We start from the raw sequence: 72,089 nt of genomic DNA on the forward strand, positions 1-72,089 counted from the left end.
AACAACAAATCCTGCCAATCCTTCTCTACCATAGTTCTTTTAGAACACCAGCATCTGGAACAGAATCTGGTAACTCTTAGTGTCTTTGTATGTTTTGGGTGAATTAAAGATCTATTTGGCTGTATTGGTGGGCCAGGTCACCACTCTGGCTGCTTTCAGCTGGAGAAGAATACACACTTCTGGACCGTTTCCTGGTAGGTGGAGCCCGGGTGAAAAGCTTGAGAAAGGAACACTTCTCCTCCCATGCAAGATGAGAGGAAATAATCTCTTACCTAAACAACTCTGCCTTGCAGTGTCAGGTCTTTCCACTTTGCTTTCCAACTCTGCTTTTTTTGGGTGTATTTTTGTTTTGTTTTTGGCATGTCTCCTCACGCCAGCATCACCACCCTCAAATCTACCCTACGGCCCCCAAAGGCCTTCACACCCAGGAACTTGCAGTCAAGGCAGACCAGGTATATTTAAGAAGAAAATCCCAAGTGCTGGCCACGGAGACCAAACCTTTAGGAGATCCCATGATAGAACATTCTAGAGAACATCCTGAGAGATCCCCTTAGATTAAGCCACACATAGAGACGAGAGGCTACAGAGATGACCTGAAAATATAAGCCACGAGTGCCTTCTCCTGGGCCAGAGACAGACAGACTATATTAAATCTGAGGAAAGAAAGAAATAGAAGTTGGTGGGAAGCTGCAACAGAGAGGTAGAAAGATGCAAAGGGCAGCTCCCTGGGCAAAGTTCAATGGGAAAATAAAAGGCAGACGTAAATAAAGACAAGTGATCTTTCCTGGGCAAATAAAGGAAATATAACGTTATAGCTCTACTGAGGGTTTGGGAAGCCATTTCTCTCTCTGCTTCTTTTTTGTTATGTTCATTTTCCATTGTTTCTTTTCTCTTCTGTTTTTATTTCTCTGTTTTAAATCCCTCTGTCTCCCTGTCTCTGTCTCTCCCTCACCCGCACAAAACACACACACACACCACACACACAGCCACTTACTATGCCTGCTTAAAGAACTTCACTAAACGTCAGCCAAAGTAAACAACTGGCTGAGTCAAAGGAGGATAGGAAGACAGGTGAGAATTATAGCTGGGTCTTTCTCTGAGTCTGAAAGTTCTTGCTTCATGTAACTACATTCCTCCCCTCCTTCCCTGTAGTGTTGGGAGGTAATTTAATGCTGAACAGAAGCAACGGAATGGTGACAGCAGATACCCTTACTTATAAAATGAACGGCCCCAAAATATCCCCATAGTAGGAGAAAGATGGCCCCAATTTCCTAGCACTGAAAATAAGACATTAAGTCAGGCAGAAGGATAGGGATTCCCATAGAAAGTCAGGGAGAAGGCTTGGAGCCTTCGAGTGTCACCAAATATAGACGAGAACATGCATGTGGAGGGCCTTGGTGCAAGTGGGCTGGTGGGAAAGGAACAAGATAGACTCTCATGCCCCATCTCGACCCTCACAGGGCACCTGGAGGCTCCAAGCATAAACTGTCAGCTGCACAGCTCAGAGCTAGAAAGAATACACAAGTGCACAGAGTTTGCTTTCTCATGGACTCCTGTAACTTCTCTCTGGGGATACTGGGAAATATATGAAGACTGTAACTTGAATGTGCAATTCATAGTGAGACCCAAGGGCAGGGACAACTAAAAAGTTTAACCACAGTTTAGGTTGGGGCTGAAGGAGGGGGATGTTTGGTGACATAACAGAAAAAGAGATCATAAAACAGGGCAGAGTTTTGATAACTCTGCTCCCAGGGTCCGGCCCAGGGTGAGCCTTCACTTCGCACCAGTTCTGTCTTTTTTCCATTGTGATGAGACGGACTTAGACAGCATCCAACCTACCAAGTTAAACACCTGTCCACTCAGGCAAAAAAGTCACAGCCTTTCCCGCTTTTGCAGATAGGGAGGAAAGAGGCCACATGGGCGGCATTTTGAAAAGGCTCAGACTTGGATATTTTTAGTGTGGATTAAAGGAGATGCACATCTTTTGATATTTCAGTGTTGCCAAGACCTACAGAGAAGCTAAAAGTAAAAGAAGAGAGTGGAAATCTATACGTTATGGCCTGAACTTTAAATATTGGCCAGAGGCTCAACTGGGACTTCACTGGTGGTCCAATGGTTAAGAATCCACCCTGCAGTGCAGAGACACAGGTTTGATCCTTGGTCAGGGAACTAAGATCCCACATGCTGTGAAGCAACTAAGCCTACACACCACGAGAGTCTGTGCCCCGCAACAAAATATCCCACATGACACAGCAAAGATCCCGTAGTGCCCCAAATAAGACTTGACTCCACCAAATAAATGATTTTTTAAAAGAGGCTCAATTATCTGTATGAATCAGGTTGTAGATGGCAGCCCACCAGGCTCCCCCATCCCTGGGATTCTCCAGGCAAGAACGCTGGAGTGGGTTGCCATTTCCTTCTCCAATGCATGAAAATGAAAAGTGAAAGTGAAGTCGCTCAGTCCTGTCTGACTCTTCGTGACCCCATGGACTGCAGCCTTCCAGGCTCCTCCGTCCATGGGATTTTCCAGGCAGGAGTACTGGAGTGGGGTGCCATTGCCTTCTCCAATATAAACCAGTAAGGGACACCAAAGTGGATTAAAAAACAAGTAGCAGAAAGTGATCTGAACAGAAGCAGAATAGAGACATACCCATCTTGCAGCTCCTCCTGACTTGACTTCATCAGTGTCTTAGGAGAGAGTTCAAACCAATACTGTCCCCATTTTTGGTCTGTTTTGTGTCATTTGTATATACATAATACATATGTATATGTGGGCAACCTACTCCAATATTCATACCTGGAGAATCCCATGGACAGAGGAGCCTCGCAAGCTACCCTCCATAAGGTCACAAGGAGTCAGACACGACTGAAGTGACTTAGCACAGCACAGCACATGGGTTGTTCAGTGGTAAAGAATCTGCCTACTAATGCAGGAGACACAAGAGATGTAAGTTCAATCCCTGGATCAGGAAGATCTCCTGGAGGAGGAAATGGCAATCCACTCCAGTATTCTTGCTTTGGAAATCCCATAGACAAAGGAGCCTGGCAGGTCCGTGCGATCACAAGAGTGGGACACGACTGAGCGACTGAGCAGGCAACCAACCAAATGCAAATATACATATATGTATAGGGAGAGAGGGGTTTCCTTGGTTTTCCTATGTTTTCCTAGCACAGTAAAGTCTTTCAGGAATTTTACATCCATTGCCTCATTCATCTTTCTAGGTAGGGAAGGTCATTTGTGCATGAATGCTCAATCACTCAGTTTTGGCTGATTCTTTACAACTCCTTGGACTGCCTGCTAGGCTCTGTTTATGGAATTTTCCAGGCAAGAATACTGGAGTGGGTTGCCATTTCCTTTTTCAGAGGATCTTCCCAACCCAGGAATCAAACCCATGTCTCCTGCATTGGTAGGTGGATTCTTTACCACTGCACCAACCTGGGAGGTGACACAGTGGTAAAGCATCTACCTGAAATGTAGAAGACAGGTTCTATCCCTGGATTAGGAAGATCCCCTGGAGAAGGAAATTGCAACCCACTCCAGTATTCTTGCCTGGGAAATCCCATAGACAGAGGAGCCTGGAGGGCTACAGTCCACGGGGTCACAAGTGTGTGACCACACTTAGTGACTAAACCATCACCACCATATGCATATAGTATAATATATACTATCATATATAGTATATATTCTATTTGACCTAGCAAACATTCACCTCAACCAAACATCCTGAAGTATTTATAAGGAGCGGTACTTCAGACCTGCCTGAGGACTGAAGTCAGAATATGGGTATTGAGAGCAGATAAGACTAGTAAGCAACACTGCTGCTGCTACTGCTGCTAAGTCGCTTCAGTCGTGTCTGACTCTGTGTGACCCCATAGACGGCAGTCCACCAGGCTCCCCCGTCCCTGGGATTCTCCAGGCAAGAACACTGGAGTGGGTTGCCATTTCCTTCTCCAATGCAAGAAAGTGAAAAGTGAAAGTGAAGTCAGTCAGTTGTGTCTGACTCTTAGCGACCCCCTGGACTGCAGCCTACCAGGCTCCTCCATCTGTGGGATTTTCCAGGCAAGAATACTGGAGAGGGATGTCATTGTCTTCTCCAAGTAAGCAACACAGATTCCCCTTAACCAGGACTCTTCCTGTCTGACTGTGACATGCATCATAGGTGTGACAAAGCATTAGGAAACCCAAGGCTGCAGGAGAGAACACCTGTGCAGAATCACCTGGCAGCAAGAAATAATGATACCTTTTATTTACGGACCACCTTTCCTCCAAGGAACTTAAAGCCTTGGAACAATATTACTTCTTTAATGCTCTGAACTGCCAGAGGTATGGGAGGAGGCTGAAAGGCATGTTTTTTCAGACTTTGAGCTGAACAGCAGTGAATGCACAGGTGCCATTCTGTTTCTGAAGTCTGGTGGTTACTGGTGTTTAAGCACACTGTCAGATGAAGGGTTAAGTGACTTCTGAGACAAAACGTGTGCAGTAAACCAGGAAGACGATTCATGGTCCCTTTCTCATGCATTAGTTTAGAGGTTCTTAAAGTGATGGCTGTTTTTTTTTTTGTTTGTTTGTTTTTCCAGAATGGGCCAGGAGTGAGGTAAACACCTTTGCTTTCGGGCCATTTCTCCTCCCTCAAGAATTTCAGTGTGGTTGAAGGCCCTGCCATCAGTCCGGTCCCCCTGCTACTGTTTCCTCTAGTAATAATCTAGCCCCTCCTGCTTATTATCCCCTATTCTCTGATTGATTTCAACATCTTTCTCTCTGTCACAAACTTCCTGAGATCAATTTTATTGACTTCAACCTCCATAGAGAGGTCTCCAATAATGAACATATGTCAGCCCCTAGATGACAGACTCAGGCGTGTATCTCCTGGCCTCCAGAAGCCCCACTCTAAGAGCAGGACTAGGGTTTCCCAGGTGGCACAGTGGTAAAGAACCCATCTGCCAAGTCAGGAGACACAAGAGACATGGGTTCGATCCCTGAGTTGGGAAGATCTCCTGGAGGAGGAAATGGTAACCTGCTCGGGTATCCCTGCCTGCAAAATCTCATGGGCAGAGGAGTCTGGTGGCTACAGTCCCTGGGGTCACAAAGAGTGGGACATGACTGAGCAACTAACACACCAACAGCAGGACCGTGGTGTTTAGGTTCCGGTATCACCGAGAGCTCAGACACCTTTGATCCAGCAGTCCTCAGAAAGTCTGAGCACTCCGTTTCCGCCAGTACCCTGCTGCCTGGGAGATGGCCACAGGCCTCTTTGGGGAAGTTCAGGAGAATGTGTATCATACAAGCTGAAAGGTTCTTGTCTTAGTTTGTTCATGCTGCTGTAAGAAAACATCACAGGCTGGGTATCTTATAAACGACAGAAATGTATTTCTCATAGTTCTAGAGGTGGGAAGTCGGAGACTGGAGGCCAGCATAGTCAGGGTCCAGAGAAGGCAATGGCACCCCACTCCAGTACTCTTGCCTGGAAAATCCCATGGACAGAGGAGCCTGGTAGGCTGCAGTCCATGGGGTCTCGAAGAGTCGGACATGACTGAGTGACTTCACTTTCACTTTTCACTTTCATGCGTTGGAGAAGGAAATGGCAACCCACTCCAGTGTTCTTGCCTGGAGAATCCCAGGGACAGGAGCCTGGTGGGCTGCTGTCTGTGGGGTCGCACAGAGTCGGACACGACTGAAGTGACTTAGCAGCAACAGCAGCAGCAGCATAGTCAGAGTCTGGTGAAGAGCCTTCCTGAGCGTTGCAGACTGTCAACTTCTCACTCTGTCCTCACTTGGCAAGAAGCTCCATGGAAGTCTCTTTTATAAGAGTGCTAATCCCATTCATATGGTTCCACTCTCCTGATCTAAACACCTTCCCAAAGCCCCAACTCCTAATACCATCTCACTGGGCATTAGGAATTTAGCATAAATTTGGGGGAATGATAGGATAGAAATGATAGACTCAGAATTGTTGTTGTTTTTCAGTTGCTAAGTCATGTCCGACTCTTTGTCACTCCATGGACTGTAGCCCACCAGGCTCCCCAGTCCTCCAAACTCCCAGAGTTTGCTCAAACTCATGTCCACTGAGTCAGTGATGCTATCCAACCATCTTATCCTCCGCCACCCCTCTCCTTTTTCCTTCAATCTTTCCCAGTATCAAGGTCTTTTCAATGAGTCAGCTCTTCGCATCAGGTGGCCAAAGTATTGTAGCTTCAGCTTCATCATCAGTCCTTCCAATGAATATTCAGGATTGATTTCTTTTAGGATTGTCTGGTTTGATCTACTAGCAGTCCAAGGGACTCTCAAGAGACTTGAAACAATATGAAAGATAAATAGTATTAAGGCCAATAAAAACCTGAAAGAAAACTATAGGAATTTAAAAATTGAAAGAGTAGAGGAAGAGAAATGCAAAGAAAAGAATAGTTAATCTTCAAGTGAAGCTATTTCAGAAATGAAAGGTTCTTAAGTTTAGAATGGTGTCATGCACATTCTACTTTTCAAGTCAGTATCCTGGATCAGTTTAAGGGTGTTTAGTCACTTCTTTTGGAGAAGGCAATGGCACCCCACTCCAGTACTCTTGCCTGGAAAATTCCATGGATGGCAGAGCCTGGTAGGCTGCAGTACGTGGGCTCACTAAAAGTCAGACACGACTGAGCGACTTCACTTTCATGCATTGGAGAAGGCAATGGCAACCCACTCCAGTGTTCTTGCCTGGAGAATCCCAGGGACGGGGGAGCCTGGTTGGCTTTCGTCTATGGGGTCACACAGAGTCGGACACGACTGAAGTGACTTAGCAGCAGCAGCAGTCACTTCTTTTGCTCTTTGAATAATAGATTACATTTGTGGAACTCCACAGTTTGAAAATGCTTCCACATGAATTATTTCAGTTGACCCTCCCTCCAAACGATCTTGTTTAGATTGTCAAACAAGTATTCCAAACCCATTTCATGTTTGTTGAAAGAGAGGTTTGAGAAGCTTGCCCAGGAAATTTGAAACACTGCTGAAAGGCAAATGGGGATTTTTCCAAGTTTTTTACTCTAAAGCCTAGACATTTACACTCTGATTTATGATTGCAAACACTTATGATGATTTTTTAAGTAAACACACTCTGAAATTTAGTGTAGAGAAAGATAATTCTGACTCGTGAAAAACACTTTTTCGATTATTATTTCTGTCATTATCTATATTTGCCACAAGAGGGCTGACTAAGCGGCTTTGTGCTTGATTTTGTCCTTGTCAAAAAGAAGCTGTTTTTATAGTTTGAAAGAAACTTTAGAAAATCACCAGTCTTGGTATTCTATATCCGTGGCTAAGTCAATAACTATTTCATACAGACTTATTCTTCAGTCATTTCATTAAACTGTTTTGGTATGATTTGGTTCTTTTTCACATAAACTGTTTTTCTCTTCCTCCATATTTCAAGCTGAACAGCTGCAAATATTTATTTGCATGATATTCAAAAACTACAATATCTTTTTCTTAATTAGATTTAAATAGAAATGATTTGTTTTCTGTTTTGTTTTTTTCACACACACAAAAAAAATCTCTTTGTACAAAGAGGCAAATGTCTTATATTATTTTCTCAGGAAAAGATTGTGGAGCTCTATAGGAAATGGAAGGTTTAGCAAGTCATTTTAATTATAACCTACACCATTTCTTTACTATTTTATTATATTTAATATTTTATATTTTATTATAAAAATATTTTTGTTCACTTGAAGAAAGCAAAGTTGAACATATGAAAATTGAACCACAGAAATGAGTTTTGCATATTTTCATTCAAACAGAAGCTATTAAAAAAATCATATTCCCCCTCCCCACCTCATGCGTGCATGCGTGAGTGCTCAGTCACTTCAGTCATGTCTGACTCTTCTATCCCATGGACTGTAGCCTGCCAGGATCCTCTGTCCAAATACTGGAACAGGTGGCCCTGACTTCCTCCAGGGGATCTTCCCAATCCAGGGAGGCAACAGCTGTCTCCTGCATCTCCAGCATTGCAGGCAGATTCTATACCCACTGAGCCACCTGGGAAGCCCTCATTCAACCCCAAATTAGTCTCCAGAGAGGCAATGAGGGAAGGCCATTCAAGGAGGGGTGATCTGGGCACTCCCCACCTCCAAGCTCCTCTGACCAAGAGGTAGAACCTCCAGTACTGGGTGGAATCATGAACAAGAAATCACCCTTACCCTGCAACTAAGCCATCCCCAACTCCCACCCACCCGCACCCTGCCTCTAACCCCTGCAACTAAGCCAGCCCCAACCCCCACCCCTCCCCGCACCCTGCCTCTAACCCCTGCAACTAAGCCAGCCCCAACCCCCACCCCTCCCCGCACCCTGCCTCTAACCCCCATACAATAGAATAGCAAACACTGTGCAGCAATACCATGCGCCCAGCACCAATCCAAGGGCTTCACATGTATTAACTCATTTAAATTCCACAGCAACCCCGTGAGGTAAGGATTCTTGTTATCCTCATTTTATAAATGAGGAAACTAAGACACAGAGAGATTACATTACTTGTCCGAAGTCAATAGGTCTTAAGCGGCAGAGCACAGTTTGTACCTGGAAATCTTGAGCCCTGAGTCTTTGCTAACCACTGAATTGTCCTGCAACAGGTAGCTCCGCCCTGCATTCAAACTACGACCCAACCCAGCCTTAACTTCCATCCTCAACTCTCACCATTCACACTTTATACCCTGACCCCGCCAGTAACAGAATCCTCTAGAGATAAATTCCATTGCCACAAAATAGATGATGAATGATACCAGAAAGAAGGAAACAGACAAAGAATGTGGGACATTTCATAGGGCAACTGACCTGGTTTCTTCAACAAGTCAGTGGTAGAGAAAAACAAGTTACAAAAGGGGGGAGGAATGCTCTAGATTCAAAAACTTAAAAATATTAACAACCAAATATGAAGTGTGGTTCCTGTTTGGATCCTGCCCAGCTTGAATAAATCAACCCCAAAAAGACCAAAAAAAAGAACAATTTGTATTTCCCTAGTTAGTCTGAAAGACTGTCCAAAGAAACTAAACTATAACTATGTGTGAACAGCCAATGATGTTGGACCAATGGGTCCAGATTCTGGTAAGACTCTGAAATGACCTGTTAAGGAATTTTGCTATTATATAAACATCATCGTTTTCAGATTTCCAGATTTAACCTTAGGCTGAGTCCCAACAGCACAAGCTTTTCTTTCTATGGCTCACTAGGGCTCCCCTTCTATGGACTTCATTTTCAATCATCACCTATTATATACCCTGACATTTCTGCCTCTCTGTGCTTCTCCAATAACTGCAAAATGTGAAAGTAAGTGTTAGTCAATCAGTCATGTCCTACTCTTTGTGATTCCATGGACTGTAGCCCACCAGACTCCTCTGTCCCTGGAAGTCTCCAGGCAAGAATACTGGAGTGGGTAGCCATTCACGTTTCCAGGGGATCTTGGGTCTCCCATATTGCAGGCAGATTCTTTACCATCTGAGCCACCAGGGAAGCCCACAAATAGAAGAGATGAGCCCAAAGGATTCAAATTCTAGCTCTGCTTCTCATTGCAGCCAAAATTAGTCAGGTTTCTGATTTTGGCCTACCAAGAAAAGGCTAAGGAATTTTGGGGAATAGATCAATATTAGTATGGAAGATTGAGGGACTGTAATCAAATAAATGAATAGAATTCTGAAAGTCAAAATGAGTGAGGAAGGAGTCATACTCTAATAGCTAGTAGAAGAATATATGCTAATAGATATAAAAATTATGTAACACTATACACACAGTACAGTATAATATAATTTTCCCAGGAATTTTGAAATACTTTCACCATTATATTTCTCAAGATATAAGAATTGCCGAGTATGTACCCTTCACCCGGAATGGCAATCTATTATTGTTGAACAAAATTTTTGCTCACTTTTACAATAGTCACGTTTTCGAGTATTGCAGTTTGGAAATAATGAAGTTACTCAAAAGTAAAATTTAAATGTTCAAAAAATATATTCTAAAAGCAAAGTAAGTTTAATGTAATTCAATAATATGGACAATAGTGACCATTCTTCCTCAACTTTAAGGAAGTATGCACATTTTTTCCACATTTTAGCATATCTGAAATTGGCATATATCTTAACATCAATAGAATCCTACAGTTGAAAATGGCAGTATTTTCGCTCTTTCTCAGTGGAATATACACCAAGGGAAAGAAAGAATGCTGCATCTTAGAATCAATGGCTTATTAAATTTAGTGAAATACAGCATTAGATAAGAAACCAGAAATAGTAAGAATGAGATGAGCTCCTGAAACAACAACTAATACTCAGTAGGAAGCAGACCTCTGTAAGATAGTGTTTCTGGGCAGTTGAAGAGATTCTAATTGACTGTTTCAATTTGCAGTTTACTAAGACTGAATAGTGATGATTCACTTGGTTGCATGATGTTGAACACAAACAGGGCGGCTCTGTTTGCAGACTGTAAAGCATGGTTTTCTGGGGTCTCCTGGTCTACTGTGTACAATAAAAACAGGCTTAAAGCAATTGCTATAGACATGAAGGAGTAAAAAGAAACATTGCCAAGTTACATCATCTCAGGCTTAGTAACCTATTTCAAGTAGCTTTGGCCACATCATAGAATCTAACTCATGAAAGCAAGGATGAAGGAATTATCTAGATCAGGGTTTCTCAACCCCTACACAATTGACATTTTGGACAAGATAATTTCTTTTGGGTGTGGAGGTATTGTGCTGTGCATTATAGGATGTTTAGCAGCATTCCTGACCCCTACCTACTAAGTGCCAATAGCACCATTCCCCGCCCCCTGCAAGTTCTGACACTAATACTGTTCCCAGACATTGTGAAATGTTGCAGGGTACGGTGGAATCACAAAGGTATAGAAGTCCCCATCTATCTTCAATTGGATTTCTGTTTGAACTTTCTTGATAGTAAACTCCCAAAATATGCTATTCTCTAGATAAGAATACTGGATAGAAAGCCATTCCCTTCTACAGGAGATCTTCCCAACCCAAGAATCGAACCTGGGTCTCTTGCATCGCAGGCAGGTTCTTTATCATCTGAGCCAGCAGGGAAGCCCAAAATGTGTTGGTTGGTGTTCAAAACTACTTCACGATTCCTTGTCAGATATTTGTATATGTATTTTTCCTCATTTAATTCTGAAAAAAAAAAACTATGAAAAATTACTATTTCATCCTCATTTTCAGAAGAAGAAAATGAGTTTAGAGAGATTAAGTAACAAGTAGAAGTTTGAAGCAGAGTTCAATCCAGCAAACTAACTCCTGACTTAATAACCCTCCACCACAAAAATCAGACAAACATTTGTAAGACTTGTGTTTATGTTGTACATATACATATTTATAACTACTATAAAATACATGTTTATTCAAGTTTTCAAAACTGATCTAATTTCAAGAAGATCAGATTTTCTGATGTCATGCTGTCAATAGGATGGCAGAAGTTTCCAAGCAGAGAAGGTTGTCAGAGGGACAAATGTCAGATCATTCATTCTTCTTGGTTGAAGGCTCAGGAGTTGTCTCAGAGCAGCACACCATCAGAGACAATGATCATTTTGATGTTTCCCCAGCTGGAGTGGAGGTGGTTGCAGGGGACAGGGGCTTCCTTCTGCAGTAAGAAGTGAAGTTCTCATCCCTGAACTAGTTTGCCTGCCCTGGCAGCACGCAAAAAATACACACGAAAAATGACATGAAAAATACAGGTGCCTCCATCAGGCAAGTATTGTTGGGGATTTCCCAGTGGTCTGAGAGTTCTTTGGCATACTTTCAATAACTGACATCCAAACAATAAGAAATCTGGTTTTCAGTGAGGTAATTACCCCATAAACCTGCACCATCTGGACACCTAAGCAGTGTGTTACAACACATGGAACAAACGGCACACCTGAGTAAGCTTACAGTCACTGAAACACTATTCTCTTCAATGACAAGAATATGTCAAAATTATTGCTCTATTTGTATGCAGGCTTACAAAGTCTTACAGACTTATAAAGTCTCTAAAGTCTTATTGCAGATGCTTGCTCGCTCTTTCTTTTGCAGAATGCTGGGGATCTTGAAAGTGTGTGTTTTGTTTTGTTTTTTTTTTTCACTTATTAGTTTAGATCAGGAATATATCCACTAGAGTTTGGTCCAGATTCACAACCTCCAAATCAGGGACCACCTCTGCCCACGAAGATCCAAGACTGAGAATCTTTGGCCTCATCACCAAGTGTTCCTGTTTGCACGAATTAAATGGAAATTTCATGCCAATCCTTTCACTGCTGAGCAACCCTTCAGCTTTTTTACACAGAAATAATGCAGAAACATCTAAAAATAGAGTATTTCAAAGACTGGTAGAGAATGGCTGTTCCATTTTCATTAGTGATCACAAGCCCCTTGACAGTGGAGAATTCATTAACTAGTCAGTGATCATACTCAAGAAGTTTTCAGAACGCTTTGCCAAAGTCAGTCAACTTAGAAATGGTAACTAACTTCTAGGGCCATCTTGCCACTGTGAAGAAATTTATTATACATACATGTGAGTTTGCGTGTGTGCATGCTAAGTCACTTCAGTTGTGTCTGACTCTTTGCAACCCCATGGACTGTAGCCTGGAAGGCTCTTCTGTCCATGGAATTTTCCAGGTAAGAACACTGGACTGGGTTGCCATTTTCTCCTTCAGGGGATTTTCCAACCCAGGGATCAAACCCATGTCTCTTATGTCTCCTGCATTGGCAGGCAGGTTCTTTACCACTAAAACCACCTGGGAAACCCACATGTGAGTTTACAAGAAGTGAATTTGATGTAAGGACCAGGTCCAAATCCAGGGTATTTATTTTTCTTGAAAGCAATTCTATCTCTCTTTTAGACAATGCTTATCAATTTACTTAGTCTCTCTGTGCCTCAAGTTTCCTTCTATTTGTTAATTAACATGTATCTGTTGATTCTCCCATGTGCCAAACTATAGGCTCAGCAGGTAAAATGCCAAAGAAATGAACAACAAAAAAAATCTTTCCTTGCAGAGTTTACAGTCAAGTGGACAAAAATGTGCAATCAACAAATATGTAAGTATAATATATAGCGTGTCAGATAGTGGTAAATTCTATGAAAAAAAAACCAGGAAAGAAAATAGATAATCCTAATATTGAAGGGCATGAAAGGCATTGCAGTTTCAAATGGGGCTGTTCGAGGTTTTTCTTTAAGGTTGCATTTGCACAAGGTTCTGAAAGAGTGAAAGTGTGACCTGTGTGGCTATTGTCTGGGGGAAAGCATTTTAGAGGAAAAAGCAAGTGCAAAAGCCCTGGGGTACAAGGACGTGTGGTGTGTTCCAGGAACAGCAAGGTGGTTGGTGTAGCTGGAGCTGAGTAAGCAAAGGGGAGGCAACAGGAGGCCATAACTTGGCCTTTTAGGTCATGATAAGGACATGGGCTTAAAGCTCTAGACTTAGATCATCAGAGTCTAGAGTATTTGTTTTCAGCAGAGTGGCATGACTTGTACTTTAAAAGGATTATACTATCTGTTAAGTGAGGATTAGACTATAGGGAAGCACAAAGGCAACTGCTTACTCATCAAAAATCATCAAGTAGCAGCCATTGAATAATCAAAGCACAAGACAACTATGTTGGTGTAGTTTTGTTCCAAAGTTATGTCCGATTCTTTGTATCCCTATGGACTGAAGCATGCCAGGCTTCTCTGTCCTTCACTATCTCCCAAAGTTTGCTCAGATTCATGTCCATTGAGTTGGTGATTCCATCCAACCATCACATGATCTGTTGCCTTCTTCTCCTCCTGCCCTCAATCTTTCCCAACATCATGGTCTTTTCCAATGAGTTGGCTCTTCGCATCAGGTAGCCAAAGTGTTGGAGCTTCAGCTTCAGCATGAGTCCTTCTAATGAATATTCAGGATCGATTTCCTTTAAGATTGACTGGTTTGATGTCTTTGCTGTCCAAGGGACTCTCAAGCATCTTCTCCAGCACCACAATTCGAAGGCATCAATTCTTCAGCACTCAGCCTTCTTTATGGTCCAGCTCTCACATCTATACGTGACTACTGGAAAAACTAAAGCTTTGACTCTACAGACCTTTGTCAGAAAAGATATTTCTCTGCTTTTTAATATGCTATCTAGGTTTGTCAGAGTTTTCCCTCCAAGGGGCAAGGAAGAAGCTCCTTCTTCCAAAGAGCATATGGCTTGGGCTGAAATAAGACTGGTAAAAAAAAAAAAAAAAAAAAAAAAAAAAAAAAACACCAAAACTTTTTAATGTGAACCAGGGAAAATGCTTCTTTTCTTTTTTAAATAAATTATTTATTTATTTATTTTTGGCTGTGCTAGTTCTCATTGCTGTGTGGGCTTTTCTCTAGCTGCAGCAAGCAGGGACTACTCTTTAGTTCAGTGCACAGATTTCCCATTACAGTGTCTTCTCTTGTTGCACAGCATGGGCTCTAGGTGTGGAGACTTTAGTAATTGCTCCACGTGGGTTCAGTAGTTGTGGCTTGTAGGCTCTAGAGCACAGACTCAACAGTTGTGTCACACAGGCTTAGTTGTTCTATGGAATGAGGAATCTTCTCAGATCAGGGATCAAATCCATGTTCCCTGCATTGGCAGGCAAACTCTTCACCACTAAGCAACCAGGCAAGTCCCAGATGGGTAAATATTATTGAATTCTAGGTATGTGACTGAGGTAGAGTCATCAGAATGTCAATGGAATGAATGTGAGATATGAAAGAAATCAAGGATGACTCCAAGATTTTGGCTCAAGGAAATAGAAGGATGGGGACTTCCCTGGTGGTCCAGTGGCTAAGACCCTGTACTCCCAATGAAGGGGGCCTGGGTTTGACCCCTGGTCAGGGAACTAGATCCAACAAGCCAAAACAAAGAGTTCCCCTGCAGCAAATAAGACCCAGCATAGCCAAATAAATAAACAAATAAATATTTTTTTGAAAAGGAAAGAGAAGGGTGGAGTTTCCTGAGATGAGGGAGACAGTGTAAGAAGCAGGTTTGCTAGGCAGGAGTGTGGGAGGAGACACTGAGGAAATCAGGAATTCCAACCAGGAAATGATAAGTGTGGTCCGACATCTAAAGGGACACGGTGAGTAAGTAATTGGTTGTATGAATCTGGAGCAGGGGACAGGGCTGCACTGGGAATAGAACTTTGGCAATCATCACATTGTTATTGTTGTTGTTCAGTCACCAAGTCGTGTTCAGCTCTTCTCAATCCTGTGGACTGCAGCACACCAGGCTACCCTGTCCCTCACCATCTCCCAGAGTTTGCCCAAGTTCATGTCCATCGAATCAGTGATGTCATCCAAACATCTCATCCTCTGTTGTTCCCTTCTGTTCCTGCCTTCAATCTTTCCCAGAATCAGGGTCTTTTCTAATGAGTCAGCTCTTCACATCAAGTGGACAGAATATTGGAGATTCAGCTTCATCATCAGTTCTTCCAATGTATATTCAGAATTGATTTCCTTTAAGATTGACTGGTTTGATCTCCTTACTGTCCAAACTACTCCCAAGAGTCTTCTCCAGCACCACAGTTTGAAAGCATTGACTCTTCAGCACTCTGCCTTCTTTATGGTTCAGCTCTCACAACCATATGTGACTACTGAGAAAACCGTAGCCTTGACTATATGGACCTTAGTTGGCAAAGTGACGTCTTTGGTTTTTAACACACTATCTAGGTGTGTCATAGCTTTTCTGCCAGGAAGCAATCATCTTCTTCATGGCTGAATCATCACATAGAGATGGCATTTTTAACTCTAAGACTAGATGAGAGTCATCAAAGAGTAAGCCTCCAGAACTCAGTGGTCCATGCAATAATGAAGCAGCAGAGAGGAAGGCTGAGGAAGAGCTGCCAGTGATGTGGGGAAGCTGAGAACTGACAAAAGGAGTAGGAATTGAGCAGCTCTGTCAAGCTCTTCTGAGGTCTCATGAGATGAGGATGGAACTGACTACAGGAATCACAGCACTGAGATCACTGATGACCCTGGCAAGAGTCTTTTCTTACAAAGAGAGTCAGAAGAATTAAAAAGAGTATAGACAGTTCTTTCAAGAAGTTTTGCCCTGAATGTCTGAAGGAAAGGGACAATAGATTAAGAGGGATTTGATGTCAAGACAAACTTTTTAAAAATCAACTTTATTGAGGTGTGACTTACATACAATACAATTCATCAATTTTGGGTGTACAGTTCAGTGAGTTCTGACAAATGTGTACATCTCTGTAAGTACTACCTCAATCAAGATGTAAAATATTTTCATCACCTCAATAACTACTTTGGTGCTTCTTCCCATCAATCAACCTCTCATCCCCAGACCCAGGAAACCATTGATCTGTTTTCTGTCACTGTAAATGAAATTCAAATTTTTAGAGTTTCAAATAAATAGAATCATACAGTGTGTCATCTTTCATGTCCAACTTATTTTGCTCAGCATATTGTTTCTGAGAATTATCCATGCTGATCTGTCAATTGCTACTACTTCCTTCCCATTATTGAGTAGTGTTTTATTGTACAGATATACCACAGCTTTTTTATCCATTCATCTATTGACAGATATTTAATTATTTCCAGTTTGAGCTGTTATGAATAAAGCTGATATAAACATTCATTTTAAGTCTTTTGTGAGTTTTTCATTCAAACAGAGATATTTTTATTTAAAATCAAGAAATGTGGGAATTATAATTTCAATTATGGTAGTGCTGAGATTTCAAGTATGTCATAAAATCTTAGTACAGGGATGACATAGCTCCTTGAACAATAAGCAAGCATTCTTCACCTATATTTATTTATTCATTACTGTACTCTAATAGCTCATGAAGATATTGGCTCCAAGTAACACATAATCTAGTGGGGAAAAAAAGTGTAAGTAAATTGAATGAAGGTGGACTCCTTAACAGAATGTGCAGTAAACTCAAGAGACTAATTGTCCAGAGAGACAAAACTGGCCACAACTATAACTTGGCTTAAGAAAATGTTTGTAGATAGTGATATTATGAGTTATCATGTAAAGAATGAATATCCCAATGTTACAAAAAAAAGTCAGAAACACATTCCTAACCCTGAAGATCATCATCCTCTTCATCACTGACTGCACCCACCATGCTCCCCAAGAAAGCCATTGTGGATCCCCAAGAAAGCCATCTTGGATGCATTATTAGCAGTTGGCAGCCTTCCCATCATTTGATGACCAACCGCTAGTGTGTGATCAGAGAAGCTTAGCGTGTTTGTTTCTAGTCCTGCCTGACTCACCTTTAGTGTGATCTGGTATAACTCTCCTAACTTTCTATGCTATCGCTTTCTTTTTTGTGAAGTAGAAATACAACATCTGAGTGGGATTAATGAAGAAATGTTATAGGATGTGCTTCCTAACAACAAAGTGAAGTGTGAGAACTGACAGCAAAATATTAGCATGAGGACATGAGTTTCTCTCTGTTCCCAAAACTTTAACTATTAAAAATATACTTATTACACCCTACTCCTGTCAACCCACTAGTAACTGGTGGCCCAAAGTGTACTGACATCTGAGAACTAACCTGGCACTTGCAACTAGTCTTAGGTGTTGCTAGAAGTTGATCTGATGCTCACAGTTGAGCATGGGGTATCACGTTTAACATAATTTCACACAACACTGGCCTCAGCCACGGACGGTCACTCCAAGGCCGTGATAAAGTGAGTAAAAAGAAGAGCATTTTCTCATTTTATTTAAGAAGAGACAGAAATATGCTCATTATGCAATCCACAAAATACCAAATAATCCAGCTGCTCCTAGCTAGCATGATTGACTGCTCGCTCTTCACTAATTACAGTTTTATCCTTGCTCTAGACTCTCCTCCCTATAAATAAGACTTATGAGATGCGTACTCATAGAATTATCCCTGCTTTCTGACAGAAGCCACTCTAGACTCACCCCCAAGTCACCCAACCCAAGTCCAGATCCTGTAATGTCATTTCTAACACCTTCTCATCAAGACATCCCACAGATCCCCATGCTGTCAGTTCTCCCTTACTACCATGAGCAATCAATTCAGCATATATAATTACATATGTGCCCCCGATGGTCTTTGCCCAGAAGACATTGACAATGTATTTGTCCCAAATTTTCAGTACAGGAACAGGGAAGCAGGGTTCAAAATGTTACATTTCTCAGAAGTATTAACACTTGACAAACCTTACTCTTGTTTAAAAACCTTTCTGGGAAAAGAAAGTGATTTCCTACCAGTAAATATAACGTCCCAACAAGGAATGGGATGGAGGAGGTAACACTGAGATAGAGGACGTCAACCAGAGTTCCTCCTCAGATCCCTGCCTTCTCAGTCCTGGCCAGTTATAGACACAGCCTTGCCAACACTCTAAATCAATCAGCCCTGACCAGGAAAGGGATTAACACCAATGTGAAGAGTCTGGAATTCATCTTGCTGCTGCGGGCCTGGTGTCTGACGTCCCCAAGCACCAGGATGCAGCTCTGTTCTCTCACCAAACTTCAGCCTCAATTTCCTGCTTAGTATTCCAGTCTACTGCTGGGTCTGGAGCTTTGCCTGGAACCATCACAGTCCACTGGGCAGGGATCCAATACTTTGTGGTGGCCTTGCCCTTATCCCTCCCCTGGAGGTTGTAGTTTGTTCCTTCTATTCCCAGTTGCTGGTGGAGGTATCATTCCAAATGTGCTTATCCGCAGGAGCCATGATGTGGCTGACCTTCCTGACACTGCAAATTGTACCATTGGCTCTGCAGCCCTTCTGCTGAGAAAGTTCCCCAGCCCTGGGCCATCTGGTCCTACGTTTCTCCAGCACTTCCTTGTGGCCAATGGCAGCACTCCTGACCGTGGGGCCCACCCAAGCTATAACAGCCCCAGCTCACCAGACACAGCTTATTCATATGCAACAGGACACCTTCCTTGGCCATCACCCAGCAGAGAAAGTTGCTACAAGAACCAGTGTGCTGAGTCTTTAGGGCTTCCAGACATATTTTCAGATCCAGGGAAACAACACGAAACAGGAGGGGGTTGCCTCCTACCACATCGAGTGCATATCAAGAAGTACAGTCATTACTCTATGCACCCACATCACTTTTGGGGAGCAACTAAATGCAACTTCAAAACTCCAATGACTTAAAAATGCGTAAAGAGTTGATCAGTAGTTGAGTATTGAGTACTTACTAGATATCTAAAGACCTCATAAGTACTCCATAAAAATTTGTTTAACTAAGGAAAAGATTTGACAGATGGCAAAATTAAAGTCCAGTTTATACTGCTTTTGATCAGTATTACTCAGCTAAAAAGCATAGAATTGAAACAAAACGAAACTCTCCTAGCTCTGCCTATTATTCCTTCTACTAGAGCCATGTCCTCATTAAGTAGATACTGGTTAATTCATAACGGTACTAACCTCAAACCCCATTTTTACTGGTCTTTTATCTCTAAAATTATTGAAGCTTTACTAGCTTTTGGAAACTAATATGGGTTGCTCAAGCACTTGATCAAGAAATATGCCACCTATGTACCTGAACTCTGTGGCAAAATTGGGATAGGAACTCAATCATTACCAAAAGTCTAGAAACAATTTTATCATGCAAAATATTTAAATATAAAATAATATTATAAAATGCATAATATCTTCTTGTCCTTTAACTACAGAGTAGAAAGTATAGGCAATAAAGAGCCATGGGTGGAAGAGGTGGACACAGAAAAAGGATTGAAGGCCAAAAACACTTATTTGCAAATTTCCTAGAATGAAACCTATCCTACCCCTCATCTTTTCAGAAAAGGAAGCTTAACAGGAAGAATACAGGTTACACCACTGTCCTTCCTAAAATGCTCAAATGTTACTGGAAAGAACACAACTCATATTAAAACACAAACACCAGATGTGTTAGACCTAACTTTCATTTACATTGCACTAGAAAGAATCCCTTTAATAAGATGACTTGATTGCCTTGCTGTTCAAAGTGTGGTCCTCCGAGGACCAGCAGCATCAGCATCACCTAGAAGTTTATAAGAAAGGCAGGCTCTCAGTTCAATTCAGTTCAGTCACTCAGTCGTGTCCGACTATTTGCGACCCCATGAATCGCAGCACGCCAGGCCTCCCTGTCCATCACCAACTCCTGGAGTTCACCCAAACCCATGTCCATTGAGTCGGTGATGCCATCCAACCATCCCATCCTCTGGCGTCCCCTTCTCCTCTTGCCCGCAATCTTTCCCAGCATTAGGATCTTTTCAAATGAGTCAGCTCTTCGCATCAGGTATTTGGAAATGCCAAAGTATTGGAGTTTCAGCTTTAGCATCAGTCCTTCCAATGAACACCCAGGACTGATCTCCTTTAGGATGGACTGGTTGGATCTCTTTGCGGTCCAAGAGGCTCTCAAGAGTCTTCTCCAACACCATAGTTCAAAATCATCAATTCTTCGGCACTCATCTTTCTTTATAGTCCAACTCTCACATCCATACATGACCACAGGAAAAACCATAGCCTTGACTAGATGGACCTTTGTTGACAAAGTAATGTCTCTGCTTTTTAATATGCTGTCTAGGTTGGTCATAACTTTCCTTCCAAGGAGTAAGCATCTTTTAATTTCATGGCTGCAATCACCATCTGAAGTGATTTTGGAGCCCAGAAAAATAAAGTCAGCCACTGTTTCCACTGTGTCCCCATCTATCTGCCATGAAGTGATGGGACTAGATGCCATGATCTTAGCTTTCTAAACGCTGAGCTTTAAGACAACTTTTTCACTCTCCTCTTTCACTTTCATCAAGAGGCTTTTGAGTTCCTCTTCACTTTCTGCCATAAGGGTGGTGTCATCTGCATATCTGAGGTTATTGATATTTTTCCCGGCAATCTTGATTCCAGCTTGTGCTTCTTCCAGTCCAGCATTTCTCATGATACACTTACTTTGCATATAAGTTAAATAAGCAGGGTGACAATATACAGCCTTGATGTACCCCTTTCCCTATTTGGAACCAGTCTGTTGTTCCATGTCAAGTTCTAACTGTTGCTTCCTGACCTGCATACAGGTTTCTCAAGAGGCAGGTCAGGTGGTCTGGTATTCCCATCTCTTTCAGAATTGTCCACAGTTTATTGTGACCCACACAGTCAAAGGCTTTGGCATAGTCAATAAAGCAGAAATAGATGTTTTTCTGGAACCCTCTAGCTTTTTCAGTGATCCAGTAGATGTTGGCAATTTGATCTCTGGTTCTTCTGCCTTTTCTAAAACCAGCTTGAACATCAGGAAGTTCACGGTTCACCTATTGCTGAAGCCTGGCTTGGAGAATTTTGAGCATTACTTTACTAGCATGTGAGATGAGTGCAATTGTGCGGTAGTTTGAGCATTCTTTGGCATTGCCTTTCTTTGGGATTGGAATGAAAACGGACCTTTTCCAGTCCTGTGGCCACTGCTGAGTTTTCCAAATTTGCTGGCATATTGAGTGCAGCACTTTCACAGCATCATCTTTCAGGATTTGAAATAGCTCAACTGGAATTTCATCACCTCCACTGGCTTTGTTCGTAGTGATGCTTCCTAAGGCCCACTTGCCTTCACATTCCAGGATGTCTGGCTCTAGGTGAGTGATCATACCATCTCTCAAGTGCTCCCCAGATCCTGTCAGCAGAATCTGCAGCCTGCCAAGATCTGTGGGTGATACACATGACATCTGAGAGGATCTGCAGTCAGTGGTTCTAAAGAGGCACACTTGACTGGTTCAAACAAGAGATAGTCTGGTTCTTAGACATCTTTAAAACATGGGTGGGAAAGAGAGCAGAGGATGGGAGAAGGTGCCAAAAACAAACTGGACTTCTTAGCATGTTCCATAAAGAGCTAATGACCTGAAAACACATGCTTCCATTGGAAATCAACTGCTTGTATAATGGATTGCTGAGACCTGTGAGATTCACCTGACAGTGATGACATATGAACCATACAAGCAACATGTGTATAAGAATGAACTCAGACCCTTGTGACTCGCCTGTTGGCTGCAGTGTTGGGCAAGCAAAGTTATGGAACTCTCTGAGGCACCCAAATTATGGCCAAAGTTGTGGTTTTTCAGTCTCTAAGTTATGTCCGACTCTTTTCAACCTCAGCATGCCCAGCTTCCCTGTCCTGCACTATCTCCCTGAATTTGCTCAGGTACACCCATGTACACTCAGGTACACCCAGGTATGAGGAGACCTGTAACCTCATGTTCCTATGAGTGTGTGTCCAAGCTCTGATTTGTTTGCAAAACCCTCCAAGCTAGGTAACATGCAGAAGTGTGCATTTACCTAGAGAAAGAGAATCAAGAGCTGCTGCTCTAATGAAATAAACTACTTGTTTTCTCTTATTCCACTAAAACCAAATTACCTAAACAGTATCTTTTTCAACATAATTACTTATGCTTAAGATGCAAATAAAAACAAGAAAAGTACTCCAGCCTCTATAATATGTCTCTCTTCTTCTTCTTCTTCTTTTAACCAACTATCTGCTTGGAAGCCTGACTGCACAAACACCTGAAAGCTTTAATTATCTGTTTTTTCTGGGGTGGAATCTAAACCTCAAGAATTAATGAAAGTATCCCACGTTGAAGGTCAGGAAGGGCGGCAGTGAGGAGATACCCCTCGTGCAAGGTAAGGAGCAGCAGCTGCACTTTTCTGGAGCAGCTGTGAAGAGATAACCCACGTCCAAGGTAAGAGAAACCCAAGTAAGACGGTAGGTGTTGCAAGAGGGCATCAGAGGACAGACAAACTGAAACCATACTCACAGAAAACTAGTCAGTCTAATCACACTAGGACCACAGCCTTATCTAACTCAATGAAACTAAGCCATGACATGTGGGGCAACCCAAGATGGGTGGGTAATGATGGAGAGATCTGACAGAATGTGATCCACTGGAGAAGGCAATGGCAAACCACTTCAGTATTCTTGCCTTGAGAACCTCATGAACAGTATGAAAAGGCAAAATGATAGGATACTGAAAGAGAAACTACCCAGGTCAGTAGGTGCCCAATATGCTACTGGAGATCAGTGGAGAAATAACTCCAGAAAGAATGAAGGGATGGAGCCAAAGCAAAAGGAATACCCAGCTGTGGATGTGACTGGTGATTAAAGCAAGGTCCTATGCTGGAAAGAGCAATATTGCATAGGAACCTGGAATGTCAGGTCCATGAATCAAGGCAAATTGGAAGTGGTCAATCAAGAGATGGCAAGAGTGAACATCAACATTCTAGGAATCTGCAAACTAAAATGGACTGGAATGGGTGAATTTAACTCAGATGACCATAATATCTACTACTGCGAGCAGGAATCCCTCAGAAGAAATGGAGTAGCCATCATGGTCAACAAAACAGTCCGAAATGCAGTACTTGGATGCAATCTCAAAAACGACAGAATGATCTCTGTTTGTTTCCAAGGCAAACCATTCAATATCACAGTAATCCAAGTCTATGCCCCAACCAGTAAGGCTGAAGAAGCTGAAGTTGAACGGTTCTATGAAGACCTATGAGACCTTTTAGAACTAACACCCAAAAAAGATGTCCTTTTCATTATAGGGGACTGGAATGCAAAAGTAGGAAGTCAAGAAACACCTGGAGTAACAGGCAAATTTGGCCTTGGAATACAGAATGAAGCAGGGCAAACACTAATAGAGTTTTGCCAAGAAAATGCACTGGTCATGGCAAACACTCTCTTCCAACAATGCAAGACTCTACATGTGGATATCACTAGATGGTCAACACCGAAATCAGATTGATTATATTCTTTGCAGCCAAAGATGGAGAAGCTCTATACAGTCAACAAAAACACGACCAGGAGCTGACTGTGGCTCAGATCATGAACTCCTTATTGCCAAATTCAGACTTAAATTGAAGAAAGTAAGGAAAACCACTAGACCATTCAGGTATGACCTAAATCAAATCCCTTACGATTATACAGTGGAAGTGAGAAATAGATTTAAGGGCCTAGATCTGATAGATAAAGCGCCTGATGAACTATGGACTGATGTTCGTGACATTGTACAGGAGACAGCGATCAAGACCATCCCCATGGAAAAGAAATACAAAAAAGCAAAATGGCTGTCTGGGGAGGCCTTACAAATAGCTGTGAAAAGAAGAGAAGGGAAAAGCAAAGGAGAAAAGGAAAGATATAAGCATCTGAATGCAGAGTTCCAAAGAATAGCAAGAAGAGATAAGAAAGCCTTCTTCGGCGATCAATGCAAAGAAATAGAGGAAAACAACAGAATGGGAAAGACTAGAGATCTCTTCAAGAAAATTAGAGATACCAAGGGACCATTTCATGCAAAGATGAGCTTGATAAAGGACAGAAATGGTATGGACCTAACAGAAGAAGAAGATATTAAGAAGAGATGGCAAGTATACACAGAAGAACTGTACAAAAAAGATCATCACGACCCAGATAATCACGATGATGTAATCACTCATCTAGAGCCAGACATCCTGGAATGTGAAGTCCAGTGGGCCTTAGAAATGATCACTATGAACAAATCTACTGGAGGTGATAGAATTCCAGTGGAGCTCTTTCAAATCCTGAAAGATGATGCTGTGAAAGTGCTGCACTCAATATGCCAGCAAATTTGGAAAACTCAGCAGTGGCCACAGGACTGGAAAATGTCCGTTTTCATTCCAATCCCAAAGAAAGGCAATGCCAAAGAATGCTCAAACTACCACACGATTGCACTCATCTCATATGCTAGTAAAGTAATGCTCAAAATTCTCCAAGCCAGGCTTCAGCAATAGGTGAACCGTGAACTTCCTGATGTTCAAGCTGGTTTTAGAAAAGGCAGAGGAACCAGAGATCAAATTGCCAACATCTGCTGGGTCATTGAAAAAGCAAGAGAGTTCCAGAAAAACATCTATTTCTGCTTTATTGACTATGCCAAAGCCATTGACTGTGTGGGTCACAATAAACTGTGGACAATTTTGAAAGAGATGGGAATACCAGACCACCTGACCTGCCTCTTGAGAAACCTATATGCAGGTCAGGAAGCAACAGTTAGAACTTGACATGGAACAACAGACTGGTTCCAAATAGGGAAAGGTGTACGTCAAGGCTGTATATTGTTACCCTGCTTATTTAACTTATATGCAGAGTACATCATGAGAAACGCTGGACTGGAAGAAACACAAGCTGGAATCAAGATTGCCGGGAGAAATATCAATAACCTCAGATATGCAGATGACACCACCTTTATGGCAGAAAGTGAAGAGGAACTCAAAAGCCTCTTGATGAAAGTGAAAGTGGAGAGTGAAAAAGTTGGCTTAAAGCTCAACATTCAGAAAACGAAGATCATGGCATCCAGTCCCACCACTTCATGGGAAATAGATGGGGAAACAGTGGAAACAGTGTCAGACTTTACTTTTTTTGGACTCCAACATCACTGCAGATGGTGATTGCAGCCATGAAATTAAAAGACGCTTACTCCTTGGAAGGAAAGTTATGACCAACCTAGATAGCATATTCAAAAGCAGAGACATTACTTTGCCAACAAAGGTCTGTCTAGTCAAGGCTATGGTTTTTCCTGTGGTCATGTATGGATGTGAGAGTTGGACTGTGAAGAAAGCTGAGCGCCAAAGAATTGTTGCTTTTGAACTGTGGTGTTGGAGAAGACTCTTGAGAGTCCCTTGGACTGCAAGGAGATCCAACCAGTCCATTCTGAAGGAGATCAGCCCTGGGATTTTTTTGGAAGGAATGATGCTAAGGCTGAAACTCCAGTACTTTGGCCACCTCATGTGAAGAGTTGACTCATTGGGAAGGACTCTGATGCTGGGAGGGATTGGGGGCAGGAGGAGAAGGGGATGACAGAGGATGAGATGGCTCGATGGCATCACTGACTGGATGGACGTGAGTCTGCGTGAACCCCGGAAGTAGTTGATGAACAGGGAGGCCTGGCATGCTGCGATTCATGGGGTCACAAAGAGTTGGACATGACTGAGTGACTGAACTGACTGAACTTCTTTGGCCAGTAGGGAGCAGTGAAGGGAAGCAGAAGAAGAATTGCCTGCAGGCAACAGGCTTCTCTCCCTGGGGCAGATATAAGCAAAACCAACCACAGTTAAGACGACACTCCTTTGGACTGCCAGAAGATCAGACCAGGAAATCCTAAAGAAAATCAATGCTGAATATTTATTGGAAGAACAGATGCTGAAGCTGAAACCCCAATTCTTTGGCCAACTGATGTGAAGAGCTTACTCAGTGGAAAAGACCCTGATGCTGGGAAAGACTGGAGGCAGGAGGAAAAGGGGACAACAGAGGATGAGATGGTTGGATGGCATCATTGACTCAATGGACATGAATCTGAGCAAACTCCGGGAGATAGTAAAGGACAGGGAAGCCTGGCATGCTGCAGTCCATGGGGTCACAAAGAGTTGGACACAACTTAGTGACTCAACAATCACAATTACAAACCAAAAAATCTGCTGTTGGGCCTGGTAGGAATGGGCATGCATGCTAAGTTGCTTCAGTCATATCTGACTCTTTGCAACCCTATGGACCATAGCTCGCCAGGCTCCTCTGTCCATGGGATTCTCCAGGCAAGAATACTGGAGTGGGTTGCTGTGCCCTGCTCCATGGGATCTTTCCAACCTAGAGACTGAACCCACATCTCTTACATCTACCTGAATTGGGATGGATTCTTTACCACTAGGGCCAATTGGGAAGCCCCAGGAGACAGCACCTCAGAAGAAGCAGAAATTACCCATGAATTCAGAAGAGGGAAATTCCAGGAAGCAGTTAGAAAGGAAAACAAAAGAGAAATCAACTGATTGCATCCTAGAGTGAGCAGCTCTTGAAGTCCAAGTCCAGCCTGCAAGCGTGGCTCATGGAGTTTCTTCCAACAGAACTAGAATTCATGTCATTTGAAAAAATCACTCAGCATGTAGCCACTATCTCCCACATCCTTCTTGCTGATGAAGCCGCTTGTTTCCCCCAGACCAACACAATCAAGGTTGAGGACTTAACTTGCCAGTTACCCTATCATAAGAAGAAGTGATGGATTTTGGAGAAAGAAAAGGGATGGGGATGCAAGGAAAAAATCATTCCTCAACCAGCCAGAAAGCTTAAAGGCATGATGTCCATAATATAAGCATTTACCCACCCCACTCCTTTGTAAGACAATGACACCCTTTAACATTAGGAGTAAATTTGGACCCAGGCAGACCCCTAGGGACAGGTTCCAGAGCTCTATCTTTGTAAAAATGAACTGAGCCTAAGTACTTAAATTTGAATCTGGTTTTCTAAATACTGTTTAAAAATAAAGTGCCCTCCCATTTAAATCCTCCCAAGAAGTCTATCTATGCCTACATTGCCAAACTTTTTCAATTTTAAATATTTGGCCCTGCTTTACCATTAATATACACACTAGTGTGTGAGAAGGAAATGGCAACCCACTCCAGTGTTCTTGCCTGGAGAATCCCAGGGACGGGGAAGCCTGGTGGGCTGCCGTCTATGGGGTCTCATAGAGTCGGACACGACTGAAGTGACTCAGCAGTGTGTGCCCAACTCTGCAACCTATGGACTGTTGCCTGACAAGCTCCTCAGTCCATGGAATTTTCCAGGCAAGAATACTGGGTAGGTTGCCATTTCCTACTCTAGGAGATCTTCCCCATCCAGGGACTGAACCTACATCTTGTGTCTCCTATATTGGCAGATGGATTATTTACCACTGAGCCACCTGGGAAACCCCTAGCAATGATCACAGTAGATACAATTTCATGACTGCTTGTTCTGTGTCAGAAACTCTACTAGGTACATTATATCAGTTTAGTTCAGTCGCTCAGTCATGTCTGACTCTTTGCAACATGGATTGCAGCATGCAAGGCTTCCTTGTCCTTCACCAACTCCCAGAGCTTGCTCAAACTCACATCCATCGAGTTGGTGATGCCATCCAACCATCTCATCCCCTGTCATCCCCTTCTCCTCCTGTCTTCAATCTTTCCCAGCATCAGGGTCTTTTCCAAGGAGTCAGTTCTTCACATCAGGTGGTCAAAGTATTGGAGTTTTGGTTTCAGCATCAGTTCTTCCAATGAATATTCAGGACTGATTTTTCATTAGAATGGACTGCTTTGATCTCCTTGGAGTCTAAGAGACTTTCAAGAGTCTTCTCCAACACCACAGTTCAAAAGCATCAATTCTTTGACACTCAGCTTTCTTTATACTCCAACTCTCACATCCACACATGACTACGAGAAAAACCATAGCTTTGACTAAACAGACCTTTGTTGGCAAAAATAAAAAAAGTCTCTGCTTTTTAATGTGCTGTCTAGGTTGGTCATAGCTTTTATTCCAAGAAGCAAGCATCTTTAATTTCATGGCTACAGTCACCATCTGCAGTGATTTTAGAGCCCCAAAAAATAAAGTCTCTCACTGTTTTTATTGTTTCTCCGTCTATTTGCCATGAAGTGATGGGACTGGATACTATGATCTTAGTTTTTTGGTTTGTTGTTGTTGTCTATTTTTTAATTAATTTATTTATTTTTAATTAATTAATTTATTTTAATTGGAAGCTAATTACTTTACAATATTGTAGTGGTTTTTGCCATAGATTGACATGAATCAGCCATGGTTGTACCTGTGTTACCCATCCTGAACCCCCCTCCCACCTCCCTCCCCATCCCATCCCTCAGGGTCATCCCAGTACACCAGCCCTGAGCACTCCGTCTCATGCATCAAACCTGGACTGGCGATCTATTTCACATATTGATCTTAGTTTTTTGAATGTTGAGTCTTAAGACAACTTTTTCACTCTCTTTCACTTTCATCAAGAGGCTCTTTAGTTCTTCAATTTCTGCCATAAGGGTGGTGTCATCTGCATATCCGAAGTTATTGATATTTCTCCCAGCAATCTTGATTTCAGCTTGTGCTTCATCCAGCCTGGCATTTTGCATGATCTACTCTGCATATAAGTTAAATAAGCAGGGTGACAATGTACAGCCTTAACGTACCCCTTTCCCTATTTGGAACCAGTCTGTTGTTCCATGTCCAGTTCTAACTGTTGCTTCTTGACCTGCATACAGATTTCTCAGGAGGCAGGTAAGGTGGTCTGGTATTCCCATCTTTTTAAGAATTTTCCACAGTTTGTTGTGATCCACACAGTCAAAGGCTTTGGCATAGTCAATAAAGCAGAAGTAGATGTTTTTCTGAAACTCTCTTGCTTTTTCCATGATCCAACCCATGTTGGCAATTTGATCTCTAGTTTCTCTGGCTTTTCTAAATTCAGCTTGAACTTCTGGAAGTTCATGAATCACGTACTGTTGAAGCCTGGCATGAAGAATTTTGAGCATTACTTTACTAGCGTGTGAGATGAGTGCAATTGCGCACTCATAGTTTGAACATTCTTTGGCGTTGCCTTTCTTAGGGATTGAAATGAACACTGACCTTTTCCAGTCCTGTGGCCACTGCTGAGTTTTCCAAATTTGCTGGCATATTGAGTGCAGCACTTTCACAGCATCATCTTTTAGGATTTGAAATAGCTCAACTGGAATTCTATCACCTCCACTAGCTTTGTTTGTAGTGATGCTTTCTAAGGCCCACTTGATGTCACATTCCAGGATGTCTGCCTCTAGGTGAGTGATCACACCATCACAATTATCTTGGTCATGAAGATCTTTTTTGTGTAGTTCTTCTGTGTATTCTTGCTACCTCTTCTTAATATCTTCTGCTTCGTTAGGTCGATACAATTTCTGTCTTTTATTGTGTCCATCTTTGCACGAAAAGTTCCCTTGGTATCTCAAATTTTCTTGAAGAGATCTCTAGTCTTTCCCATTCTATTGTTTTCCTCTATTTCTTTGCATTGATCACTGAGGAAGTCTTCTTATCTCTCCTTGCTATTCTTTGGAACTCTGCATTAAAAGGGGTATATCTTTTCCTTTCTCTTTTGCCTTTCACTTCTCTTCTTTTCTCAGCTATTTGTAAGGCCTCCTCAGACAAGCATTTTGCCTTTTTTCATTTCTTTTTCTTGGGGATGGTCTTGATCACTGCCTCCTGTACAATGTCACGAATCTCCATCCATAGTTCTTCAGGCACTCTATTAGATCTAATCCTTTGAATCTATTTTTCACTTCCACTGTATATTTGTAAGGAATTTGATTTAGGTCATAACTGTCTTCAATTTAAGTCTGAATTTGGCAATAAGGAGTTCACAATCCGAGCCACAGTCAGCTCCCAGTCTTATTTTTGCTGACTGTATAGAGCTTCCCCATCTTTGGCTGCAAAGAATATAATCAATCTGATTTCAGTATTGACCATCTTGTGATGGCCACATGTAGAGTCTTCTCTTGTGTTGTTGGAAGAGGGTGTTTGCTATGACCAGTGCATTTTCTTGGCAAAACTCTGTTAACCTTTGCCCTGCTTCATTTTGTACTCCAAGGCCAAATTTTCCTGTTACTCCAGGTATCTCTTGACCTCTTACTTTTGCATTCCAGTCCCCTATGATGAAAAGGACATATTTTTTGGATATTAGTTCTAGAAGGTCTAGTAGGTCTTCACAGAACCGTTGCTTCAGCTTCTTCGGCATTACTGGTTGGGGCATAGACTTGGATTATTGTGATATTGAATGGTTTGCCTTGGAAACGAACAGAGATCATTCTGTTGTTTTTGAGATTGCACCCAAGAACTGCATTTAGACTCTTTTGTTGACTATGAGGGCTACTCCATTTCTTCTAAGGGATTCTTGCCCACAGTAGTAGATATAATGGTCATCTGAGTTAAATTCACCCATTCCGGTCCATTTTAGTTCGCTGATTCCTAAAATGTCGATGTTCACTCTTGCCATCTCCTGTTTGACCACTTCCAATTTGCCTTGATTCATGGGCCTAATACTCCAGGTTCATATGCATTATTGTTCTTTTCAGCATCAGACTTTACTTCCATCACCAGTTACATCCACAACTTGGCATTGTTTTCATTTTGGCTCTGTCTTTTCATTCTGTCTGGAGTTATTTCTCCACTCTTCTCCAGTAGCATATTGAGTACCTACTGACCTGGGGAGTTCATCTTTCAGTGTCCTATCTTTTTGTCTTTTCCTATTGTTCATGGGGTTGTCAAGGCAAGAATCCTGAAGTGGTTTGCGATTCCCTTCTCCACTGGGCCATGTTTTGTCAGAACTCTCCACGTTGATTCGTCCACCTTGGGTGGCCCTGCCGTGTAGGTACATTATATGGAGGTATATTATATGGTCTGTTGCTGATACCTCAACTACCATTCTGTTTGGCAGATACTGTACATTAGAGATGAAGACAAGGTTCAACTAAGTTATTCCTTTCATGGGCTCCGCAACCTCCTTGGTTAATTCCACAAGTAAGCATTAATAGAAATAACCATATCCACTGCAGAGTTGTGGCCTGCCTATTGTGGACCAGCCTTCTTTCTAGATGTTCATAAACACTAGTTTATTTAACTCTCACAAAAGTCTTGTGAGCTAGATCTAATTTTTCCTGAGATCTGGGTGAGAAAACTGAAATTCAGCCACACTGCTAAGGAGTGGCAAAAGTGAGAGTCTAGCATCGATTTTCTGGTGCTAATTTCAGTGCTTTCAGTTGCATCCCAAACCAACACGTAAAGCGCAGCAGGTCATAGAGCCACTTCTGTAATGTGGCGGGAGAACGGTGGGTTTACTGCTGTCAGTACACAAAGGGATCCTCACTCCCCAAGGCATGCATGGGCTTTTCCAGAAAGTGCTGGAAATGTCGTGGAGTTAACACAGGCACACAATCAACAAGTGGTCAGTTTGAATCCTCTGCTGTGTCTCCGTAGCTCTGTCAACTTACCTGAGTTAGTTACATGTCCCCTCGACTCTTGGTGTCAGACAAACCTGTTCCTCACCCCCACCTTGGGAAACTTAGCTGCACAAGGATGAGGGTAGCAGTGGGTTCTCCTTCAGCTTTTAAAAAGTCTTTCTTTTCAGCACATTTTGAGAACCTCTAAAGCTTTTGGATTTTTGAAGATTATGTGAGTGAAAAACAATTCTCCAAATACCTTAATTTGCATTCCAGTCAGTACACCTATATGATCCTGAATCAAACTCTTAACAATCCAAGATTCTGAAAATGGGTATACTATTACCCTCCTATGGGTTATTGTTTATTTAACTTATATGTTTATAATTTATAAATTTATGTTTATAAGTTATAAATAAACTTCATAAGTTTATTTAACTTGTATACAGAGTACATCATGAGAAACACTGGGCTGGATGAAGAACAACCTGGAATCAAGATTGCCAGGAGAAATATCAACAACCTCAGATATGCAGATGACACCACCCTTATGGCAGAAAGTGAAGAAGAACTAAAGAGCCTCTTGATGAAAGTGAAAGAGGAGACTGAAAAAATTGGCTTAAAGCTCAACATTCAAAAAACAAAGATCATGGCATCCAGTCCCCTCACTTCGTGGCAAATAGATGGGGAAACAAAGGAAACAGTGAGAGACTTTATTTGGGGGCACTCCAAAATCACTACAGATAGTGACTGCAGCCATGAAATTAAAAGATGCTTGCTTCTTGGAAGAAAACTTATGACCAATCTAGACAGCATATTAAAAAGCAGAGACATTACTTTGTCAACAAAGATCCGTCTAGTCAAGGTTATGGTTTTTCCAGTCGTCATGTATGGATGTGAGAGTTGAACTGTAAAGAAAGCTGAGTGCTGAAGAATTGATGCTTTTGAACTGTGGTGTTGGAGAAGACTCTTGAGAGTCCCTTGGACTGCAAGAAGATCCAACCAGTCCATCCTAAAGGAGATCAGTCCTGGGTGTTCATTGGAAGGAATGATGCTGAAGCTGAAGCTCCAATACTTTGGCCACCTGATGCGAAGAGCTGACTCATTTGAAAAGACCCTGATGCTGGGAAAGATTGAGGGCAGGAGGAGAAGGGGACACCAGAGGATGAGATGGTTGGATGGCATCACCGACTCAATGGACATGGGTTTGGGTGGACTCTGGGAGTTGGTGATGGACAGGGAGGCCTGGCGTGCTGCAGTCCATGGGGTCACAAAGAGTCAGACGTGACTGAGTGACTGAACTGAACTGAACTGATGGGTTATTATAAGTTAGTGAAGTATATGAAATACATGCTTTTATTTCCTATATGAAGTATGTGGAAAAAGTGCTTCTTAAATATTTGTCAGGGCCTGTTTGCTAGTCAAAATTTCTGAGAGTTTCCATTATAAATTCAGGTCATTCATCTTAGATTTTTGGCTGGTGGTTTCTAAATTTAGCAACTGCTTTGTGTAGTGACATGTGGTAACACTGAGAACATCTCAAGGTGTATTCACTTCAACGCTTCATATGTATCAGCTCTTTAAAACTCAGACCTCTCCTATGAAATTGGTGATGTAGAGGGGTTAACCAAACCACAGAGGGACTAAGCAGAAGACTCAGTATGGTGGGATGTGAACTCAAGTAAATGAATCAATGAGACTGAACTCTTAACTATTAAATTATGTGTGTTTCAACTTCGTGATTTAAGTATCCCTTTAGATCAGGCTTTTTTTTTTCCCCACAGTTTTCATATACGTTTTCATAGGACTCTTTGTTACTGTTGTTGGTTTTGTTTTGTTTTTTGGCTGTGCAGCATGTGGGATCTTAGTTCCTTGACCAGGGATTGAACCTACACACCCTGCATTGTAAGCATGGAGTCTCAACCACTGGACCACCAGGGAAGTCCCTAGATCAAGTTTTTTGACCTTTCTGCACCACGGATCCCTTTGGCAGTCTCTTGAAGCTTACAGACCCCCTCTCAGAGTAAAGTATGTAATTGCTTTAAACAAAATACATAGGAGAAGAGGAAAATAAACTATATTGAAAAGTTATTTAAATGTTTTTAGAAACTAAATTTATGACATGGTCACATATTTGCTCCTTTATTAATTGTTAAAAAGAGCAGTAGACAGACATGGTTGAAACATTACAAAGTCACATATTTAGAACATCACTTCATGGCAAAAAGAAGGAGAAAAAGTGGAAGCAGTGACATTTTCTTTTCTTGGGCTCCAAAATCACCGCAAACAGTGACTGCAGCTATGGAATTTTAAAAATGCTTGATCCTTGGAAGGAAAGCTATGATAAACTTAGACAGTATATTAAAAAGCAGAGGCATCACTTTGCTGGCAAAGTCCATATAGTCAAAGCTATGGTTTTCCCAGTAGTCATGTACTAATGTGAGAGCTGGTCCATAAAGAAGGCAGAGCAAAGAATTGATGCTTTCGAATTGCAGTGCTGGAGAAGACTCTTGAGAGTCCCTTGGATAGCAAGATCAAACCAGTCAATCCTAAAAGAAAACAACCCTTAATATTCATTGGAAGCACTGATGCTGAAGCTGAAGCTCCAAAACTTCGGCCACCTGATGCAAAGAAACAACTCATTGGAAAAGACCCTGATGCTGGGAAAGATTGAAGGCAAAAGGAGAAGGGGGCAGCAGAGGATGAGAGAGTTAGATAGCATCACTGACTCAATGGACATGAATTTGAGCAAACTCCAGAGGAGTGGAGGACAGGGATGCAAAGAGTTGGACATTTCTTTACAACTCAACAACAACAAAATGGGCTTACTTCACTCTCTGTTCAGCCTTCATCAAAACTATTTAAATACACACATTTAACACACAGTATTTAAACAAGCACATCACTTGGAGTTCATTATGCAGTGAATCAAGGGGATAGTTTAATTCCAGACAGTTTTCTCTAGAAATCTATAGTTTGGCCTGATTGAACATTTCTCAGGCACTGCAGTCGCGAATCAGTTCTCAAATTGCTGAAATTCTGTCTTTATCCTATAAAACCACTAGATGGCACTGATTGTTTGATATTCATCTTTTACCTTGACTATCCCCCCATTCACCCCACCCCCCACCCCAAAAAATCTGATTTCGAAATGAAAAAGATTATGTGGCAACTTTATCCTCAAACACTAAAAGTGGACTTCTCTTTCTGAAGTGAATTAAAGCTTTTTTCATTCTATTCCTATTTTATCTTTTACAGACCATTACATCATTTGGTTCCTTTGATTCTCTAGAGGCTTTTTCAAGTCCATCAGAACTTCAGTAATTCAAGATGTTTCACACCAATTAGAACTACCTTCTCTAAAACATTCTGTGTTTTTCCTGCAGAAGCATAAGCCATGGGAAGCCTTGCTTCCTATATGGGATGCTGGCAACAGAAGCATTTTGAAATTAGTGAAATGATTCTGTGAAATGCCTTCTTAGGAGCTGAGATACTTGTCCTGTAGTGGCTCAGAGAAGTCACATTTTGGGATTGATGCATCAGTCATGGGTCATAAATAGGACAAGGGCTGTACTCAATAAAAGATTGGCCCAACACACTGTACAGTGATACTGACTTTGTGAGAAGTGTTTTTAAGGGAGTAATAAAATGCAACTAACTATGGTTTAAAAGTGACTCTCAAAATAAGGACATTCATTATATTAGCAACTAAAGAAACAAACTTGCAAGAAGCACTATCAAGATACAGTCCCAGGAGTACTGAATTCCTACTGTTGTGTGCCCTTAGTGTAAAACATGATTGTTGTTAAATTTTTCATAACTTTGCATATTGTATGTCAGATTACATGAATAAATCAGTGAGTGCCAACTACTGTTTTAACATTTGAAACAAGAGGAGGGAATCGGATTGGTTATCACTGAGAACGTGGTATTCTCATTCTCTCAGCCTCTGATAGGAATCCCACTGGAGACATGACTGACAACCCCACATTTGACTGTGTGGAAACTGGTTGTTCATTCTAATTATTTATACCTCCATTTACCATCCAAAGTCAAAATTATGTTTACCTTCCCTCAATCTAAAATTTCATCCCAGGGGACTTTCTTGGAAGTCTAATGGTGAAGATTTGCCTTCCAGTTCGACGGTATAGGTTCCATCCTTGGTTGGGGAGCTAAGCTCCCATATGCCTCATGGCCAAAGAAAAAGAGCAAGTAAACAAAAATGGAAATGATATTATAACACATTCAATAAATACTTTAAAAATCACCCACATAAAAAATCTTTAAAAAAATAAAATTAAGAGGGAGGCTCAAGAGAGAGAATATATATATATAAGCATATACATATATATATAAGCACATATATATAATTATGGCTGATTTGCATTGTATGGCAGAAACCATCACAACATTGTAAAACAATTTTTCTCCAATTAAAGATTAAATTAAAAAATAAATAAAATTTCATCCCAGGATATAACAACCTTCAAAATGTTTATTATATCTCCTAAAGTTAAGATTGCCATGAATACAAAGATAGGATTTTCCTTTCCAACAAGGAAAAGAAAAAAGGAATTAAACTCTCAACACTCAGAACACCATTCTTAATATTTGTAGACCATAGAAAAGGCTAAGCACCAAAGAACTGATACTTTTGAATTATGGGGGTGGAGAAGACTCTTGAGAGTCCCTTGGACTGCAAGGAGATCAAATCAGTTAATCCTAAAGGAAAACAACCCTGAATATTCATTGGAAGGACTGATGCTGAAGCTGAAGCTCCAATACTTTGGCCATCTGATGCAAGGAGCCCACTCATCGGGAAAAACCCTGGTGTTGGGAAAGATTGAAGGCAAAAGGAGAAGGAGGCAGTAGAAGATGAGATAGTTAGATAGCATCACCGACTCAATGGATATGAATCTGAAAAAAGTCCAGGAGACAGTTAAGAACGGAGGGGCCTGGCATGCTGCGGTCCATGGTGGTTGCAAAAAGTCGGACATGACTTAGCAACTGTACGACAAACCACTCAATTGCTTTGGGTCAAATACTTATGGGTCCATGTAGGAAGGTTGGGGGGAAACCTGAGAAAGCAATCTGGCGTTAGATAAAACGCAAAACTGCTTGAATGAATAACATGAGAGTAGATCACAAAAGGAGTTTGTCTTATCTCTGGGTTTTCTTGTGACTGTGCTTATTTGTTAACTTGAGAAGGACTATTTATTTCCATGTGGCATTCAAAAAGCATTTGGCTGCCAGTCTAATATTCCCAGCCAGCAGGTTAGGTCCCAGAGCACCACAATTTTTGCAGTTCACCATTGGTGGCAGGTAGTGGCCCCAGAATTCTTCAGTATTGCTTGATGGGTTATGAGGGAGACGTGTTCTGATCAGGAAGGGCATGAGAGCATCAGTCTCAGGATACATAGGGTCACAGTGGTTCTTTGCAGTATCTCAAGAGTAATTCCTCTATAGTAAGAAGAAACTAAGAAGCTAACCCAGTCCCAACCAATCCTAATAAAATATTATGGAAAAAAATATGCTTCCTGATTCTAATACATGTGTCTTGCTAAATACTTCTAGTTTGTACATTTTTTTTTCCCAAAATTACCTTTAGGTCTGGATATGGAAGAACCACTTTCCAAGGTTCATTTAGTTAAGTGCTTTTTAAGCATTTGTTTTGACTTAAGTTGGCCACACTCTCTTTCTAAGATTGCCCTACAAATAAGCATGGAATTATTGCTTTTTGCCCAAAGAAAAAGAGGTGGCAAATAGTCATAATGGTAAGGCAAATAGAGACCCTGGGTCCTGAAGGAGTTTACTTACTTTCCAACAAAGCGGGTAGCATATGGGCAATAGAATACACATTCTGCATGCATGTGTGTGCGTGTGTTTGTGTGCACGCATGCATGTGTTATGCCACATAAGAATTATTTCACAATTCAAGGATTATGTTTCTTTTGGAAATTGACTTTGTTGGAGGCAGACTCACCTTGTCCAGTACTTCTAGACATATTTAATAGTCTTTCTCTGGGTTTTTTCATCTGATCTGTTTGCATTAGACTACAAATCAATCAATGTAACTCTTGATTTTCTGCCATCTTTAACTCTGTACTTTATGATGATATAATGATCTCACCATGCTCGATTTCAGCCAGACTCCTGGGTCTGCCAGTTACCTTCTCATGGGCCAGGAGGTGAACATGAACTCATTTCAGGAAAAACAGACTGATTTGTTCAGGTGTGAGCAGTGGCTTTCTTAACTGCCAAAGCATTCCAGTTCAACAAGATGTTCCAGGAAAATATAATTTTGGAACCAGTCCATTCAGCTCTAGGTAGAAGAGTCCACTTAATTACTCTCAGGTGGTCAGAGCAGAAACAGCAAGAGCAGGGTCTTAGCTACAGAGCACCTGAAGCCTGCCAGTAGCAGGTAGGTGGGCTCTGAGCCCTCCTGAAGGATCAGGTATGGAAAGTTAAGGGAAGGAACTGAGTCAGGTCTCTTTTACAACAGAAGTTACAGGAAAGTGCCAGGGCCAAATCCTGGGCAGAGAGGTGGTGGGCATCTCAAGCCTGAATCCGATTTGTCTCAGGTTCCCTAAGATCTTATCAGAGTCATTCTCTGCTGTTTTGCTGTCTGCATTCCTACGTCTGTCCTGCCACTTCTCATTACTTTATCTCCCATTTGAAAAGTTTTCATTGTTTAATAATCTGCAGCGTTTCTGCTAATGAATCCAGTCCAAATGTTTAAGCTGTAAGACAAGTCTGTCCTGAAACTGCTCTTTCCTTCATTCTGACTCACGCAAATGTGAACAAGGCAGAGGGGTAGGGGAGAGAGAGACCGTAGGGAAATAAACAGCACATCAAGTTCTCCTTCTTTAGAGACAGTGATTTTCCTCAAACTTAGTTAAATTCCAAAAATTTCACTGGACTCCAGTCTATCAAAAATCAATTTCCTCCCAGCTGTGTAACTAAAGTTGGATCCTGAGAAGGATCAAGGACCACTGATTGCTGAAGAGGAGTAAAATTCAGTGCTCTGACTTGAAAGATGAGAAACCCTATTCTCCTAAGCCTCAGGAGGAAACCTAGTCTAGGTAGGAGCCAGTTTACAAGTTTACATGTTCACATGATAGGAGAAGAGAGAAGCCATCTGACTTTATAAACCAAGACAGCTTCACACAGAGATAATGCAAAAACACAGTTAGCAGAAGGCTGAGTCTCAGACCGCCAAAGAACTTAAAATCTATGGTCCGTGGCCAAGATTTCTCATAGAGTTAAATTATAAATAAGGTTTCCTCGGAATCTGATCTCGATCCCAATACTAAATATATCACTAAGGACAATCAGTCCATCTGAGCTGGTGTCTGCATGCACAAACTAGTTTGGTTCTTTGATACGTATGAAAATCATTTTAGTGTGAGAACAGATTAAATTCACAAGTGCCTTTACCTTCCCTATGTAGGGCCAGACTGGCTCAACTGATTTTTTCCCCACCTTTGGAGAAAAGGATAAATAATCATATGTATATTCAAAACACAAAGGGAAAAGCAATAATGCCTGAAGAATTTGAATAAGGCTAAGCCAGAGCTGGAAGTGCTATGAGAATATGATGAGAACCAGTGAGAAAATGTGATCAGTGCCCTTTGCAATAATATAACAATTGGTTTAATCATGGAATCAAGTACCAGTCATACTATATTTTTCATCTTTAAAACTGACTGATAGTATATCTCATGTACCGCATAGAAACATTTTGAAGAATAAAGGAACACATTGGGCCCCTGAGTGAAAGGCGTTTTATAGTGCAAGATTTTATTATTACTCCTATTTTTATATCATGGTCTTTTTTTACATAGTTTAGGTTTATAACCATCTGTCATCCAATGTGAAGCTCCTAAAAAAAGAGGGAGAATATTTAGTCTGCTAAAAAAAAAAAAAAAAAAAAAAAGATGAAATAGCTAATTTTGCTAATATCAATAGTAAAGAAATTCAAATTCAATTTTAAAGCAAATATTTTTACCAATTCAAATAGAAATATTCAATTCTAACAAGAATGCAGTGAAACTTATACTGCCAGACATTATTGGGGATTCTGTAATGAGCTTCAGTCATTTGAGAAAGTTATTTGGAAATACGTATTGAAAGTTCTTAATGCCGCTGCTGCAGCTAAGTCGCTTCAGTCGTGTCTGACTCTGTTTGACCCCACAGACGGCAGCGCACCGTCCCTGGGATTCTCCAGGCAAGAACACTGGAGTGGGTTGCCATTTCCTTCTCCAATGCATGAAAGTGAAAAGTGAAAGTGAAGTCCCTCAGTCGTGCCCGACTCTAGCAACCCCATGGACTGCAGCCTACCAGGCTCCTCCGCCCATGGGATTTTCCAGGCAAGAGTACTGGAGTGGGTTGCCGTTGCCTTCTCCGAAAGTTCTTAATAAAATAGTCTAAAATATAAAAGAAGCTTTAAAGGTATGCTCACCCAAAATAGCTTAGCAATAGGAAAATTTGAGACAATTCTAATATCTTCTAATAGTATGATTGAGGAAATTATAACGCAAACCTAGAATCCTGTTTATACAGTCAACATTGGGCTTCTTTTCCAAGAAGCAATGGAGAAAAATACTTAAAATATAATGTAAATCTCAAAAGCAGAATGCAATTCAAAGAATGCAAAATGATATATACAGTACTACCCTAAAATCATTAAAAGAAGAATACAAATACAGAGAAAATAGAATATGCACAAATGATAATCACTGCTCGGTTAGGAGAATGAGATGCTTGGCCTTTTTAAAGGAAGCTTTATTCCCAAATCAAAGAAAAAAGGAACAATAGCAACAAGAGAACAAAGATCTTGTACATCAAAAAGAGAGGTCATTACACGCATACCTATGGCTGATTCGTATTGATGTACGGCAAAAACAATCACAATATTGTAAAGTACTTATCCTCCAATTATAATTAATTAATTAATTTAAAAAAAAAAGAAATAGAAGCCATTGCCTTATCAGAAACACTCCAAAACCAAAAACAACATATCTGTATGGAAACCCCAGCTGCAAAAACACAAATCGAACTTCAGGTCTGTCGGTTTATTCAGGTAAAGTTGCTGATGAATCTGGGCTAAAGTATCAGCACTGGTTTCAGTTACTAGCTTGAAAACCACCTCCAGGTTGTAGGGAAATGAGAAGAGGGAAGCTGGGGCTTCTGAAGAAAAACTTTGAAAAGTTAAATATGTTTCGTCTGGGAGAAAAGATGGAGAAGTGATCTCATTTCAGTGTTTGGATACCTGCAGTCGATATCGCGGGCCCAAGGATGTGACCTGTCCTGTTCACTCAGAAGCAGGAGGAAACTGCAGCAGGAAAGGGTTACATCAGAAAGATCTCCTCTCAAAGATCATTACACGTTTATTCCAGTTTTAGTCTGAATGACAGGATTACAGTCCCCTCCCCATCTGTAATCCAGGGAGAATAATGCTTGCCACATACGTTTTAATGGCCATAACATCTGTAAAATACTTTGAGCCCTTCAGATGAAAGATGCCATGTGAATGCAAAGAATTATTGTTATTATTTTTGTCTCCTGCCTTCCCAATTGGTATGGGTTTTCTTGTGACATTTATGGGACCCCTCTGGCCCGCCAGCTGCTCTGTAACATGTCATCCCAGTGATATTTTAAATCCTTCACGTGGTTCTGATCTTACCCAGAACAAGAGCAGCTGAGATGTTAATTGTTTGTCTTGAAGAAAGTAGAAGTCACAGCACCCCTTCAGGGCTTAGGGGTCAAAGTTTTTCCTAACATCCACTTGAGGGCTTATGTCCAGGCTTCCTAGTGAGGGCGTGTTTGATGGGTCTTGTCTTCCGTTTCCTTTGAAGAACATCAGCTGTTGGCAGAGGCTGGGGCATATAGTCTCCTTGCAAGATGTCTTTTTTAAGAGTTCATTTGGATTTGACTAACATCTATGAAATCCCTACTCAGTGTGTGCCTGGCACTGTTGGCAGACCTTTGACACATATTATCTCATTGTTTAAAATAATCTTTTCTCCTATTAAGCAGCAATACATGCTTTCGATTGTTAAAAAAAAAAATGGGAAATGCAAGGAAGTTTAAAGAAGCAAAAATAAATAATCTATAATCCCAATACTCAAGAAGACAATCATTGGTGCTCTTTCAGTGTATTTCTTCTTAGTTGTTTTTTTCTGTGTGTGTATGTGTGTGTGTGCATGACACTTTACCCACTTAATGTTATTTCATGAACATTTTCCCAAGTTATTAAATTTTCTTCACAAGCACAGCTGGTCAGGGTGACATAATACTCCATCCTATGGGGGGGGGTGTATGTTTTTATGCATTTCCTCACCTAATTTTCATACCATCTTCTATTCAAGTGCATTAATTGATGATGAATTAATTGATTGATTGTTTGTATAAGTCTTTCACAATGTTTTTGGTCTTCAAAATAACCCTAAGAGAGGGAAAGAATATCTAGTCTTCTCATTTTTTTTAAGATTTTTTTTAATGTGGACCATTTTTAAAGTCTTTATTGAATTTGTTACAATATTGCTTCTGTTTTATGTTTTGGGGGGGTTGCTTCTAGACTTGAGGCATACAGGATCTTAGCTCTCCGACCAGGGGTTGAACCCACACCCTCTGCCTTGAGAGGCAAAGTCTTAACCACTCGACTGCAAGGGAAGTCCCTAGTCTTTTCATTTGATAGCGAAGGAAACAGACCAAACAGATAAAATCCCTTGTCCAGGTTCACACATCCAGGAATTTGAAGAACAGGATCCAGGCCTCAGCGAATATCACCAGATCTTGAACTCCTAGATTATTCTATTGGTTTCCATAAAGGTTTTCTCTTGGCGATTATGCTGATAGAGTGGAAGTCAAATAATAGCCATTAAATAAGGTGGATAATTTGTAGCATTTTTTAAAAAGATGCCCTCTTGGTCACTGCCTCAACACCCGCACTCAGACAATGTATTTACTTCCCTCTGTACTTACAAAGCGCTTTCACACTCTTCTTATTTCCCAACTGATTTCCACATTAATCTTCGGCATCAGGCAGGTCAGGAAATATGGTCTCTATTTTACTTATGACAAAACTGAGACCCAGAACAAGCCAGTGACTTGCCGAGGTCACGTCAGTGATCTTGAAATTCGATCTGCTGACCCCCAGCTCTTCCCTTGTGTCACATGGCTCATGACTTACATTTATTTCTCACTTTCCAGAGTTTTGATGACTGTCAATTTTGTTTCTCCTTTCTTCTTTCCCCCTGCAATCATTTTCTGGCCCTAGCATCTAGAAATATCTTCATCTCATTTTCTGCCCCAAATTCGTCCATACCTCCTAGTTACAGCACTATTGGTTTGAGGTGGAAAATAATTTTTGTTACTGAAAACTCTGCGGATCGCTTTGAAAAGGGATATCAGAGAAGCTATAATGCTGAATGGTTTCTACAAACCAGGCACTGTGACAAAGCTTGGTAAGATACTATCTTATACACATCTCCTAAAGGCTCTCAGGTAGATTCATTTATTTCACATTTCATTTTACAAATGAAACTCATGAAGCTTAAAAGGGTAAATGACTTATTTAAGGAAGCAAGGCATTGGAACTTGAACTGAGACCACCTGACCCCACTTCTCCTTTGTGCACTCACTCTTAAAATAGGTTTCTCCAAATGTACTTTACTTGCTTCACATAAGAAGTAAATAGAAAATTCTCACCTCAGTCCCATTTTTCGATCTTTTGGCCATGTCATGAGGCATGCGGGATCTTAATTCCCAGACCAGGGATCAAACCCCTGCCCCTTGCATTGGAAGGGCAGAGTCTTAACTCCTGGACTGCCAGGAAAGTACCTTACTTCACACCCATTTTTAAAAGAAACTAAGGCAGACCTGAGTTTATAACCAAATGGCTTTATTAAGAGAATCATGAGCCTCTATTTCATGAACATACACTTAATTAATGACTGCAGACCAAAGGTCTAGCTAATAAAATTGCATCAGGTGAAATAAAAAGTAAATACAGATTTTTGTGTCTTGGCAAAGTTATAGCACACATACAATTCTTTTCTCCCTCACCTCACCCTTCCCTCCCAGTTTCAATGATTGTAACAGTAATATTGACAGATACACATCTCTCCTCCAGAGGATCTTCCTGACCCAGGGATCAAACCTGGGTCTCCTACATTGCAGGCAGATTCTTTACCATCTGAGCCACCAAGGAAGCCCCTAGTTTCTTTTAGACAAGTTAATAAGTCAGCAATAAAAACTAGAAGTGTCTGGGATATGCTTCAAATTGTACAGCTGAGAAATACAAGAATGTAGGATGTATTTTACAATCAAAACTATTTTTGATAGTCTTGTTTACTTGACAAATCAAAGTGCCTTCATTCCTGGGTTTTGCTATAACAACTGGTATAAAACACTAGCTGGAGTTTCTATTTTGGTTAAATAGGACCAAAAAACAATTGGAAGAATTCAAAGAACAATTGCAGAAAAGAAAAACAATCCAGTCATAAGGTAATTGTAATGCAATTTGAATTCCATATTTGCAAGGAGAATTAACCTTTACACATCCTTATCTACCTCTTCCCAATGCTGCATGCATTCTCGGTCACTCAGTCATATCCAACTCTGTGCGACCCCATGGACTGTAGCCCTCCAGGCTCCTCTGTCCTTGAGATTTCCCAGGCAAGAATATTGGAGTGGGTTGGCATTTCCTTCAATGATTTAAGTCATGGGCCTAAATGACTTAAAACTGTTTTCCAACTACTTCTCTGATGCAGACCTCACTCTAATCAGTCTTCAGGATCAAATGTTAATTCATCTGCTGGTTCCTAAAATCTTGCCTCCCAAGCCATCTTCTAGCCATCTACAGAATTATTTTTGCCAAATATGAAATTGATCCCGTCACTCTCCAGGCTCAAAGTCTCCAGTGCTTCCTCTGTTTTATAAATCCTGGCAGACAAATGTCACTTTTATAGGTCTCTGGCCAATCTCTTTCAGACTCTTCTCCCAACAGATTCTTTCTCAACAGTCACCAACCCCCTTATCTCCCAATCTTTGTGAACTCCATTTTTTTTCCTTCTTTTTTTTAAAAAAAGAATTATATTTTATTCAGCAAGAAGTTTTAGGACTTTAAGCCTGAGAGGCAACATCTCAAGTAACCCTGAGAGAACTACTCCAAGGAGGCAAGGAGGAGGGAAGCTAGGCTATATGAGAGCTTTACAGTGAAGGACCGATAGTAGGGACAAAAGATTACTGTTAATTAAAGAAAACCAGAAATCTCAAGTTAAGGAATTAGCACCTTTTTATATATGGGAGGATGTAATCATTCACTGAGATCATTCCTTTGAAATGCACCTCAAACTATCAGGGCCGGTATCCTGCGTTTTCACATCCTGAGTTTCCTTAGGGCACGCTATAGGGATTGGCTGCAGTCTGATGATGGCTGCTAGATGGCAGGTATTCTTTTCTTTCCTGGGTGCCCTTGGGGCTCACCAGCTCACCACCGGCTGTGTATGGGCTGTGGCTACAATTGCTGAACTCCATTTTCAAGTCTATAAAACTTACCAAAAGGAGGAAAGGAAGAGGTCCAAGACTTATAGTGCATTTCTCATGTGTTGGAGTCCTCACTGGCCATTAAGGTCCCATCCTAGACTGTGGGCCTTGAGGTTGCCTGGTTGAAACCAGCATGGAGGCTGGAGATGAGGAACTGCTCAGTCTGGTGACCACCAGCAATATTGGAAGGACTGACAAGGTAGGAAGGAAAAGCAGTCTGACTGCAGTCAGCAAGACTAGATTTCACGGCAGGAACTGGTGAACTCAGAGCAGCATGAAACACACTGTGCTTTTCCTCCCTGGCATCCCCACTCCTTATCACAGCCAGGACTGAGGATTACTGTCCTCATTCTGCTTGCTCCCCATTGCTTTTTTTAAACCATCATACAATATCTTCACCCCACCAATGTTTCACCCATCTTCTTATTCCATCCTTGGCACCTTTTTTCTGCAGTCATAACAAATCTCCCCTTGAGAAGTTTGAAGTCCTAATCCAACTCTCAATCTTTTATTTCCATCAGACTGTCATTAAGGATGACCTTAACATCCATGTGGACAATCTATCTGACATATCCTGCTCAAAATTCCCTAATGTTCATGATTCCAACAATCTTTCTCGGTCACCAACTACCTACTCTCATGGACACCCCCAAGACTTAGTTATCGTCCAGAACTGCTTCTCCTCTGGGGTGTTTAACTCCAATCCTTGACCATATTCTCTTGACCTCATGGCTCTCATTAAATGTTCCAGTTTCTTGGTTCTTCCCTTTTTTCTATTTCTTTGCACACTTATGGAGACACATTTCTATCCAACCCAGATCCCTTGCATCCTCTTTCTAACCATTTGCATTTCAATCAGTTCAGTCCTCTTTTTTTGAATTTTATTTATTTTTGGGTCTTTGTTGCCGCACACAGGCTTTCTCTAGTTGTGGTGAGTAGGGGCCATTCTTGGTTAGAGTGCGTGGGCTTGTCACTGCTGTGGCTTCTCCTGTTGCAGAGCACAGACTCTAGGGATGTGGGCTTCAGCAGCTGCAGCACAAGGGCTCAAGAGTTGTGGTTTACAGTTCTAGGGTGCAATGACCTCAGAAGTTGTGGCTGCTTACAACTTCAACTTCAGAAGGCTTAGTTGCTCAGTGGCATGTGGAACCCTCCCAGACCAGGGATTGAACCTGTGTCCCCTGCATTGGCAGGCAGATTCCTATTCACTGCACCACCAGATAAGTCTCCAGTTCACTCATGTTTTGAAGAAAGTGTTTATGCCTATAACTTGATAGAAGAAAAAAATGAAACTTTTGGACATATACTTCCTCAACTCAACTCCTACCTAAAATATCTACATAACCAAGATTTTCTTTTTTCCCAGGTCAAAGAGGGAAGTGTCCCTAACCTCAGATTAGATTATTTTCTTCACTGAAGTTCTTGATCTCACCCATTATGTCCTTGTTCCATTGGTTATTCTTTCTCTCTCTTTTTTTTCAGTATTTCCCTTTCAATTGATTTCTTCCTCATGGAACACCAGTAGATTCAAGTGCCTCATATTTAAAAATTCCCTTCTGAATAAATAAGTAAACAAAAATTCCCTCTGTTTCCTCCTATTTTCTAATCCTCCCTCCTTTCATTACCACATAGTTTCCTAGAAAGAATGGTCTAGATGCTCAACTTTCTTTATGGGCATCTTACTCAAATGAGATTATGAGTCAGTAGGTCTAGGATGGGGACTGAGGGTCTGAACTTTGGACAAGCTCCTGGGTGAGACCAGACAAAGGATCTCTAGAGAATCCATTTCTTCAACTCACATGGGTTCTTCAATCCAGCGTAGTCTGGCTTCTGCCCCACCACCTCCCATATCCTGGCACAATCACCAATGACTTCATATTTGTCAAATCAAAAGAATATGTGTCAAATGTTATGTCCACTTAGAGGCAAATCTTATTTACTATTCCTTTTGTGAAACTCCTGCCTTAACCTCATGACACCACTCTGTCTTGGTACTTTTTCTCCCTCTCTGATGATCCATTCTTAGGCTGCACAACTGGCTTCTTTTCTGTCTTCGTTTGCTAGGGGTGCCATAACAAAATCCCATTGGCTGGGTGGCTTTAACAATAGAAATTTTTCTCACAGTTCTGGAGGTCAGAAGTCCCGGGTTAAGATCCAGTGGGGTCAGTTTCTGGTCAGAGCTATCTTCCGTTCTTGCAGATAGCAGACTTCTTGCTGTGTCCTCACAGGGCCTTCTCTCAGTATGTATGCATAGACAGATCTCGCTCTCTTCTTTATGACTTCATTAACTGTAACTATCTCTTAAAAGCCCTATTTCCCAAAATTGTCATATTGAGGGTTAGTGCTTCAACATACAATTTTTATTTTATGCACAATATAGTCCTCTGTTCTACCTTCAAAACTTCATATCCTCCCGCGTTCTGTCCTATGCCTTCTTTTTTCATTCCTTATGCCAGAAGAGTCTCATCTACACTTTTGGCTTCAGCTACCACTTATGTGTAAGTGAGAGTTAAATCTTTATTGCAAGCCCAGTTGTGTGTATCCAAAAACACCTCCTGGATGTTTCCACTTGAATGACCCTCAGAAATCTCAGACTCAATATAACCTGCCCCTCCTCTCATTTCCTCATCTTCACACTGCATTAGTCACACCAGGCAGAAACTGGAGCCCCATCTCAGCAGCTCCATGGTTTCTGCCCATTCCTACTTCCTCCACGCTCAAGCCATTCAGGCCCCTTTATACCAGTCTGGGTTTAGACCTCAAGATTTTCCAAGTAGAAAAGCAGAATGAGAAAAGATGTAGTCATTACAGTCAGACTACCTGGGTTTTAATCATTCCACCTCACCACTTACTGTGACCTAAGGCAATATACTCACTGTGCCTCAGCTTCACCATCTGAAAGATGAGGGTAATAATAATACTAACTTCAGCGTTGTGTTGTTATGAGGTATAAACAAAATAATCCATATAAAGCTCTTGGCTGGATGAAGCACAAGCCAGAATCAAGATTGCCAGGAGAAATATCAATAACCTCATATAGACAGATGACACCACCCTAATGATAGAAAGCAAAGGAAAACTAAATAGCCTCTTGATGAAAGTGAAAGAGGAGAGTGAAAAAGTTGGCTTAAAAGTCAACATTCAGAAAACTAAGATCATGGCAACTGGTCCCATCACTTCATGGCAAACAGATAGGGAAACAATGGAAACAGTGAGAGACTTCATTTTGGGGGACTCCAAAATCACTGCAGATGGTGACTGAAATTAAAAGATATTTGCCCCTTGGAAGAAAAGTTATGACTAACCTAGACAGCATATTAAAAAGCAGAGACATTGCTTTGCCAACAAAGGTCCATCTGATCAGGGCTATGGTTTTTCCAATAGTCATGTATGGATGTGAGAGTTGGACTGTGAAGAAAGCTGAGCGCCGAAGAATTGATGCTTTTGAACTGTGGTGTTGGAGAAGACTCTTGAGAGTCCCTTGGACTGCAAGGAGATCAAACCAGTCCATCCTGAAGGAAATCAGTCCTGACTATTCATTAGAAGGACTGATGCTGAAGCTGAAACTCCAATACTTAGGTCACCTGATTCAAAGAACTGACTCATCTGAAAAGACTGATGCTGGGAAAGATTGTAGGCAGGAGGAGAAGGGGACAACAGAGGATGAGATGGTTGGATGACATCACTGACTCAATGGACTTGAGTTTGAGTAAGCTCTGGGATGGGGAGATGGTGTACTGCAGTCCATGGGGTCACAAAGAGTCCGACACGACTGAGCGACTGAACTGAACTGGGTACCTAATGAAAATTCTGTTAATTTTAGTTAATAATGTAATCCTTTGCTCATCCTTTCACTCTTCCTTGGAGTGTCTCTCTTTCCTTGCCTTCAAAGTTCGGCCCAAAGGAAATGCGCTTAAACTGATGTATGTTGATACCAGTTGCACAAGTTGATAAATTTGCTTTATAAACTTTGCAATGGATACATTATATGATTTTTAAATGCCTCAAAGAAGTTATATTTTAAAAATTAAACTCAAGGATAAGCTTCAACATGAATCTTTTTTCATTTTTCTCTAGTCCACATGAATTAATGGCCACTCTTTCCTGCACTATATCCAGTACTTACTTCTATCATAGTTCCTGTATAATTTGTTTACATGTATGCCTTCCTATTTAAAATTATAATATTCTTAGGAATAGAAACTATGCCTTACTTCTTTGTATCTCCAGCTCCTAGCCCAGCTAAGTGAGTAAATGAATAAATGGCAAGTTCTACTTGAATAATTGCCCAAAAAGATTCATACATTTCCTTTGACTGATAGTAGTCTCTTAAGACTCTTAATATATAACATTTCTACTCTTCCCCACCATGCTATTTATTTGTCCATGAAATTGGATTATTTCTCCTGTAGAATTCCTACATTCTGAGTTTGGCTGATTACAACCTCAATGTTGTTTAGCCTGTTCTCTTCCTCTTATATTTCCTATAAATTCATGGTTAGATCTAGGGTTGCATATTAATAAAAAAAAAAAAAACCTATGAAGAGTCTGAGATTTTATCCTACTTTTAAGCTCACAGTTCAGTCTTCAGTTCCATGAAAGCTGGCAGAAGACACAAGACTCCTGGGACAGAGACAAAGGATAGTTATTACTCATGGCATAACAGTAGACATAGTATCAGCATTTGTGCTGGTTTCTGAGCCCCAATTCCCACAAAGTAACACAAGGAAAGAATTTTACAATCTCTTCAGTTGATTCTAATGTATACCTAGGTTTAAGAACCACTGATTAAAGGCTTGATTGGATTCTGTAAAGTCTAATTGCCCCATTATTTATTCTTATATCCCCAGTGTTTAACAATGTGCCTCGCGCTGAGTTGATTCTCGATAAATGGCAATGCTGCTGCTAAGTCGCTTCAGTCATGTCCAACTCTGTGCGACCCCATAGATGGCAGCCCACCAGGCTCTGCCGTCCCTGGGATTCTCCAGGCAAGAACACTGGAGTGGGTTGCCATTGCCTTCTCCATTGTGTGAAAGTGAAAAGTGAAAGTGAAGTCGCTCAGTCGCGTCCGACTGGTAGCGACCCCATGGACTGCAGCCCACCATGCTCCTCCATCCATGGGATTTTCTAGGCAAGAGTACTGGAGTGGCTTGCCATTGCCTTCTCCGAATAAATGGCAATAGCTAATGCTAATTGGAAGAACCTTGACTAGATGGACCTTTGTCCATTCTGAAGGAGATCAGCCCTGGAATTTCTTTGGAAGGAATGATGGTAAGGCTGAAATTCCAGTACTTTGGCCACCTCATGCGAAGAGTTGACTCATTGGAAAAGACTCTGATGCTGGGAGGGATTGGGCACAGGAGGAGAAGGAGACGACAGAAGATGAGATGGCTGGATGGCATCACTGACTTGATGGACATGAGTCTGAGTGAACTCCGGGAGTTGGTGATGGACAGAGAGTCGTGGCTTGCTGCGATTCATTGGGTCGCAAAGAGTCGGACACGACTGAGCGACTGAACTGAACTGAATGCTAATTGGATATGTACTATATATGTTAAATATCTGATATATTTTACACTAAATCCTTTAAGTACTAGTGTCATTGTTCTCCCCTTACACACAAAGGGAGGCACAAAGAGGTTAAGATACTTGCCCAGAGTCAGGGAGATGACAAAGCTAGATAGAATTCAAACTCGGGCTTCAATGTCAATGTTCTTATTCACTACACTCTAAGTCTAGGCAGGACTGCAAATTGAATAAATGAATGCATTTCCTAGTTTCCTTAAGCAAATGATTGCTTTGTTGTATTAAATAAACTCACAAATGAGACATACAATACTTGTTTTTCTTTCTTGATTGTTAGATCTGGAAAAACCTTAGTCTACTCCAGCGTTTTTTTTCATTTTCACAAATAAGGAAGTTAGAGTCAAAAATGACATGAAACAAAATAACATGCCCCAGTTACACAGCTAGTGGCGAAGCTAAAAAACAAGTAGCAAAGTGCTACACACAGATGAGCACTTGGTATATACTTACATGTTGATGAAGTGTTGGAAAACAATTATAGCTTTTCTGCTTCCTTAGGAAAAAAAAAAATCATTCCAATTTAACTGAAAAACACATGCTGGAGTTCAGAGAAAGGAAGATGTTTTCAGTGCTAATGACCCTTTTCTCAATATATTTTTCCCTCTTCCCTCAGAGGTGATCAATACGTGAAGGAAAGACCCTGGACAGTCCTAGGAGACCGTCACACCACTGGCTTCCCTTGGTCAATCTCTTTGGTCCTAAAAGTAAAGAGAACTCAAGGAGAGCAGCATTTAGTTACCACCATCCAGCCTATGAGTGCTCATAGTGGGGAGCCAGATGCCTCCTGCCCCCATGTACTCAAAAATTTAAAACATGTGCACTTCATATGCACAGTGTTCAACAGCATCACAGGGCACAGGGCATTTTTGAAGACAATATTTTAAAACTGAAAACTTATGTTTTCCTATTTGGACTGCCTGCTATTTCTTCTTTCCTTTGCCCTTCCTCCATTATTTAGAATTACCTGTTGCATATCAGGCAGATTTTATTTCCTGGAAGAATATGACTCAAAAAGTTCCTTTCTCTTTTATTCATTCAGTCATTGAACAAATATTTTTTTGAGAACCTAATACATCAAGTCCTATGTTAGACAGTGGGCATCCCAACAATGAACAAAGATCTGGTGGAACCTATGATCACGAGGTTAGAGAGAAAACATTAGTTAAATAAACATACACATCTCTTATGGAAATAACATTAAGTGCTATGAAAGAGAAAAAGCGAAGCATGAGATAGTTTAATAGAGAAAATCTAATATAGATTGAAACCTAGGGAAAGAACTCTGACATTTAACCTGAAATTGACATTGGGGATCTTAGCCAGAGCAACTGTAATAGCAGATTGAGGGCAGAAATATTTGAGAGATTACTAAGTAGAAAACATTAAACTAGGTTGTCAACAATAATAGACAATTACAAAAATTAAGGATAGTTGATAACTAAACAAGAACGCAGGAGTAATATGAGAATGGAGTATGAGATTTGTTCATATGACATTGGATTATTTTGAGTGAAGCAGACATGTGCTTTGCTCTTGTGCCAACCCTTATTTCTGGGGATTTAAGTATAAACTCAAAGTTCTCTAAATGACACAGTGGCTCTTTCATCTGTTCAGGCCTCTTGGAGGTTTTACCAGGTGGATAGCTATCCTAGGAAGACCACATTATACAGCCGGCCCAGACTTATCCTGGGGAGACTGGTGGAAGTGAATGTGAATGCCAATTCTGTGCAAAATCTGGTAGTAGCCATGTAATTTCATCACATTATTCACCATTGGAAAATAATAACAGTGTCCTGTGAAGTGTTGATTTGCAATACTAGGAAAGCATGTAACCTGAAATATTAAAATGCAATTATTAAATAAGTTCATTCAGCCACAGATATTAATTGATGTCACTACTCCAAAGCCTACAACATGATTAAATTGGCCATGGCTGGCTAACATGGTATTTTCAAATGTCTTCACAAGGGATTCTGTAAAGACAGACCAGGCAGTTATTATGGTGGACATTGAATGATTAGCTTATCTAAGACTCCTCCTCCTTTCTGAAAACAGAACTTGCCATCTTTTCGGGGGGAACTATTTCTCCTCACTCTTTTATTTCCCAATTCCAATAACTAAGTTCAAAGAATTGCTGCCACCTTCTTTCATAAACCCCTCCTTGGACTTGGTAATTGTCTGTAAGATTGGCCTATGACCCAGTCTGAACCAAGTCTAGTTTTTCACCCTCCTCGCCATAATAATTTGTCCAGGAATTAGACAAGTAGTCCAAAATGAGGTCACCTACTGGTCCTGAGGCCTTTCAGTTGTTTCTGAAAGAAAGACTCTTGAGAGCCCCTTGGACTGCAAGGAGATCAAATCAGTCAAATCCTAAAGGAATCAATCTTGATTATTCATTGGAAGGATTGATGCTGAAGCTGAAGCCCCAATATTTTGGCCACCTGGTGCGAAGAGCCAACTCATTGGAAAAGACCCTAAGAATGCTGGGAAAGATTGAAAGCAAAAGGAGAAGGGGGCGGCTGAGGATAAGATGGCTAGATAGCATCACTGACTCAATGGACATGAATCTGAGAAAACTTTAGGAGATAATAAAGGACAGAAGAGCCTGGCATGCTGCAGTCCTTGGGTTCACAAAGAGTCGGACATGACTTGGCGACTGAACAACAGCAAAAACTGGAAGAAAAGTTCCTTCTTGTGGATAACGGTGCTGGTAAGATGTGCTGTAAGAAGCTATTGGTAGCAGCCATTGTTCTAGCTTCATAGATAAAGCTGACCTACAGAAAAGAAATGAAGATGAGTCATTAAGCGCTGAGAGCATTCTGATCCCAGTTCCAATCTCTGACTTCCCTGGAGCAGCCCTGGTTCCTGTATGCTTGAAGCTTGTGTACACTTGCTTTTCAATACTATGACCCTTCCATCCATCTAACATACACTCACAAATAAATGCCTTGTTTCACTTGAGTGGGTGTTGAATTTCTGCCTCTGGAAACCAATGGGGGTTTGACTGAAAACATGATCCATCAATTGTTAAGAAGGCTGGAAATACCCCATCCAAGGTACTATACTCTTCTATTCATGTAGATATGAGTACCATAACACAGTACTCCTGCCCTTACCAACTACACAACACTAGTGAGAAACAGATCTCTCCTTCTCTGCACCATGTGGGCATCTTGAAAGATCCCTTTAAGAGAATATTGCAGAAAGACTTTAGAGCACAATACAACATGACTACTACTCTTCAGAAGATGAACAGTGTCTTATTTAGTCGGGGGAGGTAACTTTCTATTTGTATCATGAAAGATGAGTAGAAGTTTGCAAGGTAGCAATTAGAGAGAGGATAGCTGCTGCTGCTAAGTCGCTTCAGTCGTGTCCAACTCTGTGCGACCCCATAGAGGGCAGCCCACCAGGCCCAAGAATACTGGAGTGGGTTGCCATTTCCTTCTCCAATACATGAAAGTGAAAAGTGAAAGTGAAGTCGCTCAGTCATGCCTGACTCTTAGCGACCCCATGGACTGCAGCCTACCAGGCTCCTCGTCCATGGGATTTTCCAGGCAAGAGTACTGGAGTGGGGTGCCATTGCCTTCTCCGAGAGAGAGGATAAGGTATATATAAAAGCTTAAAAGTATATCTATGGAATTTCAGAAAAATAAATGCAACTAACATTTTAAAAAACTATTTTCCATCTCAGGGTATAAAATCTTTTTTTTCAGTTTAATTAATGAGAAAGTCTGCCTTATGATAAACAATAGAAATAGCAACAGTTAAAGCTGGGTCCCTTGATTACTAAAAGCTATTCCGCTTTAAAAAAAAAAAAACATAATGAATTTGATCTAGTTTCAAATAAGAAAGGATCTGTCTTAGGGCATTGTGTTCTTTACCTACAGTGGTAAAAATGTAAGATACAGTTCCTGTAGTTCACATGGAGACCATTTAGTGAGTGCAGAAACAGAGTCATACAAAGGAAGAGGTGATTCCATCCACTGGGGGAAGTCAGGATACCACGGAGAGGAGAATTTAAGGTCGTACTTGAAATGCTGGGAGAATTTCCTCACATAAAAATGAATTAGAACAGAAGTTCTTAAAGTGTGGCCTGGGGACCTATTGGAGTCCCTGAGATTGCTTCAGGTGACCTATGATGTGTAAAAAAGTATTTTCATAACAATCCTAAGAATTTATATGCCTTTTTTCTCATTCTCTCATAAGGATATGTGGAGCTTTCCACTGAGCACTTTGAAAATCTACATAATTCAGGAAATAAATATATTTTTAACAATTCATTATGTGATTTACAAAATTATGTGTGGGTAAAATAATACTTCGAATTGCAAGAGATACCAATGAATTTGGATGTAACAAGGTATGAAAAGTTTACTGATCTGGTTTCAAATTTCACATAAAAATAACCTTTATAAAGCTATGATTTGTCAAGTTTTGGTATGAAAGTGAAAGTGTTAGTCATTCAGTCATGTCCAACTCTTTGTGACCCCATGGACTGTAGCACACCAGGCTCTTCTGTCCATGGAATTTTTCAGGCAAGAATATTGGAGTGGATTGCCATTTCTTTCTCCAGGGGATCTTCCCTACCCAGTAACAGAGCCTGTGTCTCCCACATTACAAGCAAACTGTTTACCAACTGAGCCACCAGGGAAGCTTTGATATAGTTTCATAGAAAACTACGCACAATTACCTGAAAAGGCTTTTAATATATCTCTTTTTCACAACTATATTTTTATATGAGATCAGATTTTCTCCATATATTTCAACTGAAACAATGCATCCCAGCAGACATATGGGATGATGAATTTAGTTATTTTCTATTATACAAGATATTAGAGATTTATAAAAGTGCAAACCAATGTCTATTTTCTCACTAAATTCTTTTACATTGGAAAGGATGATTATTTTCACACAAAAACAAATTTAACTTCTGTCATGGGTTGAAATGTATCTTCCAAAAACTCCTAACTCCCAAAGGAAATCAACCCTGAATATTCATTGGAAGGACTGATGCTCAAGCTGAAACTCCAATACCTTGGCTACCTGATGCAAGGAGCAGACTCAATGGAACAGACCCTGATGCTGAGAAAGATGGACGGCAGGAGGAAAAGGGGATGACAGAGGATGAGATGCTTGGATGGCATCACCGACTTAATGGACATGAGTTTGAACAAACTCTGGAAGATGGTGAAGGACAGGGAAGCCTGGCATCCCGCAGTCCATGGGGGTCACAAAGAGTCGGACACAACTGAGTAACTGAATAACAACAACAATACCTGTGATGGTCCTCTCTCTTGAAAACAGAGTCTTTGTAGATGATCAAATCAAGATGAAGTCCTTACAATGAAACCAAATGCAGTGTGACAGGTGTCTATGTAGAAAGGAGAAATTTCGACACAGAAACAGACATTTGCCTCTCTTGCATTTCCTGCAAAGGAAGGAAAATGATGGGAAGACACATGGAGAATATCTCTACAAGCTAAGGACCAACTGAGGCTCTTGGATAAACATGGAACAGATTCTTACTCACAGCCCATGGAAGAAATCTACCTTAGCTGCACCTGTATTTTGGACTTCCAGTCTCCAGTTTTGTGAGACACAAATTTCTATTGTTAAGCCCACTCACTTTGTTACAGCAAGCCCAGGACACTAACAACATGCAATGATTTATTTTTTTTAATCTTATTCAGTTGCTCAGTCATGTCTGACTCTTTGCAACCCCATGGACTGTGTGCACTTTTAAAAATATTTATCATTTCCCAATTTAAATTTCTAATACAATAAATAGTGATACACATAAAGCACATAAACAAAAGTTTTGTGTTCTCCATAATTTTTAAGAGTGAGAAAAAGGTCCTGAGATCAAAAAATTTTGAGGACCACAGGATAAAGGGTTCCCAGTAAAGGGACAACATGAACAAATGCAATGGTTCCCAAATACCAGTGCCTTGAAGTTACTTTAGAAAAAAACAACAGACTCAGGGCTTTCTCTATATCATAGAATCAGAATTTCCAGAATTCTGTCCCAGAAACTATATTTCTAACAAGATCCCCAGCTAATTCTCATATATATAATCAACGTCTTAGGGGCAAAAATGCCCTAAGTGAGTTGAGAATTATTTCAACCTCTCATCTGGTAATGAGACATACTCAAGTTAGCTTAAGTAATAGGGGAGTTTATTGTAAAAATACAGTTGGCACCACTGGGAGAAATTAGATCTCTCACGAAAGAGGTGCTGTAATAGATCCCCATCTCAGAAAGAATTGGGAGATCATACTATCTCCAAGGATACCAGCAAGAAGTTCCTGGCTCTTGACTCTCTATTCTGCCCTCAGTGTGACTAAGCTTTATGACTACAGAACTGTATACATTCTACAGTCTGATCCCTTCTGTTCTTCCTCCAAATATCTGCTTCATATTTCTGGCTAAACAAGATTTTGGCTTATGAGGCCTCAAGTTCACCTCAAAGCAACTTTTCAGTTTCTGCTTTATGGTCAAGTGACAGATTCCTTTGTCTTTCTTAATTCCAATCCTGAAATGGAAAATCTGATTGGTCAGTTTGTCTCCTAGCACCAGATTATGCTCAGATTTGCTGGAGAGCTTATGTTTTTGCTACCGTGGAATCAGATGCTTATATCTAGTTTAATAGTCTATGAGTGCAGGGTCCAGATAAAGTATAAAACATGACAGCCAGTCCAACAGGCACTGTGGGCAGAACTTTTACCCCTTAGATGAGGCTATGAGCAAAACAGTTATGCAATTATCATCTTCAGAATGATTTTTGGTTTTGCTCTGACAATTCCAAAAGACTTGGATTTAATTTTTATCAAGTTAACTGATTATTAATATAGCTGATTTGACCAACTCATATGACCTTTTTGACACAAGCATGACTATAGCTGAACTGATAGATTGGTAGACGATAATTACAAGGCTGGTGATGGGGATTTAAAGATCCTGAAACTGTTATCTATGCATTTTCCTCTGCCTTTTAACTTATTAAACTTGCTAAGTAACAATTCTAGTTCTCATTTTCATCTTCTTTCTTTGTCTTCGTTCTTTTGTACCCTATGAAGCCCTCTGTCTTTCCTCCTTTATTCTACCTGCCTTGTGGTCTTGGATTAAAAACAGAGCAAACAAAAAAAGGAAGTCCAAGCCGCTTTCTAATTCCATTAGTTTTACCTTAGAGTTTGATTTGCTTCTTGACAATTTTATGAAATATCTTTGTCCTTTGCTTTTATAAAGAAGGAAAAGACATGAAAATATTAAAGTACCCTAAATTTGATAACCACTGGGTATTTCAATTATTTGGGCTGTCACCTTAAAGCAAACTGTAGCTGTTGAGATAAGACCCTTTCTTTGTGCATTAGTATCCATGGACTTCAGCAAATAGTTTCATTTTGTGTTTGGGTAAATTATTTGTATGTGTGTGTCATTGTGTAATTTTTTTCTGTGTGCTTGTATATATATGTTTGTTGTTTTCTTGGTATGTGTGTGTGTGTCTCTCAATTGAACAAAACTGCATCATTTTCTTCTGTTGTACTATATATTTTTCATTTGTTGCTCTGAATTGAAAGAAAACAGTTTCTATTTTGACTAAACTGCTGGATTGCTCAAAAAAACAAGCAGAAACATCTCCAAGATTTTGTTGAATCCAATTAGTTATATGCAACTTGTAGTACATCTGATTCTTATTAAATGCTTTTGTGTTTTAGCCAGTAAATCAGTTGAAACTAAGTGACTATGACATTTGACCTACATAGTGAAGGTGTGGATTTAAATTTGCATACTTTACTGGGTTTTGTCCTTTACATATTAATATTCTTCTTAAGACACCCAAGAAAGTAATGTGCAGTTTTGTATGTATGATAGCATACGACAATATAGAGCATTAACTCCTCTTTACAGAGTAACATTGATTCAAGTTCATTTCAATCAACTAATGTTTCCAACTCAACCAATGCATTTATTTGTAACAGAAATTACTGGCTCATGGAACTCAAAGTGGAGAAAAGCAAAATCTTCAGGAGATTACATCAAATTAAAAAGCTTCTGCACAGCAAAGGAAATCATCAACAAAATGAAAAGGCAATCTTTTCAAATGTACAGAGATGATATTTGCAAGTCATATATCTGATAAGGGGTTAATATCCAAAATACGTAAAGAACTCATTCAACTCAATAACAAAAATTCAATTAAAAAATGGCAGAGGATCTGAATACACAGTTTTCCAAAGAAGACATACAAATATGAAAAGATGCTCAACATCATTAATCATCAGGGAAAAGCAAATAACAATTACAATGAACATCATCTCACACGTGTCAGAATGGCTATTATCAAAAAGACAAGCAATGACGTGTTGCAAACATGTGAAGAGAGGGAATCTTCGCATACTCTTAATGGGAATGTATATTGTTGCAACCACTATAGAAAGAGTACGGAGTTTCTTCAAAAAGTTAAAAATAGAACTAACATATGATCTAGCAGTTCCATTTCTATTGATGTCTATAGCAAGAAAACAAAATACTAATTCAAAAAGATATATGTAACTCCCATGTTTACTGCAGTATATTTTCAATAGCCAAGACATGGAAACAACCAAAGTGTTCATCAAGGTACAAATGAATAAAGAAGATGGGGCAATATATACAATGAGGCACTATCTCAGCCATTAAAAAAAAAAAGAAAAGAAATCTTGCTATTTGCTGCCAAATGGATGGAATTTGAGGGTATTAAGTAAAATAATGTGGACAGAAAAAAACAAATATTGGATTACTTCACTTGTATTTGGAATCTAAAAAATAAAACCCAGACCCATAAAGTCCCCTGGACAACAAAAAATAAACCCAGTCAATCCTAAAGGAAATAAACCCTGAATATTCACTGGAAGGACTGATGCTGAAGCTGAATCGCCAATTCTTTGGCCGTCTGATGTGAAGAGCCTTCTCTTTAGAGAAGACCTGATGCTGGGAAGATTGAGGGCAGGAGGAGAAGGGGGTAGCAAAGGATGAGGTGATTGGATGATATCACTGACTCAAAGGACATGAGTTTGAGCAAACTCTGTGAGATAGTGAAGGACAGGGAAGCCTGGCATGCTACAGTCCACGGGGTCACAAAGAGTCGGACACAATTTAGTGACTGAACAACAGCAAGACTCATAAATAAAGAGAACAAACTAGTGTTTCCTCCTCAAAAGGGAAAAAAGTTGGAAGAGTACAAAACTGGGTGAAGGAGATCAAGAAGTACAAACTTCCAGTTGTAAAATAAGTCATGTGAATGTAATTAATGTACAGTATGGGAAATTAAGTCACTAACATTGTATTAACTTTGTGTGGCAACATATCATGACTAAACTTACTGTGATAAACATTTCACAATGTATACAAATGTCAAATCACTATATTCTATACCTGAAACTGATATCATATTGATGTTAAATATATTTAAATTTTAAAAAACCTTCAGGATACATTTGATCAAGGTTTCAGCCCATTTCCGCACAGTTGTTCAGACTCTGCTTCCTCCATTTGCTAAATCTGCTTTCAGGTCACCATCTTCCATGTAGTGAAATGGTCTTGGATTCTCAAACTACATCACCCACCAGAAATGAGATTTTATGTCCTCCCAATCATTAAACAAAAGTTATCATCTTCTCTTTTAGGGACCAACTCTAATCATGTGTCCGTCCACCTCTGAACTAATCTCAGTGACCAAGAAAATAATATGCATTGGTTGGCTTAGTCCTAATTGGGTTGTATTCAAGCTGGCTTTCTCTCTCATGGTAGCAAAATGATTATAGCAATTCTAAGCCTCACATCCATAGACCACCCATTTAGAAGATGCTTCTAATCCTGCAACTGTTATACAAAACGACTGCAAGTAGAATCCCCTTCTCCCTCCTCTGTCTCTCATGCACCTCTCGCAAAGATGCATGCTCCCTTGAAGAACATATCCTTCCCAGATATACAGAACTATTTCAATCAAACCTGCATGACTTTATTTGAGTTGACTATAAAGAAATCTGCTGTATATGACCATCCCAATCTGCCAATTTATTGCTCCACACCCCTGTAACAATGTTTGTTTTCTATATCTATGACTCTATTTCTGTTTTGTAAATAAGTTCATTTGTACTATTTTTTAGATTCCATATGTAAGTAATATCATATTTGTCTTTGTCTGACTTACTCAGTGTGGCAGTCTCTAGGTCCATTCACATTATTGCAAATGACACACTGCTGCTTCTGCTACTTAGTCTCTTCAGTCGTGTCTGACTCTGTGCAACCCTACAGACTGCAGCCAGCCAGGCTCCTCTGTCCATGGGATTCTGTAGACAAGAGTATGAGAGTGAGTTGCCATGCCCTCCTCCAAGGGATCTTCCCAACCCAGGGACTGAACCTGGGTCTTCTGCATTGCAGGCAAATTCTTTACCACTGAGCCACCAGGGAAGCCTGAAATACACATATAAAATGGAATGAATAATAAAGACCTTACTGTATAGCACAGGGAATTCTCCTCAGTACTCTGTAATGAACTATATCTGAAAAGAATCTAGAAAAGAGTGAATATATATATTGTTGTTGGTCAGTCACTAAGTCACGTCTGACTCTGTGATCCCATGGACTGCAGCACACCAGGCTTCCCTGTCCTTCATTATCTCCCAAAGTTTACTCAAACTCATCCATGGCATCGGTAATGCCATCCAACCATCTCATCCTCTGTCACCCTCTTCTCTTGTATGTGTATGACTGATTCACTTTGCTGTACAGCAGAAAATAATGTATTTAAAGCAACTTTATTCCAATAAATTTTTTTAAGAAACACTGCTAGAGAAAGTCAGTGTAAATGTGTTTACTTCTCTCTCCAAGACACAATTCTCCACACATCCCATTACTTTTAACTTATTACTGTTTTCAAATATTTTCTATCTATGCACAGCTCCATTTTGAACTTTTTATTTATTTCTGTGTCTGACACGTGGGGCTTGCAAAACATATCATAACACCTCAAAAACATTTCACAATCAGGCAGTGCTCCAGCACCCATGTTTTTAAAATCAGGCTGTTGCGAATTCTCCAAGAAGGCCAAGAACAACTGTGAATTGCGTCCTTGAGCATTCTCACAGGTGCACAGGAAAGAGTCCTGGCCAGCAGAGTGGGAGGTGCCAAACAGAGAGAGCAAACTGCAATCTCCACCAAAACGACATTCATCTGCGGGGACCTGCTATCAGAAACGCCCTGGATAGAGCTGTCTTGACCTACACAACCAGAGAAGGCATTACCCCAGTGTTTTTAATCTCTACTTTATTTTCCAGGGACTGAAAAGATTTTCCAGGAGCACCAGAGAAAGAAAAATATTCTATCTGTAGCCATGTAAAATATGTATGAGAAAACTCGAAGCTTTTGAAAACTCTTTCCATTCATACATATCTTCGTAATTGTAAGAAAGGTGGAAACATTTAAAAAACAAGTGAAATTTATGAAAATATTACATTCCCATTTCCGAAATGGTTCCATCTAAGATTGGGCTTTTTAAGTCAACTTAAAGCTTCATAGAAAAAGTTTCTTGTAGGAGACCTTTATTAGCTGCTATTTTTCCTTAGGGGTCAATCTCAGTTTCATCAAAGTATAATACTGTATGGAAGAGTTGGGCAGAGGGGGTTGCCTCTGAAAACCAAAAATCAATATATAATATGGGTGCTCATGGAAAAATATTCCAAAATGCCCTATTCAGTCAGCTGGCCATTCAAGAACCATGTCTGAAACCCTCTCTCTCACTTGTCTGAAGCCAGTTTTCTCTCTATTCATCTCAACATCCACAAATTTCCATGCATCCATAACCATTATGTTCAGTCTTCCATTTTCCAGAGCCACTCTGTTTAATATCTCTTTTCATGTTTGTTTTGAAAGCTAGAAATTGTGTTTTTTTATATGCTACATTTCCCACACTGCATGTGTGGGGTAGGATGTATAATTGAAGGTTTTTGACTAATCCCTACTGTTGCACAGGTGGGTAAGAAGCAGAAAATGATTGCTGGAAAACTGTAGCCCAAAAGGACATGTGTTTATGTATGTCAACATTTCTGAAAATTGCGGCTGGGTCATTATTCCCATTTCCACTTTAGGTGGAGATGATTAAATCATTCTGTCCTGATGATTGTTATGTTGCTAAGTAAACTTCCCTAACATCATCATTATTTGTCTTAATTGATTCTGAAAGGCTAATATAGTTTCTATTTGTAAAAAGTTTCTGGAAGTTTCTTTCAGTCTAATGAAGCCTTCCAAAAAGTGGAAAATGTAGGAGCAGGAAAGCCATCAACCTCCGGAGAGACAAGCACATCTCCAGAGTTCAGGGAAAATTGAGAGAAAGACACAGAAATCAGAGACTTGGAGACCACAATATTAAGTTTATTACTTATGAGAAAGAAAAAAGAGAAGGAGACAGAAGCAAGGGTAAATGGGAGGATATGGCTTCAAATTTATGACTGAAAATGCTGATATTTACCTTTAAATGTAACAGCCTTGTGCATTTCTCTGGTCTCTGGAGCTTGGCAAATGTAACAAAAACCTCCTAGCAAACAGTTCTGTGTATTCTTGCCACCTCTTCTTAGAGAAGACTCTTGAGAGTCCCTTGGACAGTAAGGTGATCAAACCAGTCAATCCTTAAGGAAATCAGTCCTAAATATTCATTGGAAGGACTGATGATGCTGCTGAAGCTCCAGGACTATGGCCACGTGATGTGAAGAGCCAACTCATTAGAAAAGACCCTGATGCTGGGGAAGATTGAAGGCAGGAGGAAAAGGGGGCGACAGAGGATGAGATGGTTGGATGGCATCACCAACTCAGTGGAAATGAATCTAAGCAATCTCCAGAAGATAGTGAAGGACAGAGAAGCCCGGCATGCTGCAGTCCATGGGGTGGCAAAGAGTCAGACATGACTGGGAGACTGAGCAGCAACAATACAACAGCCAGCAGTGGATCAGAATGCATGGTGTCGGGAATGTGATGGATAGATAAAAAGGAGAGACAGGGACAGGAGAACAGAGAGGGAAGGAAAGGGCTGTATCATGTTCCTTCTCCCAAACTAAGCCATTAGAAAGCCCCTCTTTCACCCTGGAGACAAATGAAAGTTGAACAGTGAGCAATAGAGGTTTTCCTCTAACCCATGACTCCCCCAGCATGGAAACACAGGACGGTGCAAAAGAAGATTCTCACTTTCTTATCCACAAGCTCATGAACATTACAAGACAATTTCCTTGTCCTAAAGATCTAAATGCAATCAAAATGTCACCAAGACTGGCAGTGTACTCACTTTGAGAAATTTCCAATAAAGCAGAATTATGAAAGCAGAAAAAAAAAGTCAAGAAGCAATAAACAAACTTGCAAAGTTGTCAAAGAACTGAGAGCAGTTCTTGATGTTCACTATAAAATGATTTAACTTGTCATCCAACCTCAGGGCTTCCCAGGTGGCGCTAGTGGTAAGAACCTATCTGCCAATGCAAGAGACTTAAGAGCTGTGGGTTCAACACCCGGGTCAGGAAGATCTCCTGGAGCAGGGCATAGCAACCAACTTCAGTATTCCTGTGTGGAGAATCCTATGGACAGAGAAGTTTGGCAGGCTACAGTCCATAGCATCACAAAGATTCAGACACGACTGAAGCGACTTAGCACGGGTGCACCAAACTCCAGTCATGGTGTCTCTCCACCTGGATATTTAACCTGAATGTTTCAAATAAGAGGGTTCATGAAACTGATCCTGGGGGGCAGATTTGGCTCAGAGGATGCTGATAGTGATTCTGGTTCTCTTTCTGTCTCATGCACACAGAGAGATGTAAAAATATAAATGTAGTTGTTAGGAAAGTGGTGGATATGGAAGCAATCAGGGGGAAGTGGGGAAGTAACAGATTAGGTCAGGGAGCACAAGCATTTCAGGCACAGAGGTCCTACCCTCTAATTACAGTAGAGGGGCTTTTTAGAAAAGCTGAAACTGAGAAAAGTGGACTCTAATTTCAGCAGAACAGACCAACCTTGATAGCAATTAACTCTCATAGATTAAAATTTCATTTTCCTCCAACAGGAACTCCATGAGAAGGCCATGTGGCCCTGATTTGGAAGAAACAGGAGAAGTAAACCATTCCTGGGTCCCGCTGAGAGTTGGAAGAACTATCCAGAAAGCACAAGGAGATCCACACATATCTAAGAGTATGCACTCTTAAACTCCTATATAGCCTAAAAGGGTAGTGGGAAGAAATGGTGAAATAATAACTTGAGACTTTTGGGTTTGGGTTCAAAGAGATGCAATATCGAATATAAAAACATGAAATATTTGCCAGGCTGAATTTCCTAATTATTTTTATTTACTTGGCCTTTAAGTCATTGAAAGGAACAATGATCTGAAAATAATTTTAACATTAAAAAAATATAGGCTTACAAGCTTTCAGAACTCAAAATTTCCCTTCAGAGAAGAAAACGGAAATTGGGAGGAAAGGTATGGCTTTCCTAACTTTACACAACTTTAAATCCAGTGTCTTATCGAATATCCATGTCCACTCCTTCCCAGGACGGTGTTCTTTCTGCTGCAGGACTTCAAAAGAGCGCCCATTCTATCACATGTGTAAGGACACACCCTCCCTGAGGCCCTCAGTGTGAAAGCTCAGTTTGTCTACAAACACTGTTCCCAGAACATCCCAGGTAGAGACCACACCCTGACCGTTGCCACATACCCAAGGAAGGAGCATCAGTACTTGTGAAGGGAAGCCGGATCTTGACTTGCTTAGGTGAACTTTTATGCCCTAGTCTGCTTTTTCTGACAAATTTGTTTTGAGTAGTTGCGCTTCCTCTGATGTGGGGTTCAAGGTAATGAGACCAATTTGAGAAAGTCATATTTAAAGGCAGCCTCAGGACCCCATTGGCCTGCCTTATGTTTGCAGAAGGTCTAGTGGAAGTTGAACAAGTGGACTTTATTGTCCTTTGCAGAAGATCCGTCGTGAATAGGAACAGTGTGCCAAGTCCCACAGTTTTATACCCATAAATAACGCATACATTAGTGCTTATGATCCCCCTGCACGAATCAGGGATTATTTCACTCTGAAGCACATAACATTTCATGTGAATTCCATTTTTTGGCATTTTGAAATAAATCATTCATTAAGGGTATATTTCTCATCTGATATCCACAGTGAAATTATCTAGCATTTTAACAATTTTGCTATGATGAATTTTTAAAATTATTATCTTTTAGATGAGTCATAAATCAGGAGACTAGACTTAAGAGGAGCCAAACAGTTGAGCCAGGAACTAATAAGAGTGGATGTTTTTCATCCTTACTAAGTTTGGTCTTTACAGTTGCCATGGTAAAAATTTGGAGAACACATCAAAGTGAAAAGTGTCAGGGGTCTAATTTTAAATAAAGATAAAGATTTTAAAACTCCTCACTATACCTTTTCAGTCCCATGGACCAAGCACATTTTAAATGTGCTACATTCAACACCTTCTGTGAACAGAATAGAATACATCTACTGAAAACCAGAGAAAACAATCCTTGAGAATTTGGATCATCCAAGGAGACAGTCATCAGTCTATGAAATAAATTATCTCACACTACAGTTTCTCAGAATGTTGATAAGAATTCTTTCAGGAGAAAAATATTTCAGTAATAAGACATTTGAATAAAATATTCAAAAGTAAAACAGGTGGAGTTTTAAGAAGTCAAGATACTTCTTCACTGTTCAATGTCTCTGTATGTGAGTGTGTGTGGTGGGGGAAGGTGTGAGTGTGTGATGGGGTGTGTTAGTATCTTGTAAATCTCCAAGATGAGTATATGGGCTTCCCTCATAGCTAAGTTGATGAGGAATCTGCCTGCAATGCAGGAGACCCAGGTTCAATCCCTGGGTCAGGAAGATCCCCTGGAGAAGGAAATGGCAACCCACTCCAGTATTCTTGCCTGGAGAATCCCATGGACAGAGAAGCCTGGCGGGCTACAGTCTGTGGGGTTGCAAGAGTCAGACACCACTTAGTGTCTAAACCAGCAACTGCCCAAATTTATCTCAAGATTTTCTTCCTATAACACCTTTACTTTTTTGGAGCAACTATTAATCATGAAAACTCCATGTAGAAAACCAGATAGGTTTTAATTTAATTCAATCGTAAAGTTTGCTTTCATGTTTTTAAACAATGCCCGCCCCACCCTCCAGGTTTATCAACATCTTGGGGGCAGCAGATGCACCTTATAATTCTTTATCTCCTCCACTGTGCCTCTAGTGACCCACCCAACCTCATTCGTTTTCTCCACCCTCCTTCTCATTCACTCCTCTAAGCCTCTTCAAGGACATCAAGCCCAACCTTGGCTCAGGACTTTTTTTTAATTTCTTGGCCACTTTCTGCAGTAAGTGGGATCTTGGTTCCCCAACCGGGGGTGGAACCTGCACCCCCTGCATTGGAAGCATGGAGTTTTAACCACTTGGCCACCAGGGAAGTACCAGCTTAGGGTTTTGCATTTCCCATTCATGTGCTTTAAACCTTCTTCCCAAAGAAAGTCGCATGACTATCTATCTTCCTCCTTTCATCCAAGGCTCTACTAAAATCACTCCCTCTATTACTATTATTCTTTTCCCCTTTCCCTGATTATTTTTTCTTCACAGGACATAAAAATATCAGACATTACATCATCCATCTCCCTACTCCTTGATTACCTCTGTCCTCACACCCACCACATAAGCACAGGGACTATGCTTTGTTCCCTGCTGTGCTCCTAGTCCCCAAGGCCTTGCCTGTTACATTTCTGCAAATGTTGTGCACATGTGTTCAGTCATGTCTGACTCTTTGCAACCCCATGGACAGTAACCCATCAGTCCTCCTCTGTCCATGAAACTTTCCAGGCAAGAATAATGGCATGGGTTGCCATTTCCTACTCCAGGGGATCTTCCCAACCCAGGGATCAAACCCATATCACCTTCATCGCCTGCTTTGGCAGGTGGATTCTCTACCACTGCACCACACTGTATATAAATAAGTAGTTACTGAAATAATAAACCAAAGAATCCTACAAGAAAAAAAGGAAGCAGAGGGAAGTTCAACTTTTGACTGTATTATAATCAGTCCTATTAAAGGAGCTTCGGACTAAGGTCCCCACAATCCTACTTCACAGATGAATATATAATTTTTAAATTAAAGATTTACCTTTGAAAACAAAAGATAATGAAAACAAAGCATTTTATTAGAATAGCACGTACCCGACCAGATGGATGTGAAAGAAGGTCTTTTGGAAGGCATCCTGTGTTAACTCACTGGCTGGATCATACATATTTCAACCTCACTTGTTTTCTTTTCTTTTGATTTTTGACAGTAGTTGGTGGCAACCTAAGGGAGCAGTGAAGGAAGAGGATTAAGGCGGCTGTCCAAATAACTGTGTTCTACCCACAGCTTCGCCACTAAATTGAACAAATTTTTAAACCCACTGGGGGCTTCCCTGGTGGTCCAGTGGCTAAGACTCTGCACTCCCAATGCAGGGGCCCCAGTTCAATCCCTGGTCAGGGAACTAAATCCCACATGCCACAACTGAGAGCTTGCATGCACAACTAAAGACGCTACATGCTGCGACTAAGACTTGATGTGTTTGGTGTGCGTGCAGTCATGTCCGACTCTTTGCGACCCCATGTACGGTAGCCCACCAAGCTTCCCTGTCCATAAATAAATAAAAAATTAAAAAATAAACTCTCTGGATGTCCTTTTTCACATTTCGTCTGTTAAGGAGATCCATGGAACATAGCTTGGAAAAATTCTGCTTTACAAATGTGTTAATATCACTAGTCTTACTTAATTGTTGACATGATCTAGGCTCAGATGAGTTTAGGAGATGTTTGGATTAAAGAACTAATAGGTTGCTATTCCAGAATTTCTCAGGATCTTTAATATACTGACATATGTTATAACCGTCCAAGAGGAGGGATACAGTAAACAGAACTCTCCAAAGAAACTCTTGACCAAGGAACACTTTTAACCGCTCCTAAGACGTTCTTCCCTGAAACACCACTTTAGGAAGTACTAGAAATCATCTCCAAGATCACTTAAAGCATTACTGTTATCTGACCATGACACAGTCATTCAAGGGACAATTCTGATGCTGTTGAAAAGAAAAGCCACAAAGGAGCTTTTAAAATATTATACTCACTTAAAACTTAATAAGACAAACAACCAAGTAAAAATTGTCTTTGAAAAGACATTTCACTAAAGAAGATATCCAAGTAACTAATAAGTATGTTAAAAGATGCTCAACATCATTAGTCATTAAGAAATCATTATTAAGACCACAAGGAGATATTAGGACACACCTATAATCAAAATACCTATAATCAAAAAGACTAACAGTATATCAAGTGTTGGGAAATATGAAAAAGCTCAAAACACAGCTTGCTGGTGTGAATGTAAAATGACACAGTCATCTTGGAAAATAAGTAGATTCTTAAAAAGTTAAACATACACTTTTAACCACATACCCAGCAATTCCACTACTTGTATCTACTTAAGAGAAGTATAAGTATATGTTCCCAGAAAAAACTTTTACTCAAATTTTCATATTAGCATTGTTTATGAATCTAGCTAAAACCTGAAAACAAAATGTCCATCAGCTGATAAATGGATAAAAATGCAATTCATTCACACAATAAAAAGGAACAAACTCTCCATTCACATGCAGAGAGTTGCATGGAAGCATATACACTAACATACGTAAATAGACAGCCAATGGGAATTTGCTGTATGACTCAAGGAACTCAAACTGGGGCTCTGTAATAACCTACATGGGTGGGAATGGGTGAGAGGTGGGAGAGAGATTCAAGAGGGAGGGGACATATGTACATCTATGGTTAATTCATGGTGATATAAGACAGAACTCAAACCAATATTGTGAAGCAATCATCAATCAATGAAAAATAAATAAATATTTAAAATAATAAATGAAAATGAATTAAGACATGCAAAAAAATGAAGCTGGACACATCTTACACTATATACAAAAATTAATTAACTCAAAACGGATCAATGATCTAAACATAAGACCAAAAAAAAAAAGAAATAAACTATTGATACATGGGTGAATCTGAGAACATTATGCCAAGTAGAAGAAACTGACATAAAACACTACATGTAGTAAGATTTTATTTATATGAAATTTCTATAAAAGCAAAAGTATAGACATAAAGTAGATCTACATCTATCTGAGGCTGGAGGTGGAAGATCCCCTGGAGTAAGAAATGGCAACCCATTCCATTATTCTTGCCTGGAAAATTCCATGGATAGAAGAGCCTGGAGAGCTACAGTCCATGGGGGTCCCAGAGTAGGACACAACTGAGCACGCATGCACACACACCAGATAAAACTAGAGGGAGCCACCAAAAACTTACAGCTCAGTCTTACAGAAATCTCATTTGCTGTGTTCATAATTTGGGCCAGAAATCTTCTCTGAGGAAGCGACATTAAAGCTGATTTGAAATGATAAGAAGGAGCCAGCTCTAAAATGATCCAGGAGAAAAGCATCCCACGTTGAAGGAAGAGGATGTGTGAAGACTCTAAGTAGGAACTAGCGTAGGGGTCAGAGGTCAGAGGGAAGTTTAGCCAGTGAAGCCGCAGCATGAGCAGCCCGAGTGAAGGTAGCATGGTGAAGCTGAGGAGATACAGGGCATAAATCATGCTGGCCTTGCTACGGTTTTTGGGTTTTATTCCAAGAGCATGAGGAACTAGTGGCAGAGAGAGAGACATTTTTCTTAAAAAAAAAGAGCACTTTAGCTGCTCTATAAGAGGCAAGAGTGACCACTGGGAGAAGAGCTGGGAGAACTCTGCAAGAGTCTTGATGAGGTATCATACTGACAGCATGGTTGTGTTTTTAGGGTTGTATCATTGTTAAGAGCAAGGACTATGGCAACAAAATGATGGAGGTTCCCATTTCAACCCTCTGTCATTTCCCATCCAAGTGGCTTTGGAGAACTTATTAAATCCCTGTAAGCCTCAGTTGCTTCAGCAATTAGTAAAAAAAAAAAGGGGGGGTAATATTAATATTTATCCATACAATTGTTATGATGACTCTGTGAAAGAGATGATCATACTAAGTGATGTAAGTCAAAGAAAGACAAATATCACATGAAATCACTTACATATGCAAACTAAAAAAAAATGATACAAATGAATTTATTTATAATACAGAAACAGACTTAGTTTATTAGTTACCAAAGGAGAAAGGTGGGGAGGTAAATTAAGAGTTTGGGATTAACAGATACATACTATATAAAACAGGTAATCAACAAGGACTTCCTGTATAGCACAAAAAAGAAAAGAATTGTTTTCCATTATAAGTTATTACAAGATATTGAATATATTTCCTTGTGCTATACAGTAGGTCCATACTGATTATCTATATATAACTGAATCACTTTGTTGTTCACCTGAAACTAACACAACATTATAAATCAATTATACTGCAACTAAAAAATACATATAAAGCACTTGGAATATAGTAAGTGCCTCCCCAAATGATAGGGATTATGATCCTTGAAACTCTATTCTACTAATTATGCCATCTTCAACCATGTAGCAGATGCTGTTTGTGCCCTGTCCCGTATCCTCTTGAGACACCTGAATTCACCAGCAGGCATAGCGGACAGTTTCCAACACAGTCAACTTCCCACCTTCAGCACCTAATCTCTCCTCATTGCCTGAACAGCTTCCTCTGGCATCACAAAGACTTGCTCAACAGCAAGAAGGATTTTAAGTAAGTACCCGGCCAGAGGCAACCATCAATCAAGAGAAGGTGGCAGTCAGTAGATTAACCGGCTCCCCATCTTCTGGCTGCAGATTTCAGGTGTATTTCATGCAGGTTTGGGGAAGGGTGTACCCAGTGAGACTCAGTCGCCTGCATGGGTAATTCACTCATTGACTCACATTTATTGAGTTTCCTCCTGCCCTGTCACTTTCCCCATTTCTTCACACCTGCTTTCTGGAATCACTTCCCAAAAAAGTTACTAGGACTGAGATACTTGTCATTGAGTCTACTTCTGGGGAAACCCAAACTAAAGCAAACTCAGCTGTGTGTGCTTAGGCAATCTCCCAGGCCCTCTTATCTGTAAAAGGCATGCTTAAGCAGTCAACTTCCATGATTCAAAATTTAGGCTACTTATGTTTGTCCACATTTCCATCTAGCATGTAAATATAATCTGTATCAAATTAGTAATTTTAATAAACACTTAAATATGGCTACACATTCTCTTCTATAAAGAATGAATGGTTTCTGCATATTTAATGATAGGAAATG

The sequence above is a fragment of the Bubalus bubalis genome, chromosome 2, assembly GCF_019923935.1.
Source record: "Bubalus bubalis isolate 160015118507 breed Murrah chromosome 2, NDDB_SH_1, whole genome shotgun sequence".
NCBI lineage: Eukaryota > Metazoa > Chordata > Mammalia > Artiodactyla > Bovidae > Bubalus > Bubalus bubalis.